This window comes from Pyrgilauda ruficollis, unplaced genomic scaffold (assembly GCF_017590135.1).
Source record: "Pyrgilauda ruficollis isolate IOZ18807 unplaced genomic scaffold, ASM1759013v1 scaffold137, whole genome shotgun sequence".
In the NCBI taxonomy this organism is placed as follows: domain Eukaryota; kingdom Metazoa; phylum Chordata; class Aves; order Passeriformes; family Passeridae; genus Pyrgilauda; species Pyrgilauda ruficollis.
The window spans coordinates 1,065,563-1,137,651 of NW_024512210.1; the positions used below are offsets into that span (position 1 = coordinate 1,065,563).

A 72,089-nucleotide genomic window follows, 5' to 3' on the forward strand; every position below is an offset into this window, starting at 1 on the left:
CAAAGCAGTGCTGCCAGCGCCTCAGCCGCTCGCCCGAGCGCTCTCAGAACGCCCAGGGGCAGGGAACCTCCAAACCCAGCACGCGAGTCCCTTCGGGATCTGCGCCGAGGGGAGGCCGAGGGTCCGCCCCCGGCCCAGGCCTGCCCTGCCCTGCCCTGCCCTGCCGGGAGGGGGCGCCGACGCCCCGCCCCGCGGCCGCTCGGGTCGCGCCCCGCTCCCGCCGCCTGTTGTTGTCGGGGCTGCCCGCTGCCGCCGGGAGGCGGGGCCGGGGCGCGGCGACCAATCAGGCGGCGCCGCCGCTGCCGCGTCGGTGGCATTCGCGGCCGGAGCGGGCCGGGAGGGTGCACGCAGTGCGAGCGCCGCGCCGGTCCCTGGGCGGGTGGAGCGGACGCGCGTCGCGAGGCGGATCCTGACTCCGGGGAGTCGCGGCTGGGACATGGCGGTGGCCGCTCGGCGGCCGCGGCGGCGTCCCTGGGCCCTGCTGTGCCTGGCTGTGGCCGCGCTGCTCTGCCCTGCGGCGGGCGGTGAGTGCGCGGGGGGGGTGCGGGAGCGGAGGGAGGCAGCGGGCGCGGCGGTGGCGCCCGGGGTGGGGGTGCGTGAGGAGAGCGGCGGGGGGGGGGGGGGGGGAGGGGGGGGGGGGGGGGGGGGGGGTCCCCGCCGGTTCCTTTCAACAACATGGCGGAGGGGCCGGCTGGGGCGGAGTCACCTCCCCCCACCCCCGGTGTCCGAGCCCGGCGGGGACCGCTCGGCCCTTTGTTGGCCGGGAGCGGCGGCGGCTCCTCGCGAGGGGCGGCGGGGAGGGCTCCCTTCGGCCCCCGCCGTTGCTTCCTCGCCCCCGCTGAGCAGCGCTTCGGGCGATGTCTGCCCTGGCTAACTTTGTGTCCCGATGTCTGCCCGGCTGGGTGCGTGTGGCCATGGCCCGCGAAGGCAACTCAGGTACCTGGAGCTGGCGGAGCTCTCCCGTCTGTCTGTCCGCCAGCCCCTGAGAGCCCCCCGGCTCCTGGGCGAGGTGCGCCGGCAGCGGCAGGAGCGGCAGCCCCCGGGCCGCCTCAGGGCGCTCGCAGCAGTGCCCGGGAGGAGCGGCCGGTGCAGAGACGTGTTGAATGTCCCCCGTCGCGGAGGTGACAAGGGGCTGCCCCGGCTGTGCTGCACGCCGCAGCACCGTGTGCTGCTGTCGCGGTGGTGGGGGGACAGGTGAACTTTGGTCCAGCACGCCCTCGCCTGTGTGTTCGGTGAGGATCGAGCCGTGTGGAAATTATATGTTAGGGTGAATATTGTACAGTGAAACCGTTGTGTTCCTCCCGTCTCCTGTACCTGTGTTTTTTTTGTGAGAGAGATTTGGTATCAGAGCTGTGCTGTTGCAGAGCTAATGCATGAAACATTGGAGTGCTTAACAGCATTCATAAATACAAGATTTGGGTAGTTTTCTTTCTTCGTTTTGGTTTTTTTAAATGTTCAGGTTGTTCCATGGTTAGCAGTTTGGGACATATGGCCTCATGGATTGTGTATTGCTTTGGGTTTTAAAGAGGAAGTGGAGAAGCACCACAACTTTTTCAGTTACAGCTTTGAGACATCCCTCAGTCTGGATCTACACCATGCTGTACATAATTCAGTCTAAAATAGTACTCATGCTAGAAAAAAAAGTTACTTAAAGCATCACTTGCTATACTAACATGTAGTGTTAATCACCCATATTCTTACTGAAGGCAATGCAGAATCTCTGATGTGGAAACAGTGAAATCAGTTTCTTGTATTCTTGAAAAGGTATGGCAGGCTTTAATAATTTAAAGCTTTCTTACGTAACGCACTCAGTTTAGATATTGAAGGAAATTTTAGCTCAATTTGAGCTTTGAACTTTTTCCCTTTTAGTGCCTCCCATCAATCAACAGTTGTCCCTTAATCTGGGGCATGAAATTAAGGTCTAAAAGACTTGTGTGAAAAAAAAGGCAACAGACTTCCACACGAAACCTTATGGGTGGAAGTGGTGGCCTACTATCTTTTGTTTAAAAAAAGAGAAATCTTCTATGTTCAATGGAATCAGGAGAAATCCAGGGTTCCTGATCCATAACTCATCCAGAGGCCCTGGTATGGGTAAGGCAGTTAATTTGCCTGAACATTGTAGTCTAAGTTGATAAAATAATTCAAGGTATGATTTGGCTACTAGTACCTCTTATTGTGGGTTGACAGAAGTTGGGCATTTTCTGATTGCCTCTGCTAAGGCTGTTCTGCAATGTGCTGATGTTACTGTGTGGATGAGTTGTCTTGCGACATGGTTTATACGGGGGTCAGGCATGTAATGAATCCCAGCAGCTAGCTGAACAGTTAATTTTTAAGACAGAGTCTGAAAATAAGCTTTGTGGTTTTCACTGTGTAGGCCATAGTCTTTAGTCTTCTGAAGTTTGGGGAAGTCACCACTTGGAAACTCTTGTATTCAGACAGTTGCTTCTAACTGCAAATAAAGATACCAATCTGATATGGTGGAATAAATTTAAAAGTACTAGTAATGATCTTTCTGTTTTCATAATGCTTGCAAAATTATTATCTGGGCTTTTAATTTTAGCTTTCTTCAGTTAGTTTGGGGTTTTGTTTTTTTTTTTTTTTTTTTTTTTTTTTTTTTTTTTAAAGAATATTCTTCTACCAAACAAGAAACAAATGGTTACTGTATAATGTTCTAAGAGGCATGAACATATCTTTGGGTAGTGTTTTGGATAGAGGGCAAGAAAACTAAAAGTGCCATTTGGCACCTACATTGCAGGGAATATAATATCACTTTTTCGAAGTTGGGATTTTACACAAATAGTTCGTCTGTTTTCTTGAGTGCACTTTGTTTGACAAGACCTGCTGTTTGCAGGAAGGAAGTTTTGCTTAACAAACATGGCTGAAATCTATGTGCAAGTTTTCCTGAAGACTTGATACCCAGTGCTGTTACTTTACAACAGTGAAAATTAATTAGTGCCTTTGTGAGAAGAATGTGTTAGTGAAGGTCATGAACTATTGAGGTTTTAAAAACGGTACCTATGTCCCAATATTTTAAGACCTAAACCTTTTTGTATCTTGAGCTAAAAGAGTTCACAGATGAGTCAGGTGTATTGTTTGATGGGATTGTCTGAATTACAGAAGCTGACATTGGCACTGTTATGTATTATGGGTTTTTTTCCTTTGACAAGTTTTATTGAACAGGGAAAGAACTATCAGTGAGCATTACAGCCCTCTTGCTCATATCCCTAAAAATCTGGTTTTGTCTCTTGCGCATCATAGCCTTGCTCCTTTATCCCTTGAACCTCTGCATCTTTTGGAACCAAGAATTGTGATTGCTCTTCTGGTGAAGTTCTACTTTCTAGTGAAATTTTTACTTCAAAATTTGTATTTTCCATGTAGGAACATTTATAATACCACAAGAGAAGTGGTTTTTTCAGCAAAATGTTGCTTTTGGGTACTGCAGCTGTTTGTCTTTCTTTAATTTGTAAAGCTAAGACATATATTATTGAAGTATTAACAATGTAAAATTGTTAATTGCTTGCAGTAAGATGTGAGTTTGCGGTTTTTTAGAGCACCCCACAAATTTTAACTTTGGTACTGCTCCTTGTTAGCATCCTTTCTTTGTAAGCCGATGTTTCAACTTACAATTTCCAACTAAAATTCTTTGGCCGAAGGTGGTGTTCTGCACTAAACTGTCTGGTGGAAGTAGTGAGGCAGGATGTAAACACATGTTATGTAGTTATTCATAGTGTTTTATGTAACTAAAAAAAAGTCTTTCTGCAATTTTCTTTCTTCAGAAAGACAACAGATACAAAAAAGACTGTTTCAGTAGGTAACAGTCTGGTTTTGGTACAAATTTGTAAAAGTTTTGTGGTTAGAGTGTACTTAATTCTCTGTTCACATTTTGTATATAGTGTTAATATCTGAACTCCTGGGAGCCAGCTGATTTTAAGTCTTGTCAAGCTGCATAATTTCAGGGTTTCATTTATGCAGCCAGCTTGCTTTACCCTCACTGGGGGCTTTCCAGACTGCAACATTCATGCAAGAGAGACTTGGTAAATGAAAGGCAAAACTGTCAAACTCAGAGTCTGAGCAACTACACAAGTAATGGTATTCAACACAAGATGTTAATCTTGTGGTATGAGATACGAGAAATATGCTGTTGATAACTTGTATGACATGATAATGTCATAATGCACACACCCCCACTTTCACAACAGCATTGTCTCACTGTTTATTATTTTATAAGATAGTCAGTCTCAAAAAGCAGAAATTACTATGTAGAGTGGTAATGGTGCAGTGACAAAATGCAATGCACAAGGAACTACATTGCTGTGTTGACCCAGTTTCTGCTCTTGGCTATGTCCCTGATTGTCTGTATGACTTCCAGTGCATTCGTCTAGCTGTTTGTACTGTCATTTCCCCAACCTTGTATCATTTAAACAAACATGAACTTTCACTAGTTGGTAGTGGAGTTTCATGCTAGTTGTTCCATCCAAAAACTCTTACAATAATTTAAAAAAATATAGTTCTCTGCCAAGGACAGACATGATTGAAAACTTTTTTACTCTTCTTCAGTAGTTTTGAAAGTGTTTTTTGTGGTAGTAGATTTAAACAGTGTTTACCAAATGCATTGAAATGTTTTTTACCTGAGAGATTACTGGCTCTGGAAGATCAGCTTACATCAGAGTTGTCAGTTTCTCATCCGTTTCTGTTGTCATTCAGTACTAGAAATGTATGTATTCATTAAAGTGAGCATGGAAATCTGACTGGCTTCTGTCTGAGTTTTTAAAATTACTGTAACATCTCTTTGGGAATAACAGAGACTACTTGGATGAAAAGCAAAAAATTCTATCTCCAAGAGGACAACAGTATGGGATTTTGTTTTTCTTTTATATCAGCTATAAGTGAAAACACTTCCTTATAGGAATTAAGTGATTTAACTATAGTTGGTCATTGACACCTCATGCTGATGTTAAATCTCATTTATGATGTGTTTGTGTAGTTGTAGTTTATGTTCTTTGCACACAGATAACTGGAGAATTGAGACATAGGCAAGGATATTCCAATTCCTTATTTCTGCCTTCTGGTATGGATTGTTGCTGAAGATGCTGAATTACTCTACCTTTTACTAAAACGTGGAAATTCTACCGTTACTTGCTCGAGTTGGAAGGCATGAAGAACTGTTAAGTTGCCAGAGTAGGAAGGGGGCTGAAGCATTTTTAATGAGTTGTTGGGTTTTTTTTAAGAGTGTGTCCACTAGAGAGCAGCAAAAACCTGTATTGCTAGAAGCTTTGCTATTCAGCTGATTAGGCATTGTTTTCCCTTCTTATGGGAGGGGGAGAGTAGCTTCAGAAGGGAGTAGTGATTTATTTATGCCGAGGAAATCATTCCGATGTGTGTGACAGTGAATTGTGTCTCGTCAGGAGACGAGAAGATAGTGGCATCCAATCAGAACAAAAGTGTAAATTTTATCAAATTGCACTAAGTGGGAATTCTGTAGCAAAAGAGAGGTGGGAACAAAGTGAATGAGGAAGATAGGACACAAAATGCTTTATTTAGTCATGGTTGGAACAGTGTGTCTCTACAGCCTCACAAGACGAGGAAGATGAATAAGTGTAACAAGAGCAACCCAAATGTAATTTTTCACCTCAAGTAACTTGGCCTCTGCACAGTGACTCAATGTAAATATATCTCACTCAGTATCTGTCTCTTGTAGGCATTCAGATGCATGTGCAGTTGTGATAAGCCACAATTACTGTCTAGTAGAAAAAAGTTACAGATTAAGCAGGTGAGATAAAGGTGTGCTCACTTTAAAAGTTGAAATAGTGTGTGTAAATATTTTTGGAAACTTTTAATGGTTTGTGTATATTGAAAAATATTTGTTCAAGCATGAATTACCAAAGGGACAGCAACATGAAAATAAATGTTACATTTTCTTGTAGTTAAACTCTGAATAATAAGACTTGCCTTACTTCCCTGATGAGGCAGGGAAAGGTGTGCAAAAAGTGATGCTGTTAAGCTTTACCTTCCTGAATGCCAGTTCTCATTTCATCTACCTTCTAATTATTTTCTTCAGTAATCTTCATTAAAAAAAAATAAAAAATTCAAATCTCATTTATAGGGTTTTCTTCCTCCCCTTTTTCTGACTGGTCTGTGTGCTGGTGAATCTCTCTGAAACAAGGTTATCTTTCTATACTGGGTCCTAAGAATTTGATCAGATCTCTTCAGTAGCAGTAGAAGATGATTGGCAGCAATATGCTTTGATTCAAAATCTTGGGGGAAGGGGCTGTTTTAAGAGGATGTTTCTCAGGATTCAAACTTTGAGATTACATACATATGTATTTGAGATCAGATTGCCATTTATTTAAATCCATGATAACCAGTGACAGAGAGGGGTGTAAAATCTAAGGCAATCCATGTCGTTGTATTAAACTTTTGAACTTACGTGAAACACCAGATTTCATATTTGGGGGACCTTTTGATTACCACCTGTTAATCCTCATCCTTTTGGTGAGCTTTTGTATGTAGCCTTGAAAGAGACTATTTTTATGGCTCAGGACATTTTTTGCTTTTTGATCATAAATGTTGAAGATTTTAAATTTGTGTAAGTTCTGTATTTTAATTTTTCTGTGTGCATGTACACAAGTTCTAGGCCAGCTTTTGCTCTTCACAGTTGAACAGGTGGATCAAGGTGTGTTGATATTGTTGCTCCTGCACAGTTTTCTGCATAACTTTGGTGCAGGAAGGAGTGCAGAAAGAAATTAGAAGTTGTAGTCTTCCTTCTCCAAGAACTTCTGCAATGTGAAGAATGAAACCTGATCATCATAGAGTGATTAGCCTGTCATTCCTGCTTCCTTCCCCATGCTCTCTCCTTTACTATTGCAGTTGATAGCTTTAGTAAATCACCACCTTGAGTAATGTAAGAGAGTGTTTTTGTGTGGCTTCATAAATAACAAGTCTAAACCACATTCTGCTTCTGTGAAAGGATCATGCAGGGTTTGGTTTTTAATGAGGATTAAGCTGGTATTTGCCCTTTTGGCACAAAATGGAAACTATCAAGTAATGCATAACATACTAATCTTGGGTAACCAGCAGCATCTGATTTGTCACTTACTCAAGCTGTACCTGTGGTTATTGTCAAAAAAAAAAAGGCATCATTTGTATTTGGTTTGAAAATAGCAGTCTTGCATGCAGTGTTCTTTTGAAAGTCTAGAACTTTTGTAGGAGGAACTGTAGTGGTGCTTCTTTACCTGTAGGAACAGCTGGGATTTTAGCCTTTGTCTTTTAATATATTATTGTGTAGACAGACATGACTTCAGATCTAAATTTTACTTTCTTCTGCTCATCTCCCAATTTTATTGTCCCACTGAAAGGCCTAGTAGCATTGTTGTTTTTTTTTTTAGTGTTGCTGTTCTGTGTTTATGTAACTAAAACAGCCTCCTAGCATTCTGAATTTGTATTTCTTTAGTCATTCAAATTGCTTCTCAGCTCAGAACATGAATACTAACATTAATGTTTTTTTCTCAATACAGAATTAGAGTGTTACTGCCAGCTATGTACAAAAGACAACTTTACGTGTATGACAGATGGAGTATGTTTCGCCTCGGTAACACGAACTGCAGACAAAATAATGCGCAACAGTATGTGTATAGCAGAAATTGATCTGATTCCCCGAGACAGACCATTTGTTTGTTCCCCCTCCACCAGAGATGGAGTCCATACTGTGTCTCATTGCTGTAACACACCTCTCTGCAATAAAGTAGAACTTCCAATTCCAACACCAGGTAAGGGGGTTGGGATTTTTGCTCTTTTGTTTTTGATTTTTTTTTTTTTCATTTTTTCAAACAAAGTTCTGTAAGAGTGGAAGTGTAGGTAAATTTGAAGGCCTAAAGTACACCTTAGATTCTGTAAAGACAATTTCATGATATTTGGACAAGATTTCTTATCTTTTGGATAGGGATGTTAGGGACAGTTTTGAAGACTTAAATGAAAAGTGTAAATAAACACGCTGCATTTGTCCTTTTTAGTACTTACTTTGATTTTGAAAAAAGTTACTGTGCAAAAGCTTTAACAAACGCATTAAAATAATTTGAGTATCACTGTGGGATACTATAAGTTTAGTATAATAAAAGGAAATTAATGGTTTTATAATTTTCTTTAACTTTCAGGCCCTACTCCAGAAAAAACAGCTTCTAACCTAGGACCTGTGGAACTGGCTGCTGTCATTGCTGGACCTGTCTGTTTTGTCTGCATTTCACTGATGTTGATTCTATACCTTTGTCATAATCGTACTGTAATTCATCATCGTGTGCCAAGTGAAGAAGACCCTTCACTGGATCGTCCCTTTATATCAGAAGGAACCACTTTAAAGGATTTAATTTATGATATGACAACTTCAGGTTCTGGGTCAGGTAATGTGACATTTCTAGTAGTAATTACTCTGTGCTTAAGAGCCTTGTAAGACATCTATTTTTTTTTAATATTGTCAAATCTACTTAAACTTCTAATTAACAGGAGAAAATACTAGAAAAGCAACTTCCATGTACATTCAGTTAACATCAGTGGAGATTGAATGTATAGAAATAAGTGAAGAAAAAGAATCACTGAATTGTTGCTGCCCTTCCTTATCATTCTCAAAGCAGCCTGATTTATATAAATTATATAATTCAGGGAATATCGCAGTCATCTATTGTAAACATTTTGTGTTCTGTAGGGCTGTCATGTACCTTTTTTGTTCTGTTCAGCCTATCTAAACAACCATCTTGTGTGGTTTTTAGATAATTTTGTAAAGGGTGTTCTTTAGCTTTAAATTGAAAAAATAATTGTAGCTGTTGGTGTATGAAGAATATTCTGAGTTAATATTTTACCAGTTTTTTCCTTACAGAAGATATTTTTCAATTGCAAATAGCATTTCTGTATATAGAATGGATGCAATATGCAGACCATGTCTGATGAATGTCTGTCCCTTGATTTTGTGGTTTTTTGTTTTAATTCTGACTTGAAGAGGTGTTGCTCTGGAAAGATGAGGCATTAGTCTGTTCACTGCATAGAGTTTCAGCTATTGTAACTCTGACCATTAATTGCATATAGGATTATTGTGGTCTGTGTCATAGAAATGTAGTTTAATAGGTGTTGTTAGGGGATGATGTGCCAGGTAAATCATTGCATAAATGAATTGATCTTTGGTCTATGTTAGGGGGGGAGACATCAAATTGTGTACTGCAACCTTTTACCAACCTCCTACTATATAAAATTTAAATAATTTAATATTGAAAATATTTCCTACTACTTGCAAACATATGTGTTGAAACATCCATGCCCTTTCAGAACGCTTTCTACAAAGAAAGACTGGTGTTTGATTCTCAACTGCTGTATCTTTTTTTTCCCCAGAACTGGAAAAAATTTAAACAACAAAACCCAAGCATCTAGGTCGTTTTTCTTTTCCAAAGACAGTAACTGGTAAAACTGTTTCTAGTCCATTGCTTTGTCAGTAAAATCAATGTAACTTGCTGAACATGTTTAAAATCTAGATCAAACATTAATTTTAGTTATGTCTTTTCTAAAGAATGTGAGTTTGCACTAGATGTGTAGGTTGTTATGTTTCAGCTGAGAAAGCTGTTGTGTGTTCAATAAGATTTGATCCCGATAAGGGTAAGTTGTTCTCTGGTTAGAGCTAGAGTTTTAGTAATTTGTGTTCATATCCATTTTCTCATTTACTAACAGTCAGATGATGAAAGTGGTTACTAGAACTTCCAATATATTGGGCTAGAGCTTGATAAATGCAAATGCTGGGCTTAGGTCTCTAGTTGTGTTTGTTCTAGGAGGGATATGCTGTAGTCACAGATATAGATAGCATAGAGGAGTCAGAGATGCACATATCATGGAATCCAGAAAGGTTTGATATATAACTGTTACACTATTAGAAGTGTAACACTCTGTACTTACTGTCTGCAGATCTAGACTTTTCCCAAGGAAGGCTGAAAAAAATTTCTAATTAAAATTCAAACTTAGTTGTTAATTGGTCTTTTCATTCATTATCAAGAATAATCCTCTGTTTTTTCTTCTGGCCTTCTTACCTGTAGTGATTCCAAACCTCTCTTTTTGTTTGAGAACTCTGGAAGTACTCCATTAGAATAAGCTCTTGAAAAGTGGAGAATCCAAGTTGAAAGAAACTTATGATTATTCCTCTGGAGCACATGGCTAGAAACTACTGACCCTTCCCTTGCCTATTTGCAAATTACCCTTTAAGTAAAAGGAGCATGCTAGGGAATTGCTAAGCTTTCACAGCTGAATTCAGGGCACTCAGGCTGGTCTAGACTCCCAGAGCACCTGCCCTACTATGGTATTTGAACATTGGCTACTGGTGGATGCATCCAAGGAGGAAAACCAAAAAATGTGGTTGAATTTGACTTATCCCTAAGGGAGCCTCTTCACTAATTCGCTTTTATGCTTGAAAGGCTGTAAAACAAGGCTGAATGTTTCCTTAAAAGGAATCTTTTAACTTCAGCTGTGGTGAGTTCCATGTTGTTGAGCTATTTGTAAGACCAGTATTAGTCTTACTTAGTTTTCTCTACTTCACTTTGATTATGACAGTGAAATAGGAGATGCTTCAGGTTCTTACTTTCTGTAACATTGGCATTGTGTGTATTTGCAATGACTTGTGTCACTTTGACTCAAAATCAGTCAATCAATGCCTATACAAATTCACAGTGCCCTAGCACTTGAATTGATAACTTTTGTGTGTCCTGAAATATGCCTGCAGCATTTGAATCTCATGTAAATGTGTATTTTAGGCCAGACTTTGTGTTCAGCACATTTAAAGTTGAGAAGACTGTACCTTTATGGAATATATTGGGGGTAGAGAAAAGGGTCTCCAAAGGGAGAAAAGTCAGAGCTGCTAGTTAAAACAGTGCTTAACCCTGTCAGAAGCTGAACTGTCTGAAAGGGATGACGTTGGGACAAGAGGTTGCCAAAACACAATGGAAATATACAAAATGGGCAAAATAATCCAGACCCAAGAGACACAGCTAAGAAAATGTTTAGTTTGGTGATGCAAAAGCTATGTTCTGCTCTTAAATTCATGCTGAGAGACCAGAAAAGCTCATAGTAAAATAAAAAAGATGCTACCAATTTTGTAAATTCAGTATTCTCTTATAAGTGTATAAAACAGAGAAATAATGAGAAGTCTAAAAATGACCTTCCTATTCAGACCAAAAGGGAGTAGGATTCATTTGCTGTAATGATGCTAAAGCTGCTATTAATTATTCGGTCTTGACTTAACATTAGTGTTGCCATGTTGTTCCATGACGAACCAGACCTGAAATAAGGAGATACTCCATGGAAGGAATTAATGAAACATCTAAAATAGACCCTTCTGGCAAAGCTACAGCTTCTAAGAGAAGGATTTCAAAGCCTCTTGGAGCTGAGAATGATTTTCAGATCATGATGCAGATCTCTAAATATCAACTACATATTGAATAGACAGATGGGGACGCCCATCTGTTACTGTCTTAACTCACAAATGACAAAGTCACTTAATTACAAAGGAGTAGGAAGAATTGCCAACAACGAGGAGAAGCTTTGGATGGTGTTGGTAGGCAACTTCCAGCAGGAACTTACGCTATTTAGTAATCTAAAGGGTCACAGAAATCAATGCAAAGTTGAGTCAGTTGAAGTGAATATAAAGCTCCTTAAAAAACTATTTTGCAATTCATACAAGCTTGAAGGGAATAAGATTTTTCACAGTTCATGGAATGTTTTGGGTTTTTTTTATTAGTCATCAGAGATAGTCTTCTGTATAGAGACTTATGAACAAGAACAAAATTCTAGCCCCTACTTTTGTTGGCTACCTGTAGTGCTCCAGAACTTACTTTCCTGAATTATCCAATTTAGTTACAAACTCCTTATGCATTAGAAAGTCATCGCACTAATCAGAATACTCTTAATATATGGAAAAGAAAATGAACTTTCTTTTTTTGTTAGACTTGCAGAAGGATTTTATGATATTTATACTTTATGATATAAGAAAATGATAATGAAGGTTTCAGGAATAAGTTGGATGACCATGGTGTCAAGGATGACCTAAATACAAGGTGTCAGACACTGAGCTGCTGTTGAATTTAATATGGGCACAAATTTTCTTGTTCTCCTGATTGGCAAACTGGCTATCATCTTTCTTCATGCACAGTTAAAAGAAGGTGTATCCAAGAGGTTGGAGTACAGTTATGCCCAATGTGTATGTGAAAGGATGAGGCTGTAGCTGTCTCCTGTGAGATGTTTTTCAGGCAGTCTGGTTTACAGTACAGCAGTTGCTCAAGTTCCTGGTGATACAGGGCTGTGTATCTTCTATAGCGAAATGAGGAAATTGCTCTGTTACAACAGAAAGTCTGTAAAGAATTGCTATGAATGCAAGATAAATATGGAATCCAATCTTCTAGAAGAAGCAGTAGTAAAGGCAAGATTAGCTTCAGATAAACAGAAGCAAGTTGAATCTTGTAAATATTGTAAAAATAAATGTAGGAGTAAGTGGATAGATCACAGTAGAGTTTTTATCCTACAGTGACATGTTAATGTGCTGAATGGGAGTTTGTAATGTGAAATTGAAATGCATTCTGTCTAGAAGGTTTAGAGGTTAGTATATGTTTAGCTGATATCCTTGGATATATATGTTAAATAAGGAGAGATGTCTATAAAAGGTGGAGGAAGTTGAGAGTAGTGCATCTGAAAGTGGGAATATACAAACAGTTTTCTGATACAACTGTATGGCCTATCACCCATTTCAGGTACACAAAATCAGCTAGTATTTGACATATGCATATAGATTTTGCGGTAATGCATAAATTCTAAGGAAGAAACTTTCTCTGACAATCAAGTAAAATTTTACATTTTGAGGGTTTAGTTTGATCCTGTGGTTGTTTTCATCTGGCCTCTTCTGCATTTCAAAAGTCTGTTTATAAGGAATGAAGATTAGGCTTCTCAGAAGAGCTTATATAGTTTGGGCATGCAGCACAATTCACCTGAGGACTATTACAGCAAAAGTTTTAACTTCCTCAATATAAATTATTACAACACTTGATTAAATTATTACAAACAATGATTAAATTGCTGGTATGGTGTACACTTTTTTTTCCTTCCTGTCTTCATGTAGGTATGTTGTCAGCATAGACCATGCAGAAAATTCCTGTAGGTGTAAAATTTTTGAGGAGCTGTTCTGAACACTGCAGTGTTTGATTTGCTCTTCTCAGGCTGAGACACAAGCATGGTGATGCTGCCAACCAGTTTAGATGTCCTTCTAGTGCTGCTGTTAGCAAAGACTGTCCAAAGGTGGACAAGAATTAATTATCTGAGCTATTAGTTGGATTTATTTTTTATAACATAAGGAAATGCAGGTGTTCTGTCAGATATTGGAACAGTGATTATAGAATAACAGATTACTTTGTCAAGGATTTGGTTAAAGTGAAATAATCCTGTACCAAAAGAGCTTATCTTAAGCAGATAACCTGGCTGATGTTTTCATCCTGCAGTGTGGTGTCAGTGTAGAATCCAATGACAAGCCCTGCAGTTACAGCAGGAAAGATTTAAAATAAAAAAAAGACCAGCCTGGTTGAGAGATGCCAGTGCTGCTTGTTGTATAAAACTACTGAAGTGTACTGAAGAGGTGCTCTATATTGAAAGCATGTAAATGTTCCAAAGCTATAAAACCTTGATGAATGTAAACATATTTCTAAATTATAATTACAGTGGGATGCACAAGAATGGCCTGTAAAGTGGGAAGCTTGCATTACAATGATGTTTTCCTATTTTACAGTGACTGAGGATTATTAAGATGCTTGGCACACTTGGGCATGAGTATGGATTTTCACCAGTTGGTGTTGCTGATAAGTGTTGTTTAACTAACTTAGAAATGGACTACCTAGTGATAAGCCAAGTAAATTAACCAGTAGCAAAAGTGCTCTTAAATTGCTTTGCCAGGAGAGGTATGGGCAGATCCTTTTTCCAAAAATAAACAAAAAAAACTCACTTTAATCACTAACAAGCAGCCCGAAAGAAACCCCTAAACCTGGGTTTAATCCTGACCGCCTCATCATTGCTTTTTTTTTTTGCATTTAAATAAAACTTTAAGTCTCAGCAAGTGACAGCATTCCTAACTGAAAGAAAGTTTGTGTTGTGCTTTTGATAACCATAGAAGTAGTTTGTAGCATAATCTCCGTGAGTACTTGTTAGCTGACCTTTTAAGGGTGAAGGCAGAGTCTTACCTATGTGCTTCCTAGCAGCCCTCAACAAGCAGTTAAAATCTTAGAGAGTATGTTCATTCTAAGAGAAATACCCTAATAGAAATAGGATCTCGTATTCAGTGTGTGGGATAAGTACTAATTCTGTAGTGTGATATTTAAGGTAAATGTAAAATCTTCTTTTTAGGTTTACCTTTACTTGTGCAAAGAACAATCGCAAGAACTATAGTACTTCAAGAAAGCATTGGTAAGGGTCGCTTTGGAGAAGTCTGGCGGGGGAAGTGGAGAGGAGAAGAAGTTGCTGTGAAGATCTTCTCTTCAAGAGAGGAACGGTCATGGTTTCGAGAAGCAGAAATTTATCAGACAGTTATGCTACGCCATGAAAACATTCTTGGATTTATAGCTGCAGACAACAAAGGTTGGTGACACTACGAATTTGTTTTGCTGATTCTGCATCTGGTCAGAATAGACAGTGCATGAAGGAAAAAAATGCTGTGAGGATCCATTTAAGAGTAGCAAAAAATAGTTTTGTTACTGCAGGAGTTCAGGGTTTGGCACACTTTTCATACGTTTAATGAAGGAAAAAGTACATTATCTCTTATTTTGGAAGAATAGGCTTTGTTTAAATTTGTTTGAAATGCTTTGGTATCAAAAAAGAGATGCCTTATCCTGTGAGCCCACACATCTGCTGAATACTTGTACCTGTCATTACCTCATAGCCTAATAATATAGACGTGTGGGACTGAAAGAGATCATGTCTCATCCTGTTTTCCTCATATAAAGTAGGAGGTACAAGATTTATTCTTAAGGTTGAGATATAAGATGTTATTCTTTTAGAAGTCTGATTAGAAAATCTATTGCAAAACTGGAATTAATGATTTGTTTCTAGTAGTAAAAAACTATACCTGCTTCCTGAAGCTCTCCTGATAAGCCTTTAATCATCCAGTTAGAGGAACCATTTTTTCAACTTTGATTTGCTGTGATTTTGGACAGATTAAAGTTTCTTGGATTTTTCTGCAATTCCAGTAAAGAGCTAAGAATCTGACAAAACCCAAGTTTTGAGTTCCTTTCATTAAGAGGAGCTAAGATATTAAGATGCTGTTTCATTCAGTTATTTTCATCTGAAATTGCATGTTTCATCACAAATGCCATTTGACTTTTTTGTGAAGAAAGCATTAACAGAAAATTCTGTCACATTAGGGAGGAGTCAATAATTCACACACATGCTGAATTTTTAAAAGGCTGTCAGTTTTGAGAGAAATTCCTAAATGGTTTTAGTGAGGGTCAAGTATGTGTGTAAAGTGCTTATTAATTACAATTAGATGAATTTCAAGTTTCTATATAAATCTGTAGAATAGGAAGAGAATCCAAGAGATTGTGCAGAACACTTCTCCAGGAAAGGGTTGCGTAAGTTAACTTGCTCCTAACAGATATTTGTGCAACTTTTTATCCTCCAAGAGCTTGCAGATCAATAACATACCAGGCAACTTTTTCCTGCAGCTTACTATGCTTACCATGAGAAACTGTCTTATTTTCATGCCTGGAGTTGTATTTGGTATTACCAGCACCTGCAAGAGCTTGAGTTTTCTCTGATTGGCCTAGGGGAGTGAGTATCTGGAGCCTGGGTTTAAAATTACATCGGCTGCATTAAAGCCGTAAATGAAGAGCTATCTCTGCAAAAGCTTTAGCTTCTATTTCTCATTTAAAAGTATAAAGAATATATTGTAATACCATAGTTGTAACTTTTCACAAAATCATCTGTAAGTATACAAGTGTCTCATTTTGCCTGAAACCTCCAGGTAGTTTGTCCCAAAAATACATTTGACTGCTGTGAAGAGGAGGTATGAGGAAGGTTTCCTAAATGGGTGGGTTTTTTAAATAATTTCTTCCTTGCTGGTTTGTGTTGCAGATGCTATAGCATTTGACTTGGTCATCTTTAGTTTCCTTGTATTATGATACAATGTGATATGAAATAGTTTGTTTTTTCTCTTAATATGCTTTATGCACAAAGAAGAAATCCTTAACTGATAGGTCACAGCATTATTTGAGGTTTTAGATCTTCAGGGTAAGGCTCTTGTATTTTATTGAGAGCTAGTTGGTATCTGGTTTTTGAAAAATAGATAAAATTGTGCTTTGAAAATGCCACTATTCTTGACTGTGTTTTCTAACAGTATTGCTGTCTGAGCAGATGCAGAAATCTGTGTTGTTGTTTTTAACCCATCAGTGCAGAATTAATTCATAGTATAACCTTCTACGTTCTCTCACTGAGGAGATATATACACACAATTTGCTCCCTGGGCTAAGAATTCAGTCCTGAATATTAAAAGTGGTTAATATTTCAATTCTTGTTTAGAATACTTCAGGCCACCTATATCCCATTAAACAAGAGAGCATAGAGGGACCATTATGGGGGTAGTTCTCCCTGTTTAGCAGGTGCACTATCGTGGTACTCCAAAAGGAGAAGGTGTATCACAGCATGGCTTTAGGACAATGACTTAAGAACACCAAAGTGTTCCAGTGGCTTAAGGAACAGTCCTTCATTGTAGATGCTGGTGCTGACTGATGAATGTTTAGATGGTGCCAGGTGCAAGATTATGTATTCGTTCACAGCAGTAATGTCTGTGGATGGTTTGCATCCATTTCTCTGTAGGGCTGACTTTTGAATGTATTCAGGAGTTACTACAGTGTAGCTGGAGTGCACAAAGTCATTAGACTGCAGGAATCTGTGTGTCTGAGGTACTGCAAAGATAACTGCACAGATACAGGAGTACTAGTCATTTCAAAATTAGCAAGGGACTATTAAAAGAGCTGTAGAACCAAGGCATGCTTCAGTTCTTGCTGCTGCTGAAGGCATTAATAAGGTCTTTACTTTTACCTCAACTGCAGTTTTTCACAGCTGCTGAGGAACATCTGGCTAGCTATTTAGTGTAAAATTGGTGGAAGGGGTTCCTTTGGGTAGGAGGGTGTGTTTAGATTAGAGCTTGTGACTGAACTGCTGTCTTCACTCCTTTTTCTACCACACTCTTCAGACTGTCCATGTGCCTTAATGGCACGTTCTCTTCTACTTCCCCAGACCTGTGTCATGTTCAGAAGGCTACAGGACCTGGTCCAAGCTGTCTGCTTTCCATCCTGTAATCTACTGGGAAATAGGTGCTACAGTTAAGACAGCTTGAGGGCTGAGAAGGAATGAATTATTTTAATTGCAGTTGTGGTCTGCCTGACAAGCTCTTCTGTGTTCTGGGTAGTTCTTTGCATAGTGAGTATGTGCTAACTTCCAAATTCTGCTAGGTCAGGGAAGTTACTTTCAGGGCCATGTGTTGTCTTGTTTTGTACCATCTAAACACACAGTTTGTTTTGTGCGTGGTTTTTTGTGTTGTTCTTTCTAACCCAGTTACTTGAAGTTAGAGTGTATAGGGACTACTTAACTCTATTAAGTATAACTCTACTTAACTTACTATTCTAGCAAAAGAGTAGTGTCAGGAACCACAGTTCGCAGTATTAAAGGTTTCTCTGCATTAGCTGGCTGTAATCTTAACTGTCTGTAGGCAGAATAAAATAAGGTGAAGTCTTGCACTGCACACTTCCAGATAACTTCATGCACTAAAATACCTTGACTTCTCCATTCTTTCCCCTTAACTGGAAGCACACTCCCCAGTATGATAGTTTGATTCAGTCAGAACACCTTTCATGGTAAGTGGCTCCCCAAAAGTGATGTTAAACAATATTCTTCAAAGAAATGAGCAGAATTCCTGACTCCTGAGAAGTAATATTTCAGCCATTTATTCATTTTGAAGCTCTGGCTTTAGCCTGAGAAGGAATCTGCAGAGCTCAAATGCTTTTCATCATTGAGTCAGATGACTGTATCAACATGATAGAGTCAAGCTGTTAATGCTAACAAGACACCAGTCATGCTCTAGTCACTGACAAAAGTGCTATCTCCCTGAATATCTCATTTCTAAGAGATTTCTCATTGGAGATCCCATCTGAATCTGTTCTTTTCACTGCTTTTTCCTGTTTTTTTTTCCCCTGATATTACATTATCTATGTGCCAAAAAAGGCTAAATATCTGCTTTGAAATACTTTGCTACATAACACCACAGAAAACATTTTTGTTTTGCTAGTGTTGATGTGGAAAAAAAAAAATTTTCACTTAAGTGATTCTAGTCAGTTGAATTTTAATTGAAACTTGATTATGTATTTGATATAGCAATTGTATAAATTCCGTTCTTCATGAGTCAGCTCTACTAAGACAGATTTTGCTTGAGCATTAGTAATGTTTTTCCCAAACTGTAATCAGTTTCCTGACAACAAATCTGAAAGCTTCTTTTCTCAAAATTTCAATAATTATTTGGAGTTAAAAATTAAAATCTTTTACTTCTGAGTGTTCTTGGTGATATGAAGTGCTTTCAGGTGTCTTGAAATAGCTGAAATAACCATTATTAACCTCTTAAATATGTTTCCAATAACACATATAAACTTTTTGTAAATTTGGAATATTCTGAAATTGAGATTCTTGATCATTGTGAGTGGATAAACTAAATTAGATTACCTAATCATGGAAAGCTGGGCTACTGTATGTAATTACTATTGAGTATAATTACTTTTTCCTACCTGATAATGCAAATCCTGTGATTGAAAGCTTCATGGCAGATGCTGTTTACTCGGCAGCTAAAAATACTCAGGTATTTTACAGGTCAGGTTAATTATTGCTTGGTAATAATCAACTACTGTCAACAGAATAAGAAGACTTAAGTTTATTGTAGTGTGTTCTGCTTAGAGTGCTAAACAAATGTATGGTTTGTCAAATGTGGCAAGGAAAACATAGTAGGTCCCTTCTGATAGCTGGACACTGGACCTATTGCTGCATTTCAGCTTGCCTGTAATTATTTATATAATTAGTTTTGATGTAGCACTGTCCCTTCTTAAAATCTCGTTGAAGGGTCACAAATATGGCACATAATAGGAAAGAATAATGGTTCTTCTCAGACTGGATGGTAAGCCCAGCTTATATTTCTTCTTTGGAAGGAAGGTAGAGCTTGAATATGAAAACTTGCAGGTAATACACAAGATAAAGCTGAACAGAAGAGTCTGTAACCAGCAGCATATTCCCCTCTTAGGAGGAAATGTAGTGTTAAGAAGAGAGGAACTTTATGCAAAGGCACCATAGTCTTGAATCAAAGCTGTGATAGTTCTTCAGAAACAGACATCTTTTATAGAGCTGTTTAAACACAATAGGTCTGGTAGACTAATTAAAATTAGTTTTGTTTCCCTCATTACAGCTAAGTGTCTACTACAGACACCAGAGTTCTCTTTCCATTATGGGAATTGTTTGAATGTGTATTAGTCTTTTTCCTACCCTGAAGTATTTGGAGGCCTTTCCATTTTGGTGGATTTTTTGATTTTTATCTTTTATTTTTAGATTTTTTTAATGGCATCACTGACTTCCCTAAAAACATCCAAATAAAAGGGATGTTTGCAAGTTTGCCCACCCCCACCAAAGTGTTAAGTTAAAGATAAGCACAAGTGTTTCTATAAAGGTAGTTTCTGTCAATCTGTAGAGCAGGCGTGTTGTGCTTCTGGCTTTCTGACAAGTGTGTTCTTTGGAAAGTAAAAATTTTTCAGTATGTTTGCAATAGGAAGTAAGTTCTGAACTTCTTTCCCTTTTTCATGTTCGTCATATTCCTGAGCCATCTTTAGAGACTATCACATAATGAGACATCTTTCTGACTTGTGCTGAGTGTTCTCTCTTATTCTGAGGGAATAGGGGCTATATAATTCAGGCTAGGAGTCCAACAGATGTCTTTTATGGGATAACTGCTCTTCTAAAGAGATGAAAGATTGTTCTGTAAAACTAGCTGGCTGTGAAAATGCTTTTCAAGTCTGCCACAGAAGAGGTGCTTTTATAACACAACAAAATTGGAAAACTATTCAGTGGCAGGATTGTTCTTTCCTAGATATATTTCTGCTTCTTAGGTAAAAAATGCTTTTGCTCCCCTCTTGATTTGAATTCCTTTGATAGTGTTCTTTCTGTGGCTTAAACTTAAAGGTATTTTGTGTCACTGCTTTAGTAATGTGAACAATTAAGTTCTCATATGTCATTTGTATGCCTTGGGACAGCTATGAATGTATTGTGGCCCATCTTGTTTGTCATAGTTCAATCAAAAGTCATACAGCAAACTGATTTCCTCAGTGTTTTTTTGCTTTCTTTACCCTTGTGCCTTCTGGAAACCTCCATTTTGGCCAGCAATTTGGAGGTCATCAGAGGTGGGATTTAACTTTGTATCTGATTGCTGCTTGTAAGCTTCTATTCTAGGAGGAAAAATCCACTGTGGGAATTGTCTGATAGGTTATGGGAAGACTGAAGAAGTTACGGAGCAAAGTTTAAAATGCTGCCTTTTTTTTTCTTTTTTTTTTTATGATTAGCATGGACAGTATTGTGCTGGGATTAGTTTTGTATCATGCATTCAGCACTGTTCCCTGTGCCCCACTCTAGCAGGAAACCTAGGGAAAGGCAAGGCCTGTCTAGTACCCTGAGCAGTTCACCCTGAATATACACCTCAGAATTATAGTGACATCAGTTTTTTATGGTTTGTGTTTTAATTTATATACAATAGTCACTAAGCGTTTCAGAAACTCTCCCATGGTATTATCAGCCTTTGCAGAGGCATTAAAATGTTACAGGAATAGAAGAGCCTAATAGTAAGAGTCTAATTTACAGAGGTTACTTGCAGACCATAATTTGTACTTCATAGGTGTTGTATAGAAGTGGAACATACTGTTTATTTGTCGTGTGTGTATGTGTGGTATTCATGCCAGTTTTATTTTGCAGACAATGGTACATGGACTCAGCTGTGGTTAGTGTCAGACTATCATGAGCATGGATCACTCTTTGATTACCTGAACAGGTATACAGTAACAGTGGAAGGAATGATAAAATTAGCTTTGTCCACTGCCAGTGGTCTTGCTCATCTGCACATGGAAATTGTTGGCACACAAGGTAATCTTAGAATTATTCTGCTTGTCATGTGGTTAATACTGGTTGTTTTTTTGGTTTTTTTAATGACACATAAGTAGCTCGTTCTACTCTGTGATGATTTCCAAATTCACAGAACTTCTTAATTTGAAAGGCTTTTTGCCTTCTTTTCTCTGGTGTTGGTATTGTGATGTAACAATCCTTCCTACAAAATACCTGTTAAAAGGCACCAAGTAATGGTACATGTAGCACCTTCTTAACTTTGAGTTGAGACAATGTTTGAGTAGGATGTGTGTGCAATAAATACTTGCAGGAAGAGGGAAAGGAGCAAATGTGGCGTGATACAGTAAACATGTTCACTTTCCTGAACAGCCAGACAATCTACAATGAATGATTTCAGGAGGTACCCTGGTGCACATAAAGTTTTCCTTCAAACAGAAGGAATTCTGTTCCTTCAAACAGAAGCTTGCACCAGGCTTAAAATAAAAGGAGGTTGGTTTGGGGTTTTTGTACAACTTCTGTTTTTTCCCTTACAGGCAAACCAGCGATTGCCCACAGAGATTTAAAATCTAAAAACATATTGGTGAAGAAGAATGGAACATGCTGCATTGCAGACCTGGGATTGGCAGTTAGGCACGATTCAGCTACAGACACAATTGACATTGCCCCAAACCACAGAGTGGGAACAAAAAGGTAAAATCATTTATGTGATGTGTCAGGCAACTTCTATAATAAAATGCTTTGGTTTTTCTTGTCCCATATAAATTTATGTTGATAGAAATATAAGTAGCAGGAAAATGTAATGGCATATAGAGTTCTTGGGCACTTCCTTGTCAGCTGGTATTTTAGTTAGATGGTAGGCAGTTAAAAAGCACGTTCAGTGTTGGCTGGTGTAAAATACTGGAAACTTGCTAAGTATTGTAAGGCACAAATATTAATTAAAACAATTAAGAGACTTCATGACTGATGACTTTAGAGACTTGAGTGCTGTCTTTCTTCTTTTTGCCATGTATTGCATGGAAATGTTACTTGCAGCCCAATCAGAAGTGTAAGACAGGGTATTGATAGTGACAGTAAAAATCTGTGATTGTCAGTGTGAAGCCTGTGTGGAAGAACATACAAGGTGCAGAGTCTTGGACACAGGACTGTCTTGGAATCACATTTTTTAAAGAAATGCAAGAAGTTAAAACAGTCATCTTTGTCATCTAATGCATAAATAGAATCATAAGTGGATGAGTCAATATAGTCTCTTAAAAGCTTTTTCTGAATCAGGAAATACAGGTTTTTCTTGCCCCAGAAGAATTCAGAGCTGTTTAACTGAGTCAGCACAAGTGCAATAAAACTTACTGTCAGTAATTTATCATTGGTGAACCTTCAGGCAATATTAACTGGAAGCTATAAACAAATTTCCCTTAGTAATCCATGCAGCTATACAGCGTACAGAGATAGCACTACTAACAGCAAGCATTTTGGAAGTGGGCAACTTTTCATTCTTCTGATGCCTATAGGTTCAGTGCTATGTCAGACTGGAGTTTTGGCACTGCTCATAGAGAAACGTGTGACAGCTAAGCCCATATGGCTTAGCAGTGTTGGGGAAAGTTCCGTTGATGTTGTCCAATCTCCAGTTAATATATCAAAACCACTTTTTTTCTATATCCCTTTAGTAAGTGATACTGTGGGGTGGGGGGTTGATTGGGATTTTACAATGAACTAAGATGACCCTTAAGCTGTGTCTTTTTGGAAGGGAAAAACCCTTAAACATTATTTTAAGGTTCAGTTAACTAAAGCTTTTAGAAAATGTACTGAAAATTTGTTTTACTGACACATAACACTGTTGAAGTTACTTTGTTCTAAAGCTCTGCTGTACTAGTCCTTTGCCAGTTTTTAAAATACCACACAAATGGTGAGATAAGATTTATTTTCTGAGCTACTTCTAAATTATAAGGAACTGAGTATTTTTCCTTCTCTAAGTGTCTAGTAGCAGGATCATTTCAGAACTCATCGTTGCAAATTTAGCTGCATGGGGGGCGCACGCCACGTGTGATTTTGTATTTTCTACTACACCTACATGCAAAGGCAAATGACGTACAGATCAGTTACTTTCTTTAGTCTAGTTACTGGAGAAAGCATCCTTTCAGCTGTGTTTGCAGATCCCACTTACTGGATCTTTACTTGCCTGGTCATTATTAAATTGCTTGTTCATCTGCCTTATGCTTCTTCACAAGGTTAAAGCTGTAGCAACTCTTGTTTGCTGCAGTGGGCAACAGGAGGGCTAAATCTGTTTCCCCTTTTAAAGACATTAGTCGTTTCTACCTCTCTGAAAATTGCTCTTTCTTGTAAAAGGCTTAGACCCTTCTTCTTCCTCTTGTGCATTCTTAGGTAAGTAACTCTGCACCTCTGATTAATTTTTCATAGTACAGGTCAAGTCTTACCTGTTCAGTGACAGTTTTAACCCCCACTGATTGCCACTGCTGGTACCTCTTCTGCACATGGGAGCTTTGTGTACAAGTTCAGGGAGATTTGATGAAGTCTGTATTTTTCTAATGATTGTTGTAAAAATGTATGTCTAGGGAACAGGCAGACTTACTTTTGTGTGAGTGATCAGGGTGTTGAGTCAAACTGATGATCCTTCTTTCTTATTGAATTTTCTGACTTTATTTCTTTTCTGTTCAGAGGCTTAGCTTTACCAGAGGGGTGAACTGTGTGCTTTCACAGCACAGCTTGCTACATAAAGCAGGGAATGTGAGCTTTAAACTGAGAAGGAAATAGAATCTCTCACTCCCTGAGGCAAGTAAAAAACCCTCATTCTCCTCCTGTTTGTTTAGAAGCATGGTCCAGCTGTTACTTTTGATAGTTCAAATAGGTTGTGTTTTAAAAGAAGTTTGGCAGCAAATTCTTACCATGGGTGCTTCTCAGAAGTTTACTTAAACAAAATATGGGCAAAATTCTACCTTGTAGCGTATAGGCTTGATGAAAGGAGATGCCACACATCATTTTATGTCTGGGTGTAGTTGATGACACAAAGCTCCCTATATGTTGTACAAGAAATTTAGACAACTAGTACTGAGCTTTTGGACTGAAAGAGATGGAAGAAAGAGGTCAGCAGGCACCCAAAGTTTGGCAAGACCATGCTCAACATACTTCATACCCTTCTTTGTAGACTTATCCTTTTATTTTTGGATGATATTGAGCTGCAGACCTTGCTCAGAAGGTCAGAGTTACTTTGTGAAATAGAGTTGTTGTCTCCAGAACCTAAGATACTGCTTCTGCCAGGCAATGCATTTCCAACACATAAGCTGACAAGGAAATGCCTACTTCTCTCCCTTTCGTGTAACAGCCATGAAATGGCTGAGCTGCTGACCTCACTACACCACCTCTTTGCCTTTCACCTTTCTTGTTCCAGCAATAATCTTTCAGCAGTCATTCACCATTCTGTGTCATGGAAGCCAAAGCAAATCTAAATGCATTAATGGAGGGCCATGGTAAGAGGTCAATTTGCCAATGGAAGTCACATGGGGAGGGATTTTTTTGCCACATTTAGGCCTCTTGTGGTCTTTCCTGTTAAAAGCCTTGTTCTTTGGATAGTTCACAGAAGTTGAGACAATCTCCTTTACTGCTTGTTTAATGTTTCTGGCTGACATCTTGCACTATGGTTGGGCTTTCTAGTTGTTTTTTCAGGTCCATCACTCTTTTAATCCTCGTGGCATCTTAAGATAGATGAAATATTCTTTCTTTTGGGCTCCAAGATAATCACTTAGTGTCAAGCACATGAAGTACCGGAAGAGTATCCTGTAATGCAGAATCCTTAGACAGCGTTAAAGTATTCACCATAATCTTCCATTCTTGATTAAAACATCTTTGATAAGGGATGGACCAGAACAATTTGAGCCTTGTCTATATCAAAGATATCAAATATCTATTCGAACTTACATTCAACTTCAGACATTTGTCCTCTGCTTGTGCTGTGTTTATTACTTGTGAGGAATTTGTATGCCTTAGGAGAACTCTCATCTCAGCAGATTTTGTTGAAGTTCTGGGTAGTTCAGAACAAATGCAACTACTCGTTGTGATTTTTCATGTATCTTCCTTCCTTGTATCTATTTAATTTCTGTAAGAATTTCTGTAGTACTGAGGGAGTCCTGAAATTTCTTTTAAGGAGTGTGTCTTGCATTCTCCCTACCATCCCTGGTATTGGAAAAGAAAATCTTACAATGCTGTTGATTAAATTAAACCATGTCTAGGCTTCTGTGGCTGTTCCAGAGGTAGAGCTATTGCCTGTTACTGTATTCCACTCCAGTAGTCTGCGCTTGTTGCTTTTTTACCAGTCAACACTGCTCTTCAAAGCCCAGGTGCCACTGTTGGTCTGCTTCATTGATATGTCAGCTTGAGACTGCTAGGGTGATGATGTGGAGAAACACACTGAACTCTGCTAAACATCACATTCTGAATTTAGCTGCCAGAACCCGATCAGAATGAGAGCAGTGCTACCACTGATGTTGGCTTGATGCAGCAAATAACATTCATTCTTTCTAGCAGCAAGTGGGGATGCTTCTGTCAGTAGCTCTTGCAGTAAGGTCCACACTGACCTTTTGCTTGATGTTCCCATGTCAGACCTACTCACTAAACAAGGTAACAGCCACTTGGATGCCATGACCAGTTTTCAGGCCTTGTTTCTTAAGGGAAACTTTATTACAGATGTTTTCTCCTTGCAGGAAATGTGAGTAAACTAAATCACTGAGCACAGCTGTTAATTTGTAACCCTCATAGTTTACTAATTTTTAAAAAAGCATGGTGTAGGATGGGATTTGCAGACTGTACGATGAAGAATCAGGTATTGCAATGGTAGTGGGCCTTTTTCAAGAAATTTTTAACAGTGCTGGTTTCTTAACCAGCAGTTCTTGTCTATTCCTGCTTTAGGTTTGGTAGGAGATATTTTAAGTGGCTGCTATAATTTTTCAGATTACAGGAACTGGGGCTTCCTCTTGCCTGACCTTTGGAGCCTAGCTGGTGTGTTCCGAAGGACTAGGGCCCTTGGATGTGGCTACTGCTTTCTTCCTTGGAATCCAACCAGTCATACACAGACACATACAGTATGGATAGGGCTGATTATACAGATTGCTGTGCACCATGTGCTATCTTCAACTCCCACATAAAACACTGTCAGAACTTGTATAAAACATAACTATAGAGAGCCAAGTCTCCTTCCTTCTCTTCAGCTGATCAGGATTGAACTTCGTTAGTGAAAGCGCATACTCCCTTCTGCAGCCTCACAACTCCATGCATGTTTATGAGCCCCTCAACCATCCACACAAGGTTTGCTGTGTCTAATGCCCTTTCCTGAGCTCCATGGATCTCATACTCACCAGCTGGGTCAATGCACAGCAGCAAACAGCTGATGTATTTGTATGCATGCCTATCTGCATGGATTCCCTCAAATATCAGCATGGGCTCTTGTCCTGGCAAATATCCCTGCCTGGGCTGCCTGGGTGCTGGCTAGACTAGCTTGAAGGTTGCTGGTTAATTAGTCCTGCGCACCAGCTGTGCAGGGTTGGAGAAATGCAAATCTTCTTGCCCAGCAGCTGGCACCCAGACACACAGACCTTACAGCCTGTGACTCCCACTCCAGTTGCTAGTGCTGAGAGACCCTTACTGTGTTTTTCTCATCCGCTTTCTCTGCTGTAGCTGGTATGTGTAAGCTGTGACCATGAAGCCTGTGATCCATGGTCTTGTTTCAGTAGCTGAAGCAGACCAACTCATTTGTTCCGGTTGCTGGCACCAGGGTTTCCTTCATCTTCTGTCAGACTACAGTTGCCAGCCCAGAATTTATTCACAGAATGACCACTGTGTAGCTCCAGATATGTGCTCTCACCACCTGCAGATGTGCTCCTAGTACCTGTAGTTCCCCTTCCACCTGCTGATACTGAGCCCTTCCTTCTCTCTAGTTTCAGCTGCTGCAGTTGCTAGACCTAAAAAGACTCATGCCTGCCTCCAGCTGGTGGCACACAGTTCTTAGAGAGCACATGTGCATGGGCTTGAGAGTGAGATTGCACAGAATAGTTAGGATTTAATAAAATAGGATATACAGGTGAGCATGGTGAGACTGGCAACCTTTTATGCAGCAGGTCCTTTTGCTACCCTTTTCTATCTGTTGCTGCACTTCTGTTCTCTTGTCCTGAACATTCCTTGATAAGCATTGTGTAGTTGCACAGGCCTTCCTTCAATATCCTCAATCTTTGTGGTGTTCTTCTTTCCAACGTATTAGGAGTCACAAGGTCCAGACTGCGCCCCTATAAAGTTATGCCTGGAGTTTCTTAATAGCCTGTCAGTGAAGAACTGGAGACTTCCAGTCTTTGTCACTGTCTCAGTTGTGCCTTCTCTATCAGGTTTATAGCTCTAGTTGTTTGTTTCACATTTTACTTAATCCCCCTATTTCTCTGCTTTTTTCTCTGTTTATTTATCCCTTTACATTGAATTGTCTCTGATTGGATAATCTTAATGAAGCAGATTTTTCTTTTATCTCCTTCTCCACAAAAATACATTGTTTTGTATTTGAGCTGATCAGTAGTGCTGAACTTTTTCTACTCTTAAGTGTTTATGAAATAATTTTTTTTCCACGCAGGTACATGGCTCCTGAAGTCCTAGATGATTCCATAAATATGAAACATTTTGAGTCATTCAAACGAGCAGACATCTATGCAATGGGATTAGTGTTTTGGGAAATAGCTCGGCGGTGTTCAATTGGTGGTACGTGGCAATCTTTATAAAATGGGACATTTTAAGGAATTATAAGGAACTTAAACTTATTCAGTTTCTGAAAACAGTTTGCTCAAAAAACAGTGCAAAATAATAGCCAGTGGATCTCAGACTTTATAATTGTTAATCCTGTAAATGATAACTGGTTTATTCAACCTCTTTCTAGATTGACAGACCAAACCTGTTGAACAAAATAGGAAATATTCTTTTGTTTTCCAAATATTTACATAGAGGGGAGAAAAGGGTAAAATTTAACAGCTTTGTGAGCAAGAGGCAAATACCACAAGACCTAGCTATATTGTGTTCAGATAAATCTATATCTTATTTAAGATTAAGCATGCTGTTATAAATCATGTACTCTGAAGAAGCATGTTTTTAGTATAGCACGTGAAAGATTTGATGTAGCTTATATCTCTCCCAGTTTTATAAATTTTAGATCCTTGAAGGGTAATGTAAACACTCCTAAGGTGTGGTTAAGGATTTTCATTTACTTATTTGTCAGTTGTTGTGATGTAACTTTTAAAAATGAAAACCAAAACCTGGTAGGGTACTGATAAGGAACACAGTAAAAAGTGAAGGATATGTAATCCAATGTTAGCTAAAATAAAGCTATTTTTAACCTGTTGCAGGAATCCACGAAGATTACCAGTTGCCATACTATGACCTTGTTCCTTCAGACCCTTCTGTTGAAGAAATGAGGAAAGTTGTGTGTGAACAGAAGTTAAGGCCCAATATTCCAAACAGATGGCAGAGCTGTGAGGTATTAACTAACTTTGCTAAAGCTGCTTTAATGAACACTAGAGCTTTTAGTGCTTTCAGTGGCTTAAAAATCATGCTTATTGTTGAAGGGAGAAGAGCTGCTTTTAGGAGAACTTAATTTCATTCTAATCATTATGGTTTTATTAAAAACATTGTTCCTTGGTTATACATAAGTATTTAAATGTAATTTTTTAAAAGTTCGTAGCTAACTCTGCATGGAGGATTCTAGGATTCCTGTGAAGCATAGATGATGTTAACATAAATTACAGCTAGTCTAAATTCCTTTATGTGGGAAGCATCATTGCAAATAAATTGTCTGGCTGGGATTGAGGCAATGTGCTTCATAGTAGGTTGCACAATGCTGTGGTTTGGATTTGTGACTAAAACAGTCTGATAGCACACTGCTGGTTTAGCTGTTGCTGAGCAGTGTTTGCACAGCTTCAAGGCATTCTCTGTTTCTCCAGTAGCTTGCGGGTGGACAAGGGCATGAGAGGGAGCAGAGCCAGGACAGCTGACCCAAACTGGTCAGAGGGAATATTCTGTAGCATTGCTCTGTCACAGCCAGTGACTTACAGCTTGGGGCAACTTGTTCAGTGGGCTGCAGGAGCAGTGAGATACTGATAAGGATGAGGTGCTTTCGATAGAGGAGGGAACCTGGGTTGTGGCGTGTGTGGAATGAATGCATGGCTAAGAGTTGGGCAACAGTGCAAAGGAAGGGGAGAGGAAGGTGGTGAATGCACCAACAAACTGTGAGACAGGTAGTTATCAGGATTAAAATGACTAAGGTAATACAGCTTTCACAGTACTTTGGAGCTGTTACTTCATTTAATCTGCCATTTTTGTTATTTGCTTTGTTGCAAATAACATGTAGAAGGACTCAGATTTCAAAGAATGGCTGTTTGATGGATAAAAAGACTTCAAAAACTTTTCGAATCCTTACAGAGTTTCAATTTGAGGAGGACAGCTCTTGAACTTAATTGCTGTGTGTTGAAGTAATTCCTTAACTGCAAGTACAATTAAAAAGAGTGTATTTTTGTCTGATGTGAAAATTCGGAAAACTGTTACAGACAAGCTAATAAATTTTTATTAAAATATTATTTTCATGGGCCAAAACTCTACTGAAAAGTATCAGGTTTGCTCTACAGTGTTTAGAGAGTTTTACTTTTCTGTAAATAAAGTAAGGGGTTTTTTGTTTTGGTTTGTTTTTTTTTTAACAGTACACTCTCCTATGCACCTGTAGTACTGGTAATGGACTTGAGTCAGAAATGCCTGAAGAGTCTAAGGCAGAGCAGCAGTTACACGGGCTACACTGGAACAGCAGTACATATAATGACTTGTGTTTCCTTTGCAGGCATTACGAGTGATGGCAAAAATTATGCGGGAATGCTGGTATGCCAACGGAGCCGCTCGGCTGACAGCTTTGCGCATTAAGAAAACATTATCACAACTTAGTCAGCAAGAGGGGATCAAGATGTAATCCTGGATTTGCTACAGAAGAACACTGTAAAAATCCCTATCTGCACCAGAGTGGCGTGTTAAGAAGGTTAATTGTTCTACCTCACTGGGGGAACAGAAGGATATTGCTGCCTTTTAGTACTTCATAGGAACGTCACTTAGGATTTTTGTGGATGTGCTAAACAGTTGTGTTGGGTCTTTCTGTGCACTATGAACCTCTTTCCCAGGTTACTTATAAAACATCATGTACTCTAGTTTCGTTAATCTATAATTTTTTTATTTGGGAAGTTGATAGCTGGTCTTTGCTAATTAGCTGTACTAAAAGTAGGAGGTCACTTCTAAACTGAAACTGGTTTGCTATATTGTTCTACAGTGCATTGATGGCTCTTAAAGCAACTTTATTGCTGCCTGGTACATTGACTACTCTGAACCACTGTCTCGATTCCTGGATTCAGATTGTGAATGTACTATTGGAGTATACCTTGCCAACTATTAAGGTAGTGCATCTTTTGGACTCTTACCTTGACTTAAAAATTGACCTCATTCAGTTGTGGGAACATAACTTATGCAACTATACTTTATACATGATTTCCGGGTTTTTTCCACTTTTTCAGAACATTACATTGCCTTCAAAATAGATTGTATTACACCAATAAGTGCCACTTTTGAGTCTTTTAATGCAAAGTAGTAGGGATGTACAAAGCCTATGGTACTTTTGGTTTCAAAAATAAAAGTTAAAAGTTGTTCCTTTGCCTAGCTAAGTGCTAAATCTCACTCGTTGCAACAGTGAGTACATAATAGATAAAAAGTCTTCAATTTTACCAAAATCTGACTCTTGAAACCACTGTAGGAGTTTTAAATAGTGTAAGCTAGTAAATTCACTGTCATATTTTGTAATTGTCAAGTTACAAGTCATAATTATGTAGATTTTTTTTTATCAAGTGGTACTTCTAAAATGCTTGAAGTACCTATCTACTTCAGAAAAGTAGCAAGAAAAATAAAATGTTAAGGGAGATTTTGCTTCATTAAATAAGTATGAAAAGCATATTTTCTGTGCAGTTCTGCCGAGTCTTAAGGCTCAAGGAACAATATTTGCAATTACACAATGATTTAATGCACTTGTCATTAGAGAAAAGTTATTTGGGCTTTTGTACTAGACAGTTCAAAGCTGCTTATAAGTTTTATGTACATGTATGTTGTGTGTGCCTCATACACAAAGTGGTGAGCTAGAGAAGGTGGTGAGCTGCAGGTCTTTGGACACAAATATTGGGGGATTCCAGCAATCCTCTTCATTGTTAGAAGAACAAAGCTTAAGGTGATGTGTGTTGTCATAAGAACACAGAAGAATATGCATGGCTTTAGTCAAGATTTCCCTAAGTTTTCAAGAACATCATAATGTTGTCACAAACTTGTTTAGAAGTTAAATTGCTTCCTACCCAAATGTACAACAAAAACCTGCTGTTACCAGGTGTCATGGTTTGATGCTGGCACAATGCCAATGCCCCCATGAAAATATATTCTCTCTAGTGTCTGCTGTGAGATGTGACTAAAAATAGAGCAAAGCAGGCTCTAGCTTAGGAATGAAGAAAAAAGCTTTATTAAGCTACAATATGTAAAAAGGAACACACACATAACTCAGAATGAAAACCTTCTAAAATGTTCCTCCTCACTCAATTTTTAACACAGTACAGTGAGACAAAACCTCGGATTCTCAATCAAGTTACCATCCTTCAGATAATCAATTCTCAGTTCATCACCACCCCTCAGATAATCAATTCTTAGTTTATCAAGGGAGAGAGGAGTCCCTTGTATACTGTAGGTTCCCTAGGTAACACAGTTGTAACTTCTTGTGTTTCCATGTCACACATGGCACCACCTGGAGAAAATCTGCCCTTGTGACATCTTCCTTACATGATGCAGATGATTGGTTTGACCACAACCTCCCAAAAAACTCACTTCCTTATCAACCTAGGACACCAGGATATTTTTTTATTGCAACTTTAGTAAGATCTGGTTGACCTTTGGTGTTCCATTGATGTCCAAAACAATAGTGTTTTAGTATGTAAATGTGTGTGGTAATTAATATGTTGCCTAACCTGCCACTCTTCAGAACACATCAGTGCCCATCGCATTGTGCAACATACATGGCAACCTTTAACTTGGCTTCCTGTTCATCCCTTGGCGTAGAACCCACTGAGAGTTTGCTGCCAAGATGGTGGCAGTGGCAGGTTGCTGGTAGCAGCACAGTCAAGGTTCTGTGCCATGGTCTGTGATGTGTGGCAGCTCAAACAGGAAGAGGAATGAGGCCCAGGAAGAAGAGGCTACATAGGTGACACAAGCCTTACCCAAGAAAAGCCTTAAGAGTTGATTTTTGTTTATTTCCATATTCTTACTGCTTGCTTGGAGAGAAGTTTAAATTATGTCAGAATTACAGACTCTCAGAGGTCAAACTGCAAATAATTAAATGATTTTGTCAACAATGGATGAGTTTATTCATACTGGAAGACAGTATCCAGGAGAAAAGGGAAAAATAAGAGAAGTTCTTAGAAACCAATTAGGTTTAAACATACATACAGCTGTCACACTTATGTTTGGCATTATCTGACAGGTCAGGCTTATGTGCTTCAGGCTTTGTCAGTCAAAGCCAGATTAAAAATTACTTCATGTAGGTATTTTAAATAAACTATCCCTTTGTGCGCATGGACAATTGTGCTCCACAGAGGTTTTCCATTAACTGTTCAAAAAAAAAAAAAAGTTTGAATGTAATGTAACTTCCAAGCCTGTCTACTTGGCAACCTTTCTAGCAAGTTCTATGTATCTGTACAGATACTTTAAAAAAAAACCATGTCATCATGAAAATAGGTCAGGGTCTCCATCTAATTTCAAAGGCTTCCTAGTTAGCAATTTAACTTTTTTGTTTTGTAACTTTGTTACATTTCAAGTTTTCATAGGTGCCCTGTGGGCCTTACCATAGATACAAATGATACAGCTACTACTTCAGAAGTATCAGGCTCCTGGCGTGCCTCAGATCTCTACAGTAATTTTTGTGGGAACAGGAGTGTTTACAGTATAATTAATCAAATAATTTTAGTGGCTCTTTTAACATCCACAAAACCTTATTGGAAAAACATTTAATTTCCTAAAATATACAGAAGAGTTCTGTTGCATTTTAAAGAGGATGTACAGCAGCTGAACAGCATTATGGCACGCAGATGATTCTGTCAACAATATAACTGTGTGTTATATTGTATCAACCACCTGCAAATCTTCACTCTCCTAAATGGCTAGCAACTGTTCTTACTTTGTTCAAAATTTAGCTTTGCAATAGAAGCTTGCAAAAACAAAGCACAGAGGGATGCTTGACACTGTGTATGACCTAAGGAACAGTATTTTAGAACAACCTTATTATCATTCCTATTGGGCTGAAGAACAGGAGAATTCTGAATAGAGCTATATGTATTCTCAGTGCTTTTCTGACACCATGACTTCAAGCTTTGTTCTTCTTTTCCATTATATGAACTGAACACCTTTTACAAAGGCTGTGTCTGTATATATTATGTAACTTTAAATGTTACCTGTGTAAGATCATATCTTATATATATGGACACAGGTACACATAAGTATTTTTTAAATTAAGATTGTAATATCACCAGATCTGCTCTTGGAAATCCAGGGGGACCAAAATATTTTAGCATTCAAAATATTAATTTTGTATAATTTCAAGTATATACCAAAACACTTTCTGATTGATACTGATGCAAATGTTTATTGTAAATATTACATACATTATAGATTCACTTGAATTTTTTGGATTCAATCAACTTTACATTTTAGTAGCATTGAAGCCTCAGTTTGATTTACAGACTTGTGACCAGATGGATATGGACGTAGAGAACAAGAAGCATTGGAAATGGTCTGATGCTGAAAAATCTAAAATGTCATTTTTGAAATGCTGGAATTCTTCAGGGACCTTCCAACCTTAAAAGCTGGAATTCTGCGATGTTTCTCAAGCAGACTCTCCAAGTATGACACACTGTCACCCTCCTATGGTTCTGCTTGTAATCCTAAGAAAGACTTTGTATATAAATAAAGACGTTGGTATTGACTGTGTGGGGACATGAAGGTGTCAAATGAAGTAAGAGGCTATTTTATTTTCTCAGTAATGGCTCTGAGTGTGACTGCCATGAAATTCACCTTTTAGTTAGTTCCTTGTTTGTATTGTGCCATTGAAATGATTGCAAGGTGTTAATCATTTTGTGTTTAAAAAAACAAGCAAACAGAAAAAATCCCTTCACCATATCCGTTGCTTTAAACTCAAATTACCTCTTAAAAGACCAAGGTACATTTACCTCATGTGTATATATGTTTAATATTTTTCAGAATGTTCTCCAGGTTTGCAGTTACATGTTTCTAGAAATATGGATATTACTAAATTTACGACTTCAGTGGTACTAAGTGTATTATCTGGTGCCCCAAAACACTTCATTTTCTGTCTTTTATTGTATTAGCAAGTTTGCTGCTTTGTCACTGTAGCACCTGCCCTTACATAGCTGTGTGGATACTGCCTTGTAAATTTTACTTTTTGGATGATTTGAGGATCCTGTACAGATGAGTGTCATTTTTAAACCTTACCAAATTGTGCATTTCCCTTACATTTCTGAAGATATGTATTGTATTTGTAGAGTATACATTTCAATGGATTGTAAATAGGACAGTAGAAGAGTGGATGCTTATGTTAAGTGCTAACACTACAGTAGAGAGATTAAAGCAGTGAAAATAAATAACTTTTTTCAAAATGCATGAGTTGTCTTTCAGAACAAGAAGTTGCAGGTAGATACAGGTTTGTGTGCGATGTTCCTACCTGTTAATATGTGTTTATTGTGAGTTCCTTTCCTCAGAAGGAATTTCTTCTAGTACAAAAATGCTGAAAGGATTTGCTACTGCTGAGGCAATTCACCTCATCTGTGCTATGTACATAATGCTAAAGTGCCTGGTCTTCCTTGCCTCCTACAGTAATGTTGGTATAAGAACATTGCTGAGGTCTCTCATCTCCTGGACAAAATTAGTAATGACAAATTTTCCCTCTCTGCATTTATATTTGCATAAAAATAACAAGACTATTTTAGTCTGTTTAAGCAGCTCAGTACCTCAGTGCATCCCATAACTGAAAGTAAAATCTGCTTGTGTTGGAGTGGAGTGTTTCGGTGCAAAACTCAGTTTCGGGCTGGTGTTACATTTCTGAAGGAAAGTGGATATTTAGACAAAACAAAAATAGGACATCTTGCCCTCATATAAGTTTAGGTTCATCCTTCAGTTTTGGCTTAGACAGAATTACCAAAAATTACTACTTTCAGCAAACTTTCTCCACAGTGGGAAGCCATAAGTGTCCAGAGAAAGCCTATGGCTACATCAAAATACTGCATTCCTTTCAAATGCTTTTACAGGAGCTATGATTATTTTGGTGAGAACATGTCCCTCTCCCATGAGAGGCTAAAGGAAAACCTTTGCTACCCACGCAAGCTACCAAGACTCAGTAAAATCCTGAATCCCTCTACTGCATTTACTAATAGAGGAAATGGGTGACCTGAAACTAACACAGCAATGTTGCTGTGTACCAAACTTAGTTTTCATGAAGTCGTTTTCTCTGTTTCATGCTTTGAGGCCTGAGCCTAACTAAAAATTCATAAACAGCAAACAATTACCATAAGTAACTTAAATGTTAGGATGTTTTAGGATCATTTTGAGAAGACACTGAATTAAGGAGATCTGTGTGCTGGTTTGGATTGCAAGTCAGCATAAAGAGTGGCGGACTTTCAGCTGGCTGTTTTGCACAGTAACATTATTTTTTAAAGTGTGGGACTTTTGAAGGAAGTTGTTTTTAATACCCACTGCAGCCAAACAATACTTTCTATAGGTGCAGCATAACTAATGAGTATATAAACAAACCACTTCTATGCAGTACCAAGTAAGTACTACAAATTTCCTTCTGTCAATTTTTGTGATATTGGTAACTGATGCACAGTGATGTACCCAGTAATTGTAGTATAGCATAAGGGTGGTATACTACACCCTTATGGCAGAAGATAGATTCCTTTTAAATAGGAAATCAGAAATTCCAAATCTCTCAGTGCTCTTACTAGCTTTTTTCATCTATCCAGCTAAGCCATAATATTTTAACTGGACTTAGCAGTGTTTGTTTTTTTGCTGAAGAAGGGTAACTGGACACAACTGCAAACCCCTGTACCAACATGATGGACTGCTGGGGTTTTGAGTCTTGTAGTTCTGTCTTGGAGTGTCTGGAGTTGTTCCAGGTCTTCTAGGTTGGGGAAAAAAAAAAAAAAAAAAAAAAAAAAAAAAACAAAAAAAAAAAAAAACTGGCATAGCATTTCCTTTGTCAACTTGTCTGGACTGCAAATAAAATCCAGTCATGTTCAAGAAACCTTAAGTCTTCCTCAGAGTTTCTTGAAAATTAGATTTAAATCCCCAGCCTCTGAGGTGAAATGGTACCTGAAATCATTACCTCTCTTGAGAAGAAAAAAAAAAAAAAAAGCCAGAGCAAACCATACTGATAGGTTCCTATGCAAGATTGCACTGTTTATTTGTATTAAAAGATTTCTCACTAGAGATGAAGAGTTGGCATCCTCACAATGTGTTTCTAATTAGCTCAATTAGGAAAATGAGAAGAGCTCTCCCACCTGCCAGTAGCAGAAAATCTGTGTAAGCAGTTAAAGAATCAGGCACATGATACTCAATTTTATAGAATATCAAGTATGTAGATTTTTAAATGAGGGGTGAAGAAGGTAGGAATATGCCTTAAATCCAAGCAGGATGCAGGGCTTGGGGGATGCACAGTGAAGCAAAAAAGGACAGGGAAAGGGAGAAGTTTAGGTGACCTGGAGAGGAGTAAGCATGGGAAAATAGAGGAATATGGAGATAAAAAGAGTGGGTCATATATAAATAGCAGATAAATCAGTGTGCCAGTCTGTCTGTGCCTAGCACAGCCTCTTCCTTTATTTTTAAGTCCCTTTCTGCCTGAGGAACTCTGTTCTGGAGCTGCAGGGATGTCTGAGCACAGCAGCTGGAGCCAGACCACAGAGGGGAGTGGTGAGTCTGTGGTGAAGCAGTGGGGAAGACCAGAGTGAGCAAACTCAAGTGTCAGCATGGGGAGTGTGACCATAGGTCACGGGTGCCTGCGTGTCCATAGTGCCTGTGACTGGAGTGTGGGTCCAGGCACCAGCGGCTGGAGTGGGACTGAGCTCCAGTACCAGTGGCTGGCGAGACCTGGGACTGGGGCAGCTGCTTGCGGGATGTACGTTTGTGCCTCTGAAGACGTGGGGGTCCTTAGTGTTGGCTGTTCTGTTCTATCCTTATGTTCTGGTGGCTCTGCATTACCTGCTAATGTGGACAAGCAGTTACTGTTTTCCTTGAGGATTTGTGCTTGCCTGGCTCTTGTAGCTTGGGCAACAGAAACTTGTACATCCAGAATTGGGTGTCACTGTTTTGATTCTTGATATTTGTCATCAACCCACAGGGACTAGAAAGCATCTACTTTATTGCCGTATTCAATTAAGTATCTAAAAACCTAGAAAGCAAAGGCAATAAGCAACAGTCTTAAGAAAAGCTGTAGAACCAGAGTTGGTGATAAATTCCAAGTTGACTCTGTGTTTTAATAATTTATCTATTGCCCTGGGCTATTGCTAATTTGCATTCATGAAATTTTCCAATTTTCTTCCACACTATGGGTGTGGGAAACATACCTATAGTGTGGAAGGAAATAGGAAAATTTGTGTGTGTGTGTGTGTGTGTGTGTGTGTGTGTGTGTTTAAGTATGTAGTCCCACTGTTCAGACTCTTAATTAGTACAGGAATGGGGTAAGGAATGGCAAGAATTCTGTGACACTACAGTTGCTGTCTAATTCTTACGTGTTTCCAAAGAGTGGAATCAAGCTGTGCTTTCTTTTGTTATTGCCCTCCTGCAGCTTGGACTCTCTGACCTACATCTCCTTCCATGAAGAGAGTTTGGTTATTACCAGAAGGGCCAGTGAGATTCAGTTCCTGAACCTCTCTGGACAATTCTTCATGGCAGCGAGCTACCTTTTTCTTACCTTTGTTCAGGAAACTGTTTTGCCTATGCTTTTTTTTTCACAAAGATAACTCTTGCCCATGCTAGATGACAGAAGGGTTTACATTTTTGTATTGCGAGACCTGAGTCCTTGCAGGGATCCTCTTTTCCATCAATCCAAGTCTGAAAGGTCCACAAACTGTTGGTCTCTCCACTGCAGTAATATTGTCAAATTGCTTATTTCCATCTCTTACAAAGGCTCCTTGTGCTGAGGCTCTAGTGATTGCAGGCATGCAGCCTCCTAAGCCTCTTATCATTGCTGGTAGACCAGGTAAGCACTGCCCTTTCTCAAAACCCTTGGAAGAGTATTGAACTTCTCTCTCGCTGGAGACACTCAAAACCCACACGGACACATTCCTGTGTAACCTACTCTAGGTGACCCTCCCTTGGTGGGGGGGTGGACTAGGAGATTTTCAAAGGCCCCTTTCAACCCTAACAATTCTATGATTCTGTGAACTTCAAGAAGAAAAAGGGAATATTGCAAAGAAAAACATATTGCAACTTTTTTAATGTCTTCAGGCTGTGTTATCAGTATGTGCAATATGCTCACAGCCTCTCTCCTAAAGTCCACCTCTTCTGCTTCTTTAATTAAGAGGAAGCTTGAGAAGGAGAAGTGGATGCTTTGCTGCCTTTATTGTTGCTGCAGTTGCAGGAGGCTTGAAGTACAATACTGAGGAAACTCATATGGTAAAATTTACCTGAGAGCTTGCATACAGATAATCTCAGTATAAATGTACAAACAGGTAAGCCATTTTAAAGAACAGTTCCAGGAAAGTAACCTGTCTCTGTTAATCATTCTGCTAGTCTTTGAGTTCTAGCTCAAAAGCAATGGTTAGATTTTAATGATGTCTTCCTTTGAAATGATGTGTTGCTGCAGCCATTTTTGCAGTTTCATGTAGCCAGATTATTTTGTTGCTTCCTCTTCCAATGATGTTGCATTCAGCAGCTGAAAATACTTTTAAATTATTTTAAAAAGAAATAATTTATGCTAAGGCAGTATATTTGATACTCTTCAAATTAAGAACAGATGTTTTCTTTAGACCATTTGAAACCTGGACGAAGTTAAAGAAACTTATTTAATATGTGGTTCAGCTGATAAATGTTTGGCTATCACTGTTTTTCACATCATGCCACTCATTTGTAGAAGCTGAATGACAGCTTGGGGATTTTTTTCATCCAGTGGATCTTCTCTGTTGGGAATAATTATCTTGGTATTTCTGTGTTGCACTTTCTGTGTATTTAGTGTTGTAGTATGGAGAAAGACACTCCAGCACTCATCTTGCTGACTTGCTTACTTCACCCCTCTGTTTTAGCTAATGCAAAATTCTGCCTGCTGTCATGTGTTCTGAGTCACTGGCACTCAGTTCTTACCGTATCCCCACAGTTCTATTTCCTACTCCATGTCAGAAAGCCACATGGAAAGCTGGAGGCAGTTGCTTTGGTTTAGTTGATTTGAAAAGGTTCTTTTCCTCTGCAATTTCTCAAGGTTTTCTTGCTTTTTGTACAGCCTTGCTCTTTACTGGAGACTTTACTGAGAAATTTTACCCAGCAGTAGGTCTTCCCTTCCTTGAAGTCCTATCAAGATTGTGGATGAAGAGAGAATTCTCACAGACCTCTCTTGACATGAGCTCCCTAACTTGTGTACCCCTGCACACAGAATACTTCACACATGGTTCTTTTGCTTTTGCTTTGTCCCCTTACTCCTCCAGATTTACAGAAACCTCTCTGTTGTGTGCTTTAAGTTTGCAGAATAAAACGTCTCTTTTGATACAGACTGTGACTCCAGTATCCTTCATGTTCAAAGCCTCTGCAAGTTTTTTTACACATTAAGCAGTTCTAAAGTGTACAGTAAAATACAGCAAACTCTAATGCTCTATTTCTTCTGTATAATTTTCTGTTCAAAATAAGTTGTGATTGCAAGATTCATGGTGTGACTTACACAAGTAGACCTCTGTATTGTTTATGATACCATCCTGGAAAATATCTGAACTCAAGCTAGATAAAATTCCTTTAATGGAATTGCTTTGGTGGTAAAGGAAGGAGAGAGAAGACTAGAGATCATTTGGTTTTATCTGGGGTGAAAGGATCATTACTATGTTGTGCCTATTTTAACTGTAAAAAGACAGAAAGCTGTTCTGGTTGGAATTCTTAAAACCTGTGCTTTAAACAATTCTTTGTTTACAACAACCCTTAGGAAAACCAAAAAAATAGAGGTAAAAATAGAAACAAATAAAAAGACCAGAGATGTCACTTTGAAGCTTGTTGGCTTCAGTATATACCAACATGTTTCCTTCAGTGTCCATCTGTTAGACATGATTACTAGGCAGCTACACCCTGGGATAAATATAAAACTTATGAGAAATTCTAATATTTATAGATCTGGATTGGTTTGAATTTCTCATTTAGAGGTTCATACAGTCCTGGGTTATGACAATACTTACACATGGTGACTGAGCTCCTGAAGATTCATATTTGATCAGGAAGGGAAGAGATTTAGAAGAAATTTGATTTTTTTTTTCTGCACTCCTGAATGTTTTAGTTGCAGCCACATGCCTTATCTAAGTGATACTGGAAAAATTATAGCTGGTCTGCTCAAGGCAGACATACTTCTGAAAAAGCAATTGTGTTTAAGGAGCTTCCAAGGCCAGCTCTGTGTGACTGATTCCTGAGGAAAAACTGCTCTGGCAGGGGTCTGGTCACTAGGAGGGCCGTGTGTTTTCATGCAGTGGTTTTTCCTTAAAGTCTTGAGCACAATTGGAGGTGATGTATATAGGCCAAAGTTCAGGAAGGTGTCATCTCTCCAGTGACTTGTTTACTGTGTCTAAGCTGGAGTGCAGGAACTTTATAAATTATTACAGATGTTTTACTTTATGAGTGACTGATGAGGTTATGAACCAATCCCTCAAATACAGACCTGTGTGCTTTTTCTGGCTCCTTGTCAGCCTCTTTCAAACTGTCTCCCTAGATGAATCCTGACATTTGGAAAGTAGGAGCTACAAGTCCTTGCAGAGTATGTGACTGTGGGCCTGAAAAAAGGTGGTCAGGCTGAAGGGACATTGCTCATCTCCGTTTTCTCAAAGTTTTCTCAGACTTTGCAGGATCAAGGGAAGAAAACAAAGCTGATTCTTAAGCAAAGATTTTCACGTCAGGCTGTTCTCAAAGAAATGCATTGGAAATTTTCCTAAAAAGCAAGGGGGTTTATCTGAAGTCAGAGGTGATCACAGAGAAGATAAGAGATGAGATAGTTTTCCATCACTTGTTGTTGCTTAGACACAATTTAGTGTGGATTGATGGCTTTTTACCTTGTTAAGTACCTCCACTCAAGTAGACAAATATCAATGTATTCACTGGTGAAACTGTGAAACACACACCCTGAGAAAAAGACTCATCTCTCTTCCTTAAGGAAGGCTTGGAAGTCACCTGACAAGCTAAAAATAATTATAGAGAGAAAATCATCGTAGCAAGGAATGTAAGGTATTTTTAAAGGCCTAATAAAGAAACGGCTGTGCAAACACACAAACACGATCTGATGCAATAAAAATTCAAAAGACATGGATATGACAAATCAAGGATGAAAATTCAAGGCTAAGAAAGTGAGAAAGAAAGAAAGAAACAAAGCTGTATCACTACAGTTCTCATGCCATCTGTGCATATGAGGAGGTACTAGACGGAATTTTGCTGACACACCCTGTTTTGAAAGCAATGTTGAAGATAACACAAGTAGTGCATTGTCTGTACTGTAATTTTTGGTCTTTCATACAGAAAATCAACCCAGAATCAGTTTGTTTTTATATGGGCTTTGAACTACAGCAACAACACCACACAAAAACACGGCTTGTTGTAATCCGGACAGTTGGAACACGGAGATACAGAGAAAGCACAGCTCTCCAGTACAGAAGAGTGACACGATAGCCACTGAAGGAGAACAAGCTCCATATCTAAGAGGAAAGCCATGACTTTTTATATATCGGACATCTATAGTGAAAGGACATAGAAGAAGCTGGAAGTGACTGATGTAATAGATTAGGTTTCTGCTGTGAATGTGGGGGAAAAGTTATCCCAGATTATTCCATTCTGTGAAAGGCATCTTGCTGATGGCTTATGGGAGCCAGAAAAAGCAGTGAGCTTTGGCATCCTCGTCTGTGACAAGGCTTCTTCCCTTGCTTTCACAGCAAACCACAGATAACTTTATCTTGTCGCAAGTAATGCTGAGCAGCTTAAACCTTTCTGTCTGCAGACACAGTCCATGTTTTAGTCTCCCACTGTACGCTCTGATTAGCCCTGTGGTTGCTCAGGAAAGGACGGCATGAGTTCATGTGGGACAAGTGCACAGTGAAAGCATAGCCAAGTAGTGTACCAGGGAATGTGAGGACCCTCACTGTAGGTAGGACCAAGATTTGTTGCAGTCAGGAAAATTCCATCATTGCTAATGATTCCAGACTCCCCACTGCAACATTTCTGTGTTCCTGGCTGGAAAAAGTGGGTTTCCGTTTGGGTACATTTTTGTGCATGCACGGTCTTATCATGGCTGTAATTAACAAAGCTACATTGGATCTCTTAGGAAGTGGAAGATTGTTCTGCCAGGAGGTCTCTCATTATTGGTGTTTTCCCTGGGTTTATGGCACAGTCCTCTCCTCTCTTGTTCCAGGAGTCCAATGGAAAAATGACGTCCAGGACTGCATTCTCCATAAGTCAGGTTGCTGCATTTTGTTATGGCCACCACCATAACTGGAACAGTGAAAAGCCCCTGTTTTCAAGGTACAGGTGTTTTAATTTCTGTTATTCTTGTTAATGCAATTAATACACAAACTAATACATATGAAACTATTTTCCATATGTTTTTGTGTAATTACAAACCTGTCTGGATACAGCAAGTGTTTTGGCATGGCTGCCATATGATTTGTTGTCTTCATGCTCTTGAGGTTTTACAGTATTTCAATTCTGGTTTTATTACAACTGACTGTGCTATTTAGATCTAAATGGGATATTTCCTTGCCAAAAAATCCCCTTATCTACAAAGGCACAGTACCATTCTGTGCAGGTGATAACAAGCATTCATTTCTTGTAAAATATTTTTATTAGTCTCAGTCTAGTTCTTTATTGCACTATACAAGCTTGAAGTTCGGCATCTCCCACACTTGGTTTTGTATGCGTCTTATTTACTGATAGATTAAAAAGCTTATAAAGAAGAAGAACAGGTCAAGAAATCAGGTTGTGGCTTAATTTTATTTTTTTCTTTCTTTTTTTTTTTTTTTTTTTCCCCCTTTTTGTAATGTCTTTATTCTCCTGGCTGCAATCCCTGGAATTTCCTGTCAATGTACATAGTAAAAGATTGGCACAATTTACATTTTCTTCTTTGACTGCCATGTTCAGGCAACATTTATTTGTTGACTCTGTCCTCATTTTTTTTCTGTTTCTTTAGTTTCAAAGTCATGAGTTTGACAGTCACATAGGTAGATTCTTCCAGGTACCTGGAAGAAACAAGACAGGCTGCTATGTAATGATGTCTGTCTCCATTTTATGTGGCTGCTTAATGGTAAGCTGCAACCAGAGGCAATTAATTTCTTTGCAATAAATACTCAAGCTTCTAAAACTTCAATACCTCTACGGAGCTGGAAGAAATTTAAGTTAGGTGAAGTAAAAGCAGTAAAATGGACCATATGCTTTCTTTTATTTCTGTGTGTGATACAGTACAATCCACTACGGATACTTCTCTTATTTGTCATAAGCCCTATTGTAGCACTGCTAATTCTGTCATTTTTGGCTGTCAAAGCCTGTCACAAAATGGATCAAACTCAAATGCATCAATTATATGTACACATTAATGCTGAACATCTAAAATAAGGTATTTCTTTTCTAAATATTGCATTTCATACCCACTGAAAAATCTAGCTGATTTTTGGAAAATAAGGTTTTCTTAATACTGAGAGGGGAGAAGAAGGCAATTTTAAGAGCTGCCAGTCAAGAATTTTTAAAGGCTGCTCTTTATTTTAATGATTTCTTTGTTTTAACTGGAGGAAAAAATCTCCCCCCACATTTAGGAATTGTAGCATTGTTCTTGCACCTCAGGAAGTGGCTCAGCACTGCTGTTTTTACTGCAAAATGTTAGTAGATGTAGGTAGGTTGAGAGTTAATGATGTTTTACAGCAAAAATGTAAAAACATCAAATCAAAACACTTTGTCAAAACTTACATTATACTGAAGTATTCACACCTGAATTTATAAATTTTACAAATCTTGTTACGTGAGACCATTCTGCCTTTAAATACTTTGATACTTTTACTCTGCTGAAAGGAAGGTTGGATTTGATAGTTACTAAGCTGTTTTTAGTGATCTGCCTGTGTATGGTACCAAAATAACCACACCAGTACACACTTAGATGTAGTTGTAGTTGGAGTCAGAATGGCTTGGTTTGGAAGGAACCCTAAGGATCACCTTGTTCCAACCCCTGCCGTGGGCATGGACATCTTGCACTAGACTAGGTTGCTCCGAGCCTGGCCTTGAACACTTCCAGGGATGGAGCATCCTAGACAAGCTTCTCTAGACAATCTGTGCCAGTGCCTCGCCACCCTCACAGGAAGTATTTTCCTACCAATACCTGAACTAAACCTGTTCTCTTTCACTTTAAAGCTATCTCCCCCTTGTCCTGTCACTACATGCCCTTCTAAAAAGTCCCTCTCCAGGAAGGGACTCTCCTGCAGGCTCCCTTCACGTAATGGAAGGTGCTGAAAGGTCTCCTGTCTTTCATATTGCCTGCATCTATACCACAGATGATGTACAATTGTAATTCAGTATTAGAAGCCATCTCAGTTTCTCAAGCATCTTCAATTTTCAAGTGTTTAGTAGTGTATTGTTGCCAACAGACTAGAGGGGATTACTGAACATAATTGTGTGATTGAGTTATTGTACTTAATTCATGGAAGTAGAAGGTGGCCCTGGTCTGAGTGATACTGTGCTTTATACAGAATGAAAGAGATTTCTGTTGGACTTTCAGGTTCTTTGCTTGCTTTTCTCAATAACAAACACCACATTTCATTTTTTCATTCTTACGAGTCAGTTTAGGGAACCACTCAAATCTATGAGCTTCCCATTCAGACCTATGAAAATAATATTTCCTGCAACTTTAATTAATTATTCTGTTGCAATTGAATTAAATATTTTGGATAAGATCAGCACTGTTGGAAGAGAGAGAATGAGAAAAAACAGTTGCCAGCTCTACTTTCCATACTGAAGATCAAAGACACCAGATAGCAATAAATCTTTTAACTGACAGTGGAACTATAGCTCTTATGGGTCTTATTCTTCCCCAAAACTAAACATTTTTGCTTTAGGCATTGGCAAGACATTGTTTCTTAAGCACTGAACAGCAGTGTATTTGTTTACAAAACCCATTGCAATTCTGCAGCCAGATGATCGACTGTCCAGAACACTCACTTTAAAATCCCGACAATATCTCCTGCCTTTAATCTTGTTAAAAATGCTAAAAAAATGTAGACAATAGTAAACTAAGCCCTTAATACATATCTACTTAAAACGTGCCCAGGCCTGAAAAGAAATATATGTCATCATTAAACATTTTTTTTCCTTTTTTTTTTTTCCTTTTTTAAGAAGAGGCTGCAATGCAGAAGCTGAAAAGCTCAGTGGCAAGTGAAGAATGTTGCTGTGAAAGTCTTTTCTACAAGAAATCCAAAAATTCATAATTTAAAGAAGTTGATATCTCGGGAGCTCCTCTGGTCGAGGTGACCCCAAGGTGTGTTAAAAGTCTCTCTTCCCCAACCCAGCTGTTGAAGAAATCAGAAGTCTTCGGCTGTAGTTCTCAAGGTTGTTTATTATTTCTTATCTGAAACATTTTCTGTCTGGCCTGCCGAGATCTGTTCTGCAGGTCAGTCTGAGGCACACACCCCGCCCACGGGGCTGGTGTTGTCTTTTATACTGTAAACTACATATTCGATATTTACAGTTATGTTCCAATACCTATCATCTATGTTAGACAGTGACTTTCTGCTCTACACCAATCCCAAAGTGCTACCATCACCAAGAAGATGGAGGCTAGGAAGAAGAAGGAAGAAGGACAGGACAACGCCCAAATCCCTCCATCTTGCCCCCTAGATCCCCATAGTAAAATTCTTCAAAATTCCACCTTTCACTCTGTGACAACTACTGTTATGCTACTTAAAATTTTGTGACTTGTGATTCTTCATACGAGGTTGGTAATTTGCTCCATAGGTTAAGATCGAAATCCCAGGTGTCTTTGTCTTCCTGCCAGGGGTCCGGGCCCCTGCCAGGATTTTGAGCCATCCAGGGCATCCAGAGGGATGTCTTGGGTTCTGACATTGGTATTTTTAGTGCCATACTACTTCAACATGAGTGTATCCTGGTATCATTAGTTCCAAGTTAAAAGGGCTGATTTTTCAGATATTTATCTCTTAATGAGAAAAGCTTAGTCATGTCCTTTTAAGGTTCTTTCTAGGGGGAAAAGGGAGTTAAGGTGTACTTCATTTTTGTTCAGGTTTATAATTCACTTGATTTTTTTGATAGAGAAAATAACTTTTGAAGTATCTGAATTATATGGCTTTGAAACATTTTTTTCTTACATGCCTGTGACTTTTCAGATAGTTATCTCTGGTTTATCTGTTTCTCTGGGTCTGGATTGAAGGCACTTGAGACAGTAGTTCTTGTTTGGACTCGGGTGTTTATTATTTCTTATCAGTAAAACAGTTTCACAACCATGAGTTCAGCAGCTTTTCATTAGAAGGCACAAAATGGCTAACAGTCTCTTGTTACAAGCTCTTTTAAGACTAAACTATCCAATTAAGAACTGACACCTAGATTATTTCCCCTTTTAACCCAATAACTGATCCCCAAGAGCCCACAATGTGCACTTTTCTGCCCAATTACAAAATGCCACCCAAACCCAAGAAGAAGAAGGAAGAAGAAGCATGAAGAAGAAACCCAGGACGACACCCTGTGCCCTCCATCTTGCTTCCATCCACAACATACTAAAAATCCCAAAACCTAAATTTCTCACCAAGTGATACACCTACACTACTCTATAATCTATTTTACACTTTTGTGGATTCTAGTCTATCTTGAAGTCTAGGAGACTTTCTGCATGAATGAGGGTCAAAGTCCCTGGGGGTCAGGGCACCCCAGAGCAGACAGAGAAATATTCCCTGTGCCCTGGGTTTCCACACTGTTTTTGCTTGCTATTGCTTACGGTTAGAAAAGAACATGTGATATGATACAGAGGTTTTTAATTTCCTTTTTTCAAATTAAAACAACAAATATTCAGGTTACCTTGTATGTTATGGAGCTGAAGAAGAGTGCCCATTACAAATCTGTCTAATATTATTTACATCATTTATTCACTTACTTAAATCCTAATCAAACCAAATTTTACTTAGTAAGTTGTTGTGCTGGTTTTGGCTGGGATAGAGTTCATTTTCTTCACAGTGGCTGTTGTGTGGCTGTTTTGGATTTGTGCTGAGCACAGGACTGATAATTTAGAGATATTTTTGTTATTGCTGAGCAGGACTTGCACAGAGCCAAGGCCTTTTCTGTTTTCCACACTGCTGGCAATGAATGTGGGAGTGCTTGGGAGGAGAGACAGCCAGGAAAGGTGAAGTGACCCCAACTGACCAGAGGGATATTCCAGACCACACAATATCATGGTCAGTAAATAAAGTGGAGGGAGGAAGGAGGAAGGGGGGACATTTGGATTGATGGTGTTTGTATTCCCAGCTTGTTACATGGGATGGGGCCCTGCTCTCCTGGGGATGGCAGAACACCTGCCTGCCCAGGTGAAGCAGTGAATCAAGTCCTGGTTTTGCTTTGTTTGTGCACATGGCTTTTGGTTTTCCTATTAAACTGTCTTCATTTTAACCCATCAGTTTTCCAGCTTTTACTGTTCCAGGTGTCTCCTCAGTTCTGCCGGTAGAACAGTGAGAAATCAGCTGCGTAGGGTGTGGCTGCTGACTGAGGCTAAACCAAGAGCATTGTTGAAACAGAAAAGTGCTCTTTACAGTAACACCAAGAAGGAACTGATTTCATAGAATACAACTCTTACTGATCAGTGAGTTCATAGTCATTGGCAAAAAAAAAGATGATTTGACAAGGAACAAGGAATGTGCTTTGATTTTTTTTTTTTCCTTAAAACAAATACAGGAGTTAGTAGCTCTACTGATAGATTTACTGATCCACCCCTGCTATATCAAATTATTTTCAAATGCAAGCATAGTAACACAAGTTAATGAGAAGAATTTCCTTTTTCTTTTAGGTTTCATTGCATCAGACATGACATCAAGAAATTTCAGCAGAAATTCAGCCTTACTACTACGAAACTGAGTCACTGTTTAACTACATGTAGTTCATAAATTATAACTGTTTAATTTTTTTACTTTTTGTTGCAAGTGGTCTCATCTATCCACATATTAAACTATTTGAACCAGATGGTAAACCAGCAACAGCACATAAGCACTAAAAAATAAAACTATCTTCCTTAATTGTGCTACTGCATTGCTGACCTCAGTAAGGAATGTTCATTTTTTGAAAAATAATCCTTTTATGACAAATTCTGAATTAAAAATAACCTGTTCTTCTCAAAGTTAATAAATCTGCTGTGAGGAATATGTAGCATTTATTGGACATCTCACTTTGCATGCACAACACTATGTGGTATTTAGTTTCAGGAATAACAGAGTAATCTCATCAGGAGTCCTACTACCTTAACTCTAATACCTCACAGTTGATAAGACGTGGCTAATTATTCATTTACTTGTACATGGAAAAGGCTAAACAGGATAAAAAGACTGCGATGAAATCCTCAATGTCTGTTCTGTTGCATTGTACTTCCCAAAAGAATGTAAGTTTTTTAATTACAAGTACTGATGGCTGAGGTGATTACAAAAACTGTGATGCAGAAACAAGGCAGAAACCCAACAAGGATAATTTCTCAGTAAATAATAAATATTACTAGAAAAGACTCTTAATCTAAACTGCCTTTAGTCATGATGTTTTTTCAAAACCTTCCTGATTTTCCCCTCTTGAGATTTAAGATTACATAATAAAATCATTGAATGGTCATTTTAAGAATAATTTAAATTGTTACAAAAGTTACAAATAATTTAAATTGTATAAAAATTACAATTTAATAGTTGTTTAAAATAATTAATATAACTTGTAAATGGAATATTATTTGATTTTACAATGTCCTATATTAAAACACATAAACCACTGCATAAGTGTGGAAAGCTAATTGAGACTGAGACAATTGAGACAATTTTATTTAACTATGTATTTTCTGCACTGTTCTTTCTCAGACCTCTGTTATATGTTCTTCTGAAGAAAAAGTTCTACAACTATACTCAAAGCACAGATTTTTTGCCACGATTTACTGCTGTCAGTCATACACTCAAGCAGCTGCAGGGGCAACAGAGAAAGGAAGAGATATATAACTAATTTTCTTGAAATTAATTATATGCTGTTATTTGTCACTTCTCTCATAGTATCTCTAATTCCTCTGGGTGTGATTACTAGAACAGACTCTTTTCATTAGCTCTTCTTGAAAAAACCCCTTGTGGAGCAGTGTGGTGATGTCAGGAGGTTGCTGCAGTGGTTGTGGATATAGCACTGCAGCATATGGGGAGCCTGCCCAAGGCAAGACCAAGCAGAATTTCTCCTGCAAATACATAGTAAAAAACATCCTCAATTTCTGTGTCCTTGGAAGCATTTGAGGCCATAACACCTATGAGATGTAATTCCAGTTTTTTTCTACTGCATCTTAAAATACAAGAAGCTGTCACACAGAAAATTGGATGGGCAATAAGGAGTTTGAACGTTGTGCTAGAAAGGGATGAAAACTAGGAGGTTTTAAATGTGGGAGATGAGTCTTGACATTTAGAAAATGTCTTCAAATGAAGACCATTTCCTTGAGGTGAAACAGTTTTGTTTGTGCTGTCTTTTGAGGTGATCAGGTCTTGTTCTGAGACTGAAAATTAAACTTTTGGGTTTTAATACCCAGAAAGGCTGAAAAATCTCAGCAGCTCCATTTGTTTGGTTTCTCTTCCAGCAGACACTTACAGGTGGTCACCGACAAAGGACCAGCCAGAAGAAGGGTGCTTCCAGCTGCTCCAGATTTGTCCATAAGCACTTCAGATGCCAAAAAGGAGCCCCTTACAGCAGTCTATGCCCTGTTTGTGAAAGCCCCATATAAAGTCTGTAGGACTGTGCGGAGATTCAGAGGAAAAAAAGACCTGAAAAAGATTCTGGAAATCATCAAAGCTTTCACACTTCTCCCAAGGGAGAGAAGCCATATCCATGTACTTGGTAAACATTTACATAGACTATTTCTGGAAGATTTGCCAGACTCTTTCTGGTGGATATTCTTCAACTTCCCTGGGCACTACATTCCAAAACTTCATTAGCCTTATCTTTAGAAAAGTTTTTTATGTCCAACTCAAATTTTCCTTGCCTCTGTTCTGGTGAAGGAAAATAACATACATATGCCACAACCCATCTGCAACAAAATACTTGTTGACTCTTGCTTGCTGTCATGGTGGTACTCAAAAATAAGGTCAGATGACTGATTCAGGGTGGATTATTTTTCCCCAAACAATCAAAATAAAATGATTGGTATAAAAATCCCTAATTCTTTCCTTTGCTCCTCTTCAAAAGAATCACTGCCCACCATCCCAATCTTTCAGTACATTCCCAATCCTTCACAAGCTACCAAAATAACACCAAATCTCAACATTGCTTCAGCTGGGTTTTTTAATTCCTGTGATGAGTGACCCACCTTGAACTAATCTGAAGACAATACTCTACTTATCTCACTTTTTCTCACTAAGTGATACAGTCAGATAGCTATCAACTTCTAGAAGTTTGGAATTAATTACTTTCAACGGTTGGGAATTAATTACTTCCAGTAATTTGGGACTTGGAGCTACATAATTCTTATGGTCCTTTTCAGCTCAAGTCAATCTGTGATAATGTTAAGGTTTAATTAACACAGATGAAATAATCTGCCACTTCCTGTGAGAGCATTTTTGCTTTGCTGTAGCACTTCAGCCTTTCTATATCCCAGACTTGGTATTAAATAGATAATACTGATCAACTGAATGTGATAATGCTAACTTCAAATCTATATGAATTTAACTTTCATTTTGAAATACACTTTCCTTAATTTTAGGCTTTGCATTTACACATTCCTGGACAAAGAACTGATCAGATGTTGGAAACAATCCTAGACTTGGAAGAAAATAGTACATGGCAAAACTTCTAGACAACTCAATTTTGGCTGATGGCTTTAATGCGTATAAGCTCATTGACATGTGAGCATTTGCTCTTATTCTATGAGCAGTAACAAGAACATTTAGTAATGGTGAGTCAAAAAGAAAAAGGAAAATTAGAGTTTTTCTACATCTGTAAGTAGAACTAGGGATGCCTTGCCAATGAGTCAGTGCTTCTAGTGACTAACTAGCAATATTAGAATTGCGCTACTAATACAAAAATTGCTGTGTCACTATAATAAACAGGATAAAAATAACGACCATTAACTCCACCAGCCAGAACATCCATGTGCCTGAGTCCTCTGTTCCCTTACCTACCTGGAAGCATGCCCTTGGTGCCTTCTGGAAAGAATGAGTTTGTTTTGTTTGCTGCTTTTGCATCTTTTTAGGACCAAGATGGAGTCTTTAGGCCTTTTGTAGAAATAGTAGCTTCAAAGCATCACACTGTTCTTTAATACACCATGTTTTGCTCATAGGTAAGATATTCAGAAGCTGCATATGCTTTACAGGGATACATGACTGATAATATGCTCCTTAGAGAAAAATTCAGGGAATGCAAGAGGAAGGTTAAGGAATGCAAAATCCCCGCAAGTGTACTAGCTCTAGACATGTGGTCTGCTTTCACCTGTTGGGTTTTCACTGTTCATTGGGGGTCTTCTTGTTTTACTTCCATCGTTGCATGTGTCCTTCAAGTTATATTCTGAGCAACTTTTAATAGGTATGAAAATTTCTTTCTTCCCCATTTTGGTTTCCTATCATAACTATAAAATCCCCCACGTCCTTTAAAAAGGAGAGGATGTCAGCCTGGTTGCCAAAAGGCTGGTGAAGCAGAGACAACTACCTGATTATGTGTCCTGGTTTTCTCAGGCCTCAGGTAACACACTGAGAGATCAAAGAGTGGATTATATTATTTGGCCCAGTGTTGGCTGATGTGAGGAACAGTTCATCCCCACAAATACAAGAAGCACAGAGGCAGGATGGGGAATCCCTGTAGCCCAGTAACAGGAATGAAGCCCTTGTTCCAAAGCTTCCCTGGGAAAGCCATCAGCCTTGCTGTCCAGCTGTGAGTCCCTGTGGATGATCCTGCTGCTGGAGACGTTCTCTGCATCTGGCCTCTGGCTGGACTTGCTACAGCACATTTAGGGGAGGAACCAAACGTGGGGAAAGGGAGGAAGGGAAGGAACAAGCATCAGAAAAGAGAGGGGAAAGGGGAGAAAAGGGGCTGCTTGTGTGAGAACAGGTGGCTGCCATTACACTTACGGTCATTACATACTTTGGTCATTACATTAAGGCTGCACCCTCTGATGCACTCCCACATTCTGTTCTGTTCCATCATGAAACTCCATTTCTAACTACTATAAATACACTTTCATTTAAAGACAGCTCTTTCTTTAGGAATCACAGAAGAATTTTAAGTACCACTTAGGATTGTGTTTCACTATTTTTCCCAAATCTAGGAGGTACAGAACAGCAAAAAACCACACAAGAGAGATTTCAGACCCTGTAAGTGGTTTTAAAGGCAAAATTTTGGTTCTGTTTTTGAAAATGCTCTGGCACTTCTAAACGTACAAGATGTAAGTACCACTTGATAAAGAACACTTCCCCCTTTCCCAGGTTTCATTTCATTAATGTGTCTTCCATATGTGTTGCTTACTGAATTAAAACATAACAAATGGTGCATGTAAGGTACACAGGTATGCATAAAGGACATCACTTCTTTAATTGGTGACATCAGTAAATTATTACTTGATTTTCCTTTTTGGCACTAGTAAGAACACTTTTTAACTAAGCTACTCTTTAATTTTATCCTTTTAAAATGCTATGTGATGGACTTCATTATATTTTTGATAGGCTGCTTATTCTCAGGCTTTCATGAGAAGAATGTGGCCACACAGAAGGATGAGAGGCTCACAGCTTTTGGGATGTTGATACCCACACCTGCCTCTGCTCCACTGGAGGAGCTGAGCTTTGGAGGATGGCAATCCACTAGCACAGCTAAGAATGTAGGAAGAAGTGTCTGGTGAAGGGACCCAGGCAGCTGAAGCATGAAGCGTATGCAGTGTTTCCAAGCAGTCAATTTCAATTTTATGTTCCCTTGTACAGATCTTGCTCTCACTACCCCACTGCCTTGTCCCTAGGCAAGACTCCCTCTCTCCACCCTTCTCAGGCACATGCTTCTTCTCCTTTCCTAGCAAAGACATCAGAGTTCTCTAAATAACTTCCTTCACTCTTAATACGTAAATTACACATCTCTCTATATATTTTTATTCAAACAGCTACATAAGATGGGATAAATAAGGCACCTTTCAACATTTTTTTAAAGCATTTTGAGAAGTATTCCGGATTAATGCATACTACCAAAGTTCTACCCTAATTCACTCATGTCACTGAAGCGTAGGTACAAATGGGAATAGGCACTGATCTGTAATTCATGTAATTATAATGTTATCTTGACAGAACTTGATAGCTAATTTATGGAACAGCAAGAATAAAACAATTTCATTGTAGCTAAACTGATTAGTTTTAGCAAGTTTAACTAAGACTGATTTAAATAGTATGACACAAACTGGTTGCAAAAAATGGAATTTTCTGCCTTCCCCTTCCTTTTTTATTTAACCTGACAGTCTACATTGATTTTTTTTTCCTGTTTGAAAGTAGAAGCAAATGCACAATTGTCAATTAGCTGCATAAATTATTTCATACCGTCCACACCCCTTTCTGCAAAGCTTGCAGACTGTTCACACGGAAATAAATGTATAGCAGTGAATTAATTATATACAGTCCTCTAAGGTTACTAATTGAGAGAGAATTATAGCTGTTAAAACATGGAATAAAATGAATAAGGCTCTTTGGATTCTTTAAAATATCTCACTATAGGTGCAGGTTATGATGTAATTTTGAACTCAATTCCATAGTACAGGAAAACATAAAAATAACCTTTGGAAAACATTCCAGAAGCAATTTGGTCCTTAAACACCATATGGAGAAGTAACTAATCCTATACACAACTAGATGATTCAGTGGGATAATCCACAGAAGAATTTCCATATGGCATTCTCAGTGTTCTTCAACACATCCTTTTCTATCTCCAGCCCATGCTTATGAAATGCTGGCAGATGCACTGCTGCTACAGAAGCCTGAGTTGAAAAGCAAAATGAATATCCATTTTATCTGTATCCAAAGACACAGATGACACACGGATGTGTCATCACCAGCTAAAGGCTGTTATTTGTCCCCTTGGATGGTGAGCCAAGGCCAGCAAGAAGATAGAATATCAACTGGCATAAGAACAGCCCATCTCTGCTATGGTACAGGTGTGCCAGGCATGAGTTTAGATTCAAATTTAGATAATTAGGATGATTGAAGGATTTGACTGGACTGAACATGATTCCATTTGAAACACTCTTTTCCCACATTACCAAACTCCAGGATCTGCCAGTGTAAACTCCCTCATTTCCAACTTCTCAAACTGAAAATCAGCTTCTTTTTTTATTTTCTATCAATCCCTCAATGTCATTCTAGAAATAATTTTGAAATTATCTGTCCAATTACAGGGTCTTTTACATGAAGGTACTCCAGACACTTTCTAGCAACCCTGGCCCCCATGCAGTGGTCTTGAAGGCAACAAATTAATACAGACCCATTAATACATGTTTCCATTATAAAGAGTAGACAGCACAGAGACTGCAGAGCATACAAAGCAGCATAGAGAAATAAAAGCAACTGACCAAATAGCAGACATGTATCTTAGTGATTTCTTTGGGCATTATTTTCAGCATCACCTTCTTTAGCGTGGAAGGACATAGTAATTACACTTCACTGATGAAGTTCTTCTCTGTCAAAAAGAATGAAATGGTCTTGATGCTACCATCAGTGCACAAGCTAGTTTTAAACTATTCGTTTCATAAGTTCTGTTACCAAGAAGTGTATTTTACTTCACTCAGCATTCTCATTTGAAGAGAAGCAGAAACGGCTCTAACCCTGTAACTGATTTCAGGAGCTTAAAATTTAGACTGACAGGTAACTTTAGTTTCAGGTTGTTATGAATAAAAAAAATTACCTATTTTTGTTTAAGATTACAGAGCTAAAACCGGTTGGACCAATTGCTGTCAAATTAGCTCCATTGTTAAAGAGTTCTTATCTAATTGCCCATCAATGGTTGGCGATTTAGCCATTGTACTCCCAGGGCTTGCCCTGGAGCTACACCTGGACAGGCAGCCCAGGAGAATAGGAGTGGCCTGAGACCACGTATGCAGATGAGAAATGCACCGCTCCTAAATTTTCCCAGGGAAACCCCTAAAAACAACGAGCCAATATAAAATTAGGGGACCCTAAGTGATGTCTAAGGATGGGCGCGCAGTCCAGTACCTGCTCAGATCCTTTTTGCTTCTCATCCTGAGCTAAAAGGATGTTCACTAAGGAGGGGACCCGAAGTGTTGGACCGAAAAGTAGGAATCTGCCAATCTCCCGTGAGGACGCAGTCCCCAGCTCTGCCTGCAGACCAGCGGACAGAGCTGCATCACCCTCCTCCTCCGTGCCACTCTTGGGGACAGCGGCGGCGTGGGCGCGACCCGTCGATTTCTCCCCACCTGAGCTGAATCTCTTTAATAAAGGCATTAAAAAGGAGAAAGATCTCCTGCCCATTTATTTCAAGGTGGCTTGCTCTGCTGAGAAAAGTTATGCAATGTGAAGCAGAGACAGATTTCTTATAGTACCTTTATGAACATCAAAACTGTTTCTGAGCAAACATGAAATCCATTTCAAATTCCTTTCTGAAACAATGGAATAGTTTCTTATGCTCACTGATGATGACACAATCCTATTTACTCCTTTATTACCTTCACAGCAAATTTTAATTAATTATATATTCTTCAATTATTTAATAACTTTCGGTTGACTATCATTCCAGACTTGATGTATGCAACATTAACTATTTGCCTATGGCAAGATTTTATGAACTCTAATATGCACCACATGTTCAACTAGCTCAAAATTAATTGCAGACATTGTACTTGGCATTAATGTACATCTTTAACTGGCTTTAATTTCACATCTGTGTTGCTTTATACACAGCATTCTTTATCAGCATAAATGCACACTGCTTCTGATGTGTGTAATAGCAGCCATCAAACCCACCTTTTGTATTAACATTTTTCCTTTTAATATAAACCTATTTTTCCGGGTTAAAAAATCAAAACAAAACAAAACAAAACAAAAAGTTATTTGAAAATAATCTTTCCTATTCTTATTAATTATTTGGAAAGTCAGGTGGAAAATGCTGGCTGAGATCTAACAGAGACGACAAAAAGTCGCTAAGCTTTGCCTGAACAAGAAGGTTTAAGAAAAAATCTCTTTGAAAGAGGCTTTGTTGTGGAAATCCAAGCTTAGCCCGAAGAAACAGGCAACAGCCTCACTTACTAGCTAGCAGCTTGTTAGGGACAGCCCCAGGGCTGCTCCCACGGTTCCTCTCCGTTTGCCCGGAGACACACCTGAGGCAGCTGTAAAGCCCTGCCTTGGTTCCAGTCTGGAGATGAAACCGAAGAAGCCCCAGCACAGGAAAACGACTCAGCTCCAGCTAGGAGCCTGGCATTGGCTTATCATGCAAGTATCTAGTTGTTGATACACAGATTAGGCAAATTAATGCTAATTAGGATAAATTCACAAGTGTTGTAAGCACCTTTCCAATTGCAAGGTGTAGATATCCTGAGAATTACCGCAAAGCAACGCTGCACATCTCAAACGAGATACAAATATACAGGAGACTCTCTTCGGTCCAGAAAGCACTCTGCCGAAACACACACAGATTTGCCACACTGACAATTTGGATTCAAGAAAAATGTGGTATCATTTTACTTTCTGAGGGGATCCTGATCATGTCAGAGCTCTTTCAGTAGAATGTGGTCGTGGACCAGTAACTCAGACAGTGACTACCAGAATCTTCACCTATTGCTGAGGGAGACTTCAACATAAACTATGGAGTAACATTCAGCAATTTTTAGGCTAAGAAGGGAGGACCAAATGCTACTCAGCACAAAATACAATGAACTAATTATTCAAGGTAATACCAAAAGTGTAGCTGAATGAGCAGACATTATTATATTCTAGCCAACAGGAAATACAGAATACAGAATAAAGTATTCCTTTTCCCTTAGCAGTTGACAGGAGCAGCAAGAACCAAGATAACACTTGAAAAACTATTTCTGTCTTACCACCAGACTTTAAAATTATGCTGTCAGCATACTTGTAGCAAACTGCTTTACACTGAGGCATTTAATTATTTCATGTCCCACAATTCCACTTCTCATTCTTAAATACTGGGTCAGACTCAATTTCAAACGGATGCTGCTTTGAAAAGGCCGATGCACATGTTTTAAGTGGAAAATAGTAGCCTGCAGATTCAGCACCCAAACTCTCAAGGACAAAGGTCTTTGCTTTCTAGAACAATTAGTTTGAACTTCATCTCTCCCTTACAGAAAGCCAAATTTTAGAAGCTTATATTATTTCAAAGTTCAGTTTGCTGCTTTAAAGTGAAGGAAATACTTTCAGTGGTCTCAAATATTCCATCTGGAACTGAAGAGGTGACTTGGTGTGACTACGAACAACCTTTGGATTGTCAGACCCACCCGCATCTTCTCCCTGCCTGTTTGCTTGGGGGACAAATTATGCTGCTAATGACCGGGCACATAAAGGGCACTCAGGGGAAGCGGGATGCACAGCAGTTCGCCCTCATCCAAAATCAAGCCAGATCAAACCATTTAGCATTACTGCTAATTTAGAAGGCATCTAAACTGTTCAGGCCCCGGTATTTTCAGAGAATCTAAACCAGTCCACAAATTCACACATTCACAAATTCAGCCATCGTGCTCATTTTCCTTTGGGATCTGCTGCCGCCTCGTGGGCTCGCCGTGAATTTGAAGTCCCAAGATAGAAAATCAGCAGAAGTTAACCTTGGATTGCGGGGCGAAAGCCCGGATATTTAACTAACATGTAACCTCACTTACACACCAGCATCATTTCTGTCCTGGTGTGAAAAGATTTTTGTGTAATCAGGTTACAGTTGAGACTTCACTTTCCTGAATTCACAATTATAGCAATGAAAGGCTTCAAATTAAAATACAACTAACTGTACTGTTATTTTTTACAGCTTTGGTCAACAAAGAAGTAATACACTTTAATCACTCTATACTGGTGTAGAGAGAGAGAAAACTTTTTCAGCTTATTGGAGTGTTCTCCTGTATTGCATTGGTTTGGTTTTTTGACCATTTATAACTTGATATTGGAATTAAAGGGTTTCTACAGATTGTCCAGGCTATGTAAGACCATGGAGTCATTAATAGCTTGGTAGCTTGTCTTCGGAGAAGGAGGTCACTGGAATATTAGATTGGAAAAAAGGAAAAGCAGTTTGCGGGACACTGAATTCTGTGGATTCTTTAAAATTTTCCTGTTTTACTATTGCTGGAAAATCTGATAGTGGAATGCAAAGGTGCTCATCCAAAATGCCTGGAGTTGTCAGAAGTTGATCCATTCACCTTGGAAGGACCAAGGCAAAACGGTTGCATGAGCAGTAACTTAAATTCATTTTAACTTCATTAGATAGCTTACATTTCAATTCCCTTTAATTCTTATTTAAAAAAAAAAAAAAAAAAAAAAAAAACCACAAACGTAGGGGGAGTAGCGTAATCTCTGCATGGAAAATAAACTGCAGTGGTGGCCCTACTGTACAGAAGTTTCTTCAGTTACAGACTTTAATTGTACATCTTGTGGACTGAATCTGACACTGATGATGGATTAGCATCATGGTGTAGCCACGGTAGCCTCCTCACCTCTGTCCTCCCAGCCCAGGGGTCATCCCCCTTCCTAGCCCGTGCTTGGGGCCAGTGAGACCACTTCTCCCTCACAGTCACTGCATACATGAAGTAATTTTAAGCAGAAGACAAGGCTATAAATTTGCCTTACAATCATAGAACCACAGAATGGTTTGAGTTGGAAAGGACCTTAAAGACCGTGTTGTTCCAAAGCCCCTGCTACAGGCAGGGACACCTTTCACTAGACCAGGTGCTCAGAGCCCCATTCAGCCTGCCCTTGAACGCTGCCAGGGATAGAGCATCCACAGCTCCTCTGGGCAACCTGCGCCAGTAATGCACTACCCTCTGAGTAAAGAATTTCTTCCTAGTATCTAATCTAACTATCTCCTCTTTCAGTTATAAATTACTCTGCTTTGTCCTGTCACTATTTGCCTGAATAAGAAATCATTCTGCCTTCTCTTCATAACCCCCTAACTTAAGTACTGTAAGGCTTCAACCAATGCTTTAAAAGTGATGTTTAGAATTATGCTAATAATTCAAGTAATATATAAAAATAGAAATAAACTAATTCAACCGAGTCTGTGCCTCCTTCTCTTCTCCTATCTTTAGTCCTCTTTTCAGACCGAGCCCGAGCGCTCTCTCCGGGCATGGCCCTGCCGCTCCGTGGGCCAGGGGGAATGAAGGCTATGGGATGCCTGCGGTCCTAGCAGCACGGAACGGGCGCTCGCGGTCAGCCCGGTGGCGGGCCGAGGAGGAGAAGAAGGAGAAGGAGAAGGAGAAAGGAGAAAGGAGAAAGGAGAAAGGAGAAAGGAGAAAGGAGAAAGGAGAAAGGAGAAAGGAGAAAGGAGAGGGGGCCAACACGCCCCCCCGGCGCTCGGCTCCCTCTGGAATGTCCGCGGCGGCCGGGCGGGGGCGGGGCCTGGCGGGGCGCCGCAGCCAATGGGGCGGGGCCTGGGGGGGCTCAGCCAATGGGCGCGACGGGCGGCGGCACGGGGCTGGCGGGAGGGGGCGCTGCCGGCGGCAGATTCCGCCCGCCCGTCCGTCCGTCCGTCCGTCCGTGCGGCGGCCGGGGGGCGCGGGGCGGGGTCGGCGCGGGTTCGAGACCCGGCCATGGCGGCGGCGGCCGCTCGGTGGCCCTGGGCCCTGCTGTGCCTGGCGGCGGCCCCGCTGTTGTGCCCCGCGGCGGCCGGTGAGTAGCGACCGCGAGGGAGGGAGGGGGGGAGGCGGCGCCGCGGGTCCCGCTCTACAACATGGCGCAGGGGCGGTGTTGCCCGCAGGGATGCGGCGCCGCGGGACTCTCCTGTCCGGCCGCTGTCGGGGCGGGATGAGGGAGACAGGGAAGAGGGGGGACGCCGCGCCGCACCAGCTCCGCGCCCGGGAAGCGGCAGCGGCGCCGTCCCGGTGCCGGTCCGGGCTGGTGCCTGCGCCGGCTCCCCGGGGACGGAGGGCGCCTGCCGGAATCGCTGCGGCCAGGACCGGAGCAGGGGAGAGGTGCTTCCATAGCCTACACAGCGGCCGGATCTCCGGCATCCCTCCGGGCAGCGTGACGGGCATGGACCTCGTCGTCTGCCCCAGCGAGTTCCGTGCCTCGGGGCCGGGATGTGTGCCTTGGGCTGTCTGCGGATGCAGACATCCCTCCGCTGCCTGCGGAGGAATTCCCAGGATTGTGGCTTGAAATGGTCCAGATGGGCAAAACCAGATGCCTGGGTTGCCATATGGAGTCTCAGAACAGGCTGTGTGTTCCAGGGCCCCTATACCTTATTTTCAGTAGAAGACTAGTATCGAACAAGGTATCGGGTATTTTAAAAAGTGAGTGCAAGACGTTTAATGAAGAGAAGGATAGCGGTAAAATAGCTCCCCACATTGCAGATGTCTTGGCAATGTGTGCTTGCCGCCCAGAATTCCAGTCATGTCCAGGTTTCCCAGAGGATGGATGGATGCTCCATTCCTGGATATGTTCAAACCAGGCTGTATGGGGCTCTAAGAAGTTTGGTCTAGTGGAACGACTTGGAGCTAGCTGATCTTTAAGGTCTCTTCCAACCCAAACCATGCTAGGAATCTGTGTGTCTGTAACTTCCTGACAGGACCACAAAAGAGTGGTGGAAAAAGAAGGCAGCTTAAGACAGATACTGGAAAACACCTTTTAATGCATAGATGACGTTGCTGTCATAGGAGTGGAAACTACAAAACATGTAATACTTTAAAGCTGAAGACTGCAGTCACTAAGGCGTTTATGGGCAGTTCATTGTTGTTCTGTAGTTTTGGTTTCTAGTGAGTCTTAGTTCTGGGAGGGAGACAGCAAAAAGCTAGTGGAATGAAATGTGATGTACTCTGGCCCAGCTTTCCATTGATAAACCTACGGATACTGCAAGGATTTAATGCCCAAGTTCCTTCTTGATGGTTCAGTCAAAATCTGTTATTTTACTGTTTGGTATGGTGTTGTGAAAAAGACTTTTTTTGTTGTTGTACCAGTGTGATACATAGTTCAGATGCATCTCAGCAGAAATCTGTAATCATTAAAGATGTGGGTGGAGGTAAATGTTTTGAAGGACACCTCTGTTCTCTAAAACACTGGTCCAAAAACAGGAAAGTGAGGATGAAAATGGATATTAAAGCACTGTTCAATTCATTTTATATTTGCCAAGCTTAACTATGAATGAACAAAATGTTTGAATGGTAGAGGGTACAAAGCACAGCAGAGTATAATGCTAAAAATGCTGCTTTAAGCTTCAGTCTTTTGTGACTTCTCAGTGGTTCAGTTGTTTTTTTGGGGTTTTTTAAACTCTTGATGTGTTCATATCTGTGTTTGCTCTATGACTTCCATCCAGTCTTAGTCATTCATCACTAATGAAACAATCTACGGTTTTGTTCCAAGGTTTTTAGAACAGAATTCAATGAACAGCTTTGTGAAAAGAGACCCCTGGTCTGACTTCCTTTACCACCTGTTCTTAACTTTTCAGATTCTTGAGATTATTCAATTTACAAAGGCACATAATCTCTCTACAGAGATTTTCGACTGTTTTTTGTTTACTTTTTCATATTTATTATTTTTTAAGTTTTCCCTGAGTTAATAAATTGAATTGTCTCATGAAGAAATTTGCCATGTGCCAAGCTAGTAGTGCAACTTTAGTAGCAGAAATATGACTAGAGGCAGAAAGGGAGTGAGATCTCATTTTGGTGACAGGGGGTGTTCAGGGGTAACTGTGAAACTTCTTGTAAGGATCTTCAGCATTTTCAGAACAAAACATTTTTTGCCTTTTGGGAAGGAGCATTTCTCACAGTCATTGTGTTTGTGTTTGATATTGTCCTGATAGAACATCAAGATTGTCCTGATAGAACATCAAGTGTGTACTTGTGTTCAGAAGTGATGGTTAAGTGTTTAATATCTTTTAAATATCTTTTTCCCTCTCCCTGCTTTTCCATAGGCTTGTCTTGTTGTTACCATGCAAAGGACAATTTAATGTGCCGTGATGTCTGTGAACAGGTAAGCTTGTTTTAAATTTAATTCCGTCAGAGTTGAAATTGTGCCTTTAGACAGTGATGTAGCAACATTAAGTTTGTAAGTTAATGATCCTCTGTCTGGAGTGTATGTGTGAATTGTGAGATGTAATGGTATCAAAATGAGAACTTGGAAATTTTAGAACCATAGTCCTTTTTCCTTTTGTAGTAAAAAATAGGTTCTGCTGAAATTGCGGAGAAATAGAAATATCAAACTGAGGCCACAATTTGGTCAAAAAGTGATAAGCACATTGGGAAATTAGAGGTCTGAAGGTATTTTACAGAGTTTATGAATCTTACGTGTTTCTAAGTTGTGGGGAGTTCAAACTGAAGAACAAGATGCTGGTATTATTCTCTCTTCCTTCAGGTTCTTATTTGTCCACTAAGCATCTTGTTATGATGTATGGTTTTGTGAATGCAGCAAAAATCTACTTACTCACTTTACTTACTCACATAATGCTTTGTTTCATAATGTTTGTTCTGAATTCAAGCTTGAAAAGTATTTTTCTGTAACTTAAATTTAGATTTGTACCTGTGGGTAGTAATTAATACAGCTTTGTGTGTGTGTAGTTACATTTATTCATCTACGTAAGAATTTTACATCAGTAAAACTTACATCAATGTAGACACAATTTTTAAAGTTGTGTTCTTAGATCATACCTGCCCTCTTTTCTTGTTCTCATTGCTCATTTTGGGGCTTTATATTTTTCTCTGATTGTACTAACAAAACTTTCACTTTAAATTGCACTTTTCCTTCCCTGATAAATCTAGAGAATACAACCAAATCTTCCTTCAGCTTTCATATTGTTCGGCCAAACAAGGAAAAATTTTACAGTCTCTTTGCATAAGATAATCTCTCAATTCCTATAATAATTCTTGCAGCCCTTCCAGCATAAGTTTATCTCTTTTAATACACATAAGCAAAACTATACATGGCATTATAAAAAAAAGTGTAGCACTCAGTCTTAACAATTGTGTTCGAACTTGGATATAAGAGAAAGATATCCATTCCAGTATATTAAAAAAAAAATTGTTGAATTTAGTAGCTGCATTGATATGGCATTTGGAATCATCTGTCCATTTCTTTCTTGTGTTTCATTGGTTTGAAGTTTCCAGCTTATCATGTGGATTCCTGTTGGCTCTTCATGAAAGGCCTTCAGCTTTTTACTGTCAAATTCCATCCCAGTTCTGCTATACTGGTTCTAATTATTACATTGTTTTCTGTGGGTTTTGTAAGACACACTGATCTGGCCTCATCTGGATGATCTCTCTCCACTCAGATAATCAGCATATCCAGAATCTTAGTAGTGAGAGGTCTAGAAAAAGTTTAAAGCAGGACTGGTGCCCCACAAAGTATGCTATGAGGAGCTGACTTAGCTACCTCACATCAGGCTAGTGGCATCATTTTCTGTGTGATCCTTTGATGTGGTGCAACAGGCTGACTGAAGGAGCTGTCTGCTGTTATTTTACTGGTTTTCATCTTCTGTAACTTTACTATTTTGTGCAGCTGACAGGAGGAGGAAGTTTCATGGCCTGTCTTTGGATATGCACTTGCAGGTTAGATTTGGGGCCTTAGAACAGATGAGGGGGAGCGATTTGTTGAGGAGCCATCTATTGTCTAAACAATACCACCAGGAGGAACACTCCCTTCTGCAGGGCATGGAGGCACTCACCTGCAGAGAAGGCTTTCTGGCTAAGGTCATTTGGCTTTCAGGGACTCAGATCTAGGATGTTGCAGGAATCACAAGGTTTTTTTGACTCTCAGACTGTTATCCATTGTCTGCACATCTGTATGGATGCTGGCGATAGTATTGAGGGAGGCCTTGCCTGGGAGCCCAGGGACTAGGATGAAAGGCACAGGACACCCAGTGATGTTGCCCTGGATCCTGCCAGTTAAGGAAGAAGGCTTGATTAAGGGTAAGGAATTCTACTAACCAGTAAATCAGCTACTGTGAGACTTTTGAAAAAGAGAATGTGGATTACAGGTTTGTTTGTCAACTAACATGGTTCAAACACCTAATTATTTTGCACTACTAATAAGTATTACTCCATTCTTAGCTTTAGTATCCTCTCCTTTTCATGATTATTTGATTAGGCATGTCAGATACTGTAGCAAGTAATAAACAGGCCTCTCTTTCTTCAATTGACTTTTTTTCCCTAATCTTATTTCTGAGAAGTCTCATTGTGGTAAGTTTCCTGGCAACATTCATTGTGCACCATTCCAGAGGACTCTATCCATACCCTTCTCCAAGCTGAAGGACTGTCTGTCGCTGCTCCCAGGAAAACACCTTAATGTTCTGAGAATCAGATTCAGATAAACAGAGAAGTTATGAACAAGCTTTGGTTCAGAAAAGATATGGTATAGAGAGTGTAGAAACAGGGAAGTGTTCTACAAGAAGGATTTAGACCTTTTGCCAAGGCAAGTACAGTTATGCAGGGAAAGACAAAGCTCAGATGGAATTGAGACTTGTAGAGGAAGTCAAGGGCAACAAGACGTTTTATGGCTGTAGTTAAAGGCTGAAGAAAGAAAAATGTAAAGCTGTTGCTGAAGGCAGCATGTGATTTAGTGTCAGTAAATCATTCCTGGCCAACCTGGTTTGATGATAAGGCTGGATTTCTGGATGAGGGGAAAGGCGTGGATGTCATTTGTGTTGTCTGTAGCAAATTTTTAAACACTAATTCCCTCAATGTTTTTGTATCCATTTTAGGATCATATGTGTTTGAGGAATGGACAATTAGATGAGTAAAAAACCAGTTGTAAAATCAGGCTCAGAGATAGAGGTTAGTGGGTCCTACTTTGCCTGTAGGCTAATAAGTGGAATATCAAAGGGGTTTCCCCTGGCATCTCTCCTGTTTAGCATCTTTGTTAACAACCTGGATGAGGCAACTCTCATTGAGTTTTCAGGCCATGTGAAGCTGAAAGGAAGTGTTGATAATGGTATGTCATCCAGAGGGACCTGCACAGATAGAAAGAATAAGCAGATGGACACCATGGTCTGGTCTCATAGTTTACCCTTCTTTGAGCATGAGATTGAAATAAATGATCTTCTGAGATCCCTTCCAACCTTAATTATTTTATTATCCTATGACCTCAGAAGAGTCAAAATATTAATGCAGTTCTTTTTTTGCTCTCGTTTCTGAAACAAATGCTGTTGTTCTCTTGATTTTCTTTCAATAAGTTTATCATGTTAGGATAGAACTGATAGTTTCTCATGTTAGAGTAGACCAAATTTAGACTAGAACTGTGATGTACTTTGGCTTCTGAAATTCATCTGTTTCAGTTATATAATTTCCAGTTTCATATCACATATTAATAGGTCTGTTTCCATTCCTCTTATTGACCAGTTTCTTGCTTTAATTTATGAGTAAAACTTTATTAGATTACTAAAACAACAACATCCTCAGTTGTATTCCATCCAGTCTAGCAAGCTCCTGGGTTTTCAGTTTCCATGTGGGCACTATGCCTTCCCTGTTAGTTTTGATTGTCTCTTTAACTAGTCTTTGTTTTGTTCTACCTTTTTCTACAGAAGTTGTATGTTTCAGAGCTTTTTTGAAGTTTAATTGCTTAAGGTCATGTAACATGTAGAGAAGGTTAATTAAAAAAATAGAGTTGTATAACGTGCAGCAGAAATTCTCTTGCTAACATTGCCCTTCCACATTCAGTAGAAACTTTTTGATTGAAATGTTTGAGGAGGAAATTCTCATTCTCTTCTAAATACAAAAAAATTGCATCTCTGTAAAAAGTGAAACATATTTGACAAACTACAAATATGTAAAAAGATATCTTAAATTTGAATTCTGTTTATACTGTTAGGCAAAGTTGTCAAAGAGTAGATATTAGAGAAACTAAAAACAGTAAAATCAATTGAAAAAAGTATTGATGTGCACAACATTCTCTGTTTTAAGGTGTGTTTTGTTTCTAACAGATTTTGTCTTCTAAGAGTGACTCCCGTTTGAAGCACTTACTGCAGCGAGCACCTGAGTATTGTCCAGAATCAATGGTAAGGCTAGCTAGAAAAGCTCTTCAAAGCTCTATTTTATAGCATGTATAAGCTATAAAATGCAACAAAAATCTTACCTATATTGTAAAAACTTGTGCTGTGTGATTGTCACTTGGATGTTAATGGTAGCAACTTAAATTAGATCTTACCATTCCAACATGTGAATGGCACAAAGCCATGAGGCCTTGGGCTAAGACAAGAAGGCCCTGATAGCTGCACCAAATTGTTGATGGCCTTATCTGAGAAACTGAAGTAATGCTTTTATTGGATAAATAAGGTTATGGTTTCCTGAAAGTTCTGTAGTGCCACTTTAGTTTAACTAAAACAAGAGTGTAATCCACTCCCTCTTCTAAGGAAGATCTAATCAGGGAATAGATAAGTATGATCATTCAGATGGTAAATTTTAGAGTCTTATCTCTTGGCACCCTTTTGCAGTCAGAAAAGCCTGCTTTCTTCTGGTAATTTCTGTCACTTCTGAACAGTATCAATACTGTTTGCAGCAAGCCTAAAACATATGCTCAGCTCAAGTGAGCAATGACTAAGAGTAGTAAATCTGGGAATAGCATTTAATTAGCAACTTCACAAGATTTTGTTCACTTATAGATCCTTTCCTTTCCTTCAGTTTTTTGTTTCTGTGGGTCAATAGCTCTAAGGTCTCAGAAGGTTCTAGACAGTTCCTGGTATAGGTAAAACCTGTCATGAAAGCCTATTGAAGTGATGAATAGCATTTGGTTTGGTACTGGTTTTCTTTATCTTTCATTCCCAGATAAGTAGAATCTTATCTGTATAGTAGAGAAGTGCTTCTGATAAGACAGGATTAGAGATTATCTGAAAGGGGGAAAACGACACGATGATTTTTATAACTCCCAATTATTATCTTTATAAGTGACAAGTCAGCTGTCCAGTGTGGATCTTCAATTAACATCACTGAACTGGTAATATCTTGATACATAAAATAGTTAACCGTTCAATTCAATACCTTATTTGCTGTTCTCAGATATCTTTTGTATTGTTGGACAGGTGTTCTGGTGCCATTTCACTGATGAGCAGATGGGTTTAGATTTAATCAGATGGTCAATATTCTTGAGCACTGGTTACAGACATTGTGTTGTGTGTATTCCTTCAAGCAACATAATAGGGTATTCCTTGGTATTAATTTAAAACGTAACTGTCAACACAAGAGGTGATTTTTTTTCTTTGAATCATAGATGCATTGAATCATTTAGGTTGGAAAAGACCCTAAAGGTCATTAAGCCCAACCATTAACCTCCTCATGAAATAAAGGAAGGCAACTGAATCAAAGGGGTGGAACTTGCAGAAGTAGCAGCTCTTTACCATCTTCATTTGATCTTGCTTTGGCTCTTGACTGGGTAGAAAACCTCCACAGATACAGAGGAGGACAGTGTTAGATCATTAAATACAGATCCATTGCAACTTTGAAAAGTCATCAGTTCCTGTGATGAGAGATGGATGGATGGATGGATGTGTCACTGTGTGACAGTATGGTTTCCTGTGTCAGTGTGATTGAAACACTTATTTTAAAATTTGTCTTCTGTGTGGTTATGTGTGTTTAGGGTATTTTTAAGCTGGTGGGAAGGAATGCTAGGGCAGTAAGCTTCTCCACAGGTCTTAGTCCTAGACAAATCTTGTTCTTTGTTTAAGTTGCAGTTTAGTTCTGTGAACATGGATGGAGAGAGTTGACTAGCTTGTGTATTTCAGATAACTACATTATGTTCTGCACCTGCAAAAATGCTGCTTTTGATTCCATAGTCTGTGCATAGCAGCCCTCTCATGGAAGGAAGTGGTACTCAGCTTCTATCATAGCACTTCTTTAAAATATGTTTAAATATAAGAATTCTTCCAATCAGATATTTAAAACACAGTGAAAAAATGCTGACATTGCTGGTTTGAGTCTGCTGTAAACTCTCTTATTCTGTAGACTTGCTTTTGCTTAATTGCATTTTTACTTTTCAGAGAGAAGTGTGGGGTTGTATAAATTCTTCTTTGCCAGGTAAGAAATACCAGTTGACTATTGAATCATGTTGTTTTTCACTCTCTGTATGTTTTAATATTGTGTATACCACCCCCACCTATCGATTTCGTGATAATTTAACTTCTATTGTGCATCTAATATAAACTGTGTGTTGTTAAGTTTCCTTTAGTATATCATGAGTTACCTGTGCATTTTATTAATAGTTTTATTTTACTAGTTAAAAAATATATTTAATATGTTTGTGTAATTAAACATGTTCTTCTGTGATAAATCAGGGAAATATCAGCATTTCTTTCTTTTCACGATTTTTTTGATTTTTAAAATTTTGTTACACCTTAACCTGATCTACAAAATGGTTGATAACTATGACTTTACTCTAGATGCAGCATAATTTAAACAAAAACTGAGTAACACAGGGAGACAGTAAGAATTAGGCAATCAATTTAAGTGCAGGGGCTCAGATTATGAACCAAACTGCTTGGTACAAGTGGATTTAGAAAGTGTGACAGATTGAAGCTGGCCACATGCCAGTTCACCTGTGAGAAATCATTTATTCATTTTCCTCTGCTGTAGTTAAGCAGGGGCGGGGAAGAAAACTCATGGGGTGAGATAAGGAGTTTAGAAGAAAACAATGTAGGGGCAAAGCAGGCACTAAACTTTAAAAGGTATAAAGAAAAAAAAATATTAATAGAATTAAAAGAAGATAATGAGAACTAAAATAAACCTTTAGAGCACCTTTCCCCCCACCCCAGCCTTTTTTCCTTCCCACCAACAGTGGAGGGATTTTTAGTCAGTTTGCCACTTTTTAAGATCTTTCTTCAGTTGACTCAGGGAGAGGAGTCTCTTTTGCTGTGCCATGGGGTCTTTCCTATGGGAAACAGTTCTCGGTGAACTTTTCCAAAGTGGTTTTAATTTTCACGGCTAATAGTCCGCCTGGAACCTGCTTGCAACGTGAAGTCCCTCCCACGGCTTGCAGGCTTCCCACTACTGCTTTTTGTGGGCCATTTAGTTTATGTGGTGCAGTTTTTAAGGATGAGCTGTTCTAGAGTATAAAAGCAAGGTCCTCTTCCTCTGTCTCTGAAAGCAAGGTCTCTCTGTTCAAGCCTCTCACCAGATCACAGCTTTTCAGCATCCACATGCTCCAGCATGAGGGCATTTTTCTCATGGGCTGAGGGTGAGTGGTGCATCCCCCCCATGCACTTCATGAATCACAGGGAAACAGTTTGTTGTATTATAGTCCCCACCACGGCTTGCAGAAGAATCTCAGCTCTGACACTTGGAGCATGTCCTCCTCTCCCTCCTTCCTTTGCAGCGACCTTAGTGTCTCCATGTTCTTCTTCTTTTCCTTGTTCCTTGTTCCTGACTCAGGAGAGAATTTGTGTTCATAGGTTTGTTTGTTGCCAACTTCCTTCAATTGAAACAGTTTCTATAGAGTTCTGCAGTGCTGAAAAGTTGATTTTGTCCAGGCTTTGCATCAGGGAATCGCTTGCTGTGCCCCTCGCTGTTGGTCACATAGTCCAGGCCCTGCAGGTGCTCATGTCACCGGGATGCCCCCCCAGGAGGAGAATCCCTGCAGCCAGGACAGGGCCCAGCCCTGCCAGGAAGGGGCTCGGCCACAGCACCAGCCACCTCTTCAAGGGCAGAAAGAGAGCTTCCCATGGTTTCTTCTTTCTTAAATGTGTTGTCATAAAGGCATTACTAGCTTCTCTAATTGACTTAGCAGTGTGCCAGTTCTCAGAGCCAGCCAGCCATTGGTTGTGCCAGGCATGGAGGAAGCTGCTACCTGCTCCTCACAGAGAATTGCTTCCGTGGCTAGCTCTTTCCCTCTTCACCAAAAGACAATTAATGCAAATCCAGCATAGAAAGTTAAAGCATAAATCACAACATAGGGCTATAATGTTAAAAGGAGAGAAAAAAAATAGATGAAATCAGGCTTAACTAGTCCATTGTATCATGTGTAATTTCCAAAAGACTTGAAATTACAAAATTAAAATGCTTTGAAATTAAAATACTATATTTGGAAAAGTGGGAGTGCGGGAAGAGTAGGTTGTAACAGTTTTACGGAATCTGCTCAGACTTCCCCCTCCTTCCTGTCCCCACAGCAGGCCTCAGAGGCAAGCTGTTGATTCCAGTGCTTGTAAACAGACTTTCTATCTTCTTGGTTAGAAACCTGTGTGCAGTTACCAGACTTCCATTCTGTTGGAGTCACAGAGACACAGCAGGAAAGCTCCCACAGCAGGTGTGCTGTGAGGGACAGGTACAGGAAGATGAGAAGCAGAAGTTGCCCTTTATGGGGGAGTGTTAACTGGATTGCATGGAGCTCTGCCTGGAATGGCCGATGAGCCAGCTGAGAACAGCCTGTGGGCGCTGGAGGGCATTGTACAGAGAGCCCGACACGGGTGATGATGTGGGTGTCTGCTGCACACTGCCTCATCAGGCTGAAGTAGTAAATGAGGCCTTCTTTGTACAGCTGGAAGAAGTCTTGTGTTCACAGGCCTGGTGTTTATGGGCAGCTTTAATCACCCTGATACCTTTTGAAGAGAAAGCACATGAGGGCACAGGCGGTCTACTTGGAAGAATCCCATGGGCCGTGGAACTGGAGAAAAGGAGGGTCCAAGAGAGTTGCTTGACTTCAAAGGATCACCTTATCCAAGCTCCAGTTAATGCACGGTGGGATTAGAAAAGCCAGAGCCTATCAGGAGTTGATCCTGGTGAATAATGTGATTGGCAGCCAGAAAGCTTCTTGAGCTACATCAGCAGAAAAGGAAGACTGAGGAAAATGAGAGCCTGCTGCTGAATGAGGCAGGAAACCTGGTGACAAATGACACTAAATAGCCTGTGGTCTTCTTTGCCTCAGTCTTTACTGGTAAGATGAACCTGGAGAAGTGTAAAGTCCAGGGCAAGGAAGACTTGTGTTTGATGGAGGAGGATAGAGAGGGGATAATGAGGACTTTGAAGAAGAAGGGAAGAAAGCAAGTTCATTCCTGCCTCTAGAAAGGGCAGGGAGGACCTGAGGAACTCTAGGCTTGGACAGTTTGATCTCAAACCCTCAGAAGGCAACAGAGCAGACCTTCCTGCAATCAATTTCCAGACACATCAAGAACTCTAGTATAGATACTCTATAGTCAGCATGGATATATGAAGGGGAAACAGTGCTTAACCAACCTGATACACCTCTATGCTGAGATGACTGCCTGTTTAGATGAGGGGAAAGCAGTGCATGTTATTTGTC

At 39.5% G+C, this 72,089-nt stretch overlaps 2 protein-coding genes across 3 annotated transcripts in view; both read left to right on the forward strand.

Moving 5' to 3' along the window:
- Positions 1-324: 324 nt before the first annotated feature.
- On the forward strand, positions 325-34,949 carry TGFBR1 (transforming growth factor beta receptor 1). Of its 2 annotated transcripts, XM_041459511.1 has the most exons (9): positions 325-524; positions 7,515-7,766; positions 8,151-8,393; positions 14,401-14,631; positions 21,043-21,210; positions 21,723-21,879; positions 27,806-27,930; positions 28,569-28,699; positions 30,050-34,949. In XM_041459511.1, the coding sequence occupies exons 1-9, from the start codon at positions 437-439 to the stop codon at positions 30,173-30,175; spliced, it is 1,521 nt and encodes a 506-aa protein (XP_041315445.1). In that variant the 5' UTR covers positions 325-436; the 3' UTR covers positions 30,176-34,949. The 2 variants fall into 2 exon arrangements, with proteins under 2 accessions (XP_041315445.1, XP_041315446.1); XM_041459512.1 differs by lacking the exon at positions 21,043-21,210.
- A 25,452-nt stretch (positions 34,950-60,401) lies between these two features.
- RECK (reversion inducing cysteine rich protein with kazal motifs) overlaps positions 60,402-72,089 on the forward strand; it is a 48,125-nt gene continuing 36,437 nt past the window's right edge. Inside the window, exons 1-4 of the mRNA XM_041459518.1 lie at positions 60,402-60,554; positions 62,791-62,849; positions 66,790-66,864; positions 68,839-68,875. Of these exons, the coding sequence (XP_041315452.1) occupies positions 60,476-60,554; positions 62,791-62,849; positions 66,790-66,864; positions 68,839-68,875 (250 nt within the window). The 5' untranslated portion in view covers positions 60,402-60,475. The remainder of the gene's footprint in view (positions 60,555-62,790; positions 62,850-66,789; positions 66,865-68,838; positions 68,876-72,089) is intronic.

Coding starts and splice junctions, on each gene's coding strand:
- TGFBR1 (XM_041459511.1), top strand. CDS start 437: ATGGCGGTGGCCGCTCGGCGGCCGCGGCGGCGTCCCTGGGCCCTGCTG. Junction 14,632..21,042: donor TATAGCTGCAGACAACAAAG/GTTGGTGACACT, acceptor TTTATTTTGCAG/ACAATGGTACATGGACTCAG. Junction 21,880..27,805: donor CACAGAGTGGGAACAAAAAG/GTAAAATCATTT, acceptor TTTTCCACGCAG/GTACATGGCTCCTGAAGTCC.